This window comes from Strix uralensis, chromosome 2 (genome assembly GCF_047716275.1).
Source record: "Strix uralensis isolate ZFMK-TIS-50842 chromosome 2, bStrUra1, whole genome shotgun sequence".
In the NCBI taxonomy this organism is placed as follows: Eukaryota; Metazoa; Chordata; class Aves; order Strigiformes; family Strigidae; genus Strix; species Strix uralensis.
Window position 1 is genome coordinate 27,344,869 of NC_133973.1, and position 72,089 is coordinate 27,416,957.

A 72,089-nucleotide genomic window follows, 5' to 3' on the forward strand; every position below is an offset into this window, starting at 1 on the left:
TTCAATCCTTATTTAAATCTATTAATTCCAAATGAATTACACAAGAGAGAACTTTTGGCTTACATTCAGTTTTCATTAGAAAGCAGCATGATACATGATCAGCCTTTATGCACAATCCATAAACCTAATTCCAGAGCTTTTTGTAATAGATGACACAGAAGAACTCCCATGAGCCCAGTTTAAACAGATAACATATACCTTCATTTTGATAGGTGGTGAGATTACTGATAAGAGTTGACTGCATTGAAATGAAAGTGCATGTTAAAAATTACAGTGTAAAAACATAAAAAGGTAATGTTTGGCCTGAAATTAATAATTTAGACCATTTTTCAATAAAGCAGTTGCAGTTTTCAAACTTTTTTTTTTACTGCCCATGCTTTGTAAAGCCCTCCACTATGCATTTAGTGCACTGCTGTTCAAAGAAACTGTTTTTCCATGGTCTCAAATAAATAAAACGATTTATTAACAAAACCACAGCATATATTTTGAAATACTGCTCTCAATTGGTAAGGGAGTTCCCAATTATTAATATTTTCCTCCCCAAAATTTAAATACTTTGTGAGTTTCTGTAACTGTGAAATTGAAATGCCAGTCTGGTTTACATCATAAAACAATGGCTTACTTTCAGCCTTTAAATTCTTTTTCTATAATTAAAAAATATCAAGCTAATAGATTATTTTTTTGATCCAGTCCACAAACATGGTGACTCGAACATACACTCCTGGTCGTTTGGGAAGTGCACACTTATAGCCAAACGATGTTACACCAACCAAAAACCACTTGTTACCATCTTCAAATGTCAGGGGGCCACCTGAATCTCCCTGCAATACGAAATTCAAAAGTTAAAAGTGAACAGTGTCAACTCTGAAGCGGAGCCTGTTTATAATGTTTTGTTTGTGTTGATCCTTAATCATAGACATTGTATCCCTATCTGTGTCAAGCACCACAAGTGAGATCAATCTGAATTCTTCCATGTGGAAAAATTCTTGAAGATAATCCTTTTCCTTTTTTTTTTAAAAGATGTGATCTTAAGCTCTTATTAGTCTTTCAGTACAGGACTGGGTTTCAAGTGACTTTTTTTTGCTTATTAATTTTATGTTTAGCCCTTCATCTTTCACAAAGCCTGGGTAAATGTGTAGGATTATTTTTTAGTTGAATCTGTTAAGCCAAAATGCAGTTGTATTTTTGGTCACCCCAGAGTTTCTGCAATTTCAAATTTAGAGAAAAAAATTGAAAGATTTCCAGAAGAGGAGGTGTCCTTCGCACGCTTCTCCTTCTCAATAGTTTAGCAGATGTAGCATTGCAGTAGAGTGTGGGGTACCAAATTTGATTCATCCCAAGGCCTGAGTGGGGGATGAGTCAGCCATGAGTGCCTTGTTTTGATGAGAAAGAAAACAATGACTATTTTTTGTTGTCTGATGAGTTAGTTGAGCCAGTATTATTTTTGTCTTCTCATGGCGCTGTGAGTGGAGCTTTATGGGAGAGTTCTGCAAGGACTTGGCCATTAAAATACTTCTGCCCATAACTCCAGGGTATCTACAAACATTCAAAGGCTGTGACAGCAGCCTAAAGGCTGAAGCGCTATCAGAACTCACTTGTTCATCTTTGCTTATGGTTGAGTGGTCATTGATCACAACGCTGATCACTTGTACTTTAGATCAGCCTATGGTGCTACACTGCTTTTTTTCAGTATGAGGTTCAGAACGCAAAAAGGAAAGGAAAGCCACAGAGGCTGAAGGAATGGCAAGTGAAATTGGGATTGCATACACTCCTCCTTCTAGACTAAACTAGCCAGTCACTGCACCTGATGATTTACATTGTGAGGGCAAGGCAAGAGCAATTACGTGAGTGCTTCTCATCAGACTTGAGAAGAACCAGCCAGTCTCCATGACATAGACTTCATATTGTTGGAAGAAAAATTACGTGACAGCCAACTCTGACTACATCCTCAAAGAGCGGCAGAGTGTTATAAATAGAGCTGGAATGGATAAAAACTAGATCCCCAGGAAGCAGTATATGTCATCAGTGCAGAAAGGCAAAATACTGTGGCATCTACTTAGGAAAGGCCTCCAGAGTCTACAGATTATGGGGAAAAGCTGTCTGTTTCCCTTCAATCTATTTGGTATTTATTTCTCTGTACTGTGCTTTTCCCTAAGCATGTCCCTCTTTCCTTCATGGAGTTACTCAGCAGTAATTATTCCAAGTTTAGCACAGAGAATTTCCAGTCCTCATTTTTATCTCCCTTCATGGTTGTTTATGTCAAGATTTTTATCTTTTTAACTTGTATCCTGATAAAGCATTAAATGGGCAAAATACTGTGAGTAGAAATTACAGTCATGGACAGTGATTGTCCTGGTTTTAATGACTGAAGGGTCAGGTAGCATTTTATTTGGTAATTAGATGTGGTGTATGGTAGCAGTAGGAATGAGTGAGTCACTTTTATTTACCTTACAGGAGTCTAGTCCTCCTATGTCATATCCCGCACATATCATATTCTCAGTAATACTATATTCTGGCATCCATTGTTGGCATTTTTCATTCGAAATGAGAGGGACTTCTGCTTCTTGCAATATATCTGAAGTGGGACCTGATGAAAATACAAAGTACGTTTAGCTGCTGTAATAAGTATGTACATCCCACTCAGAACACTGATGGCTTTGTGCCTGTTCCAGCATGCTGGGCATGGTACCGAGCAGCAGGAAGCCCTGCCTCACTGCTGTGCTATTCAGGTTTATACCCCTGTAACACAGTCACTGATTAAATGATGCTTATTAACTGAATCCTGTCTTTCATTTGTGTAATGGGACTGAATTTGGTTATAATTAAATCAAGATTACTAAAATCAATGACTATGAACTCACTGTGGGGAGATCTAGGGTATAATTAAGGGCTTAGGAGCTTGGATTGTCTGATGGTTCTTCACTGTCATTGTGTAACTTTGAGTATTTCAAATTTTTATAAAAGAATTTTTATAAAAGTATTTTTTAATAATACCTACTCAAAATTTTAAATGCAATTTCATTCTGAAGATGTAAAAGCAAATGCATACAAGCAACTGTGGAAGTGAAATGGCATGTTTATTATTTCACAGAGACTCCAAATCTGGAGCATATGATATACAAACAGAACATACATTTCACACTCCAGTCAGTATGCTTGACTTCTGGGGAAAATCATTTGCACATTGTCAGAAAGACTAATCTTCCTCCTCCCCCACCTGATATCTGGAAATAAAACGTACACATTTCATGTTGGGAAAAGCAGTCGTCATAATTTCTAAGGGGATGAAATAAGGTTTTTTCATAATTTAATGATCTTAGATATGTATATTTTTTCTAATAAATATGGTATAGCTCTATTACTTTGCTTTAGAGAAGGAACAGTGGAGGAGGATAGTTCCCAAATTTTCACACGGAGGAGTACCTCTCTAAACTATTCGACCTTAGCAACCCCTGTGGAATCAAGAGCAAGTATTCCCTCCTGGCTTCATGCCTGTCATGATTTTCCAAGCAGATGACCAACCCACCTTCATTCATAATCTTGCCCCAGCCAGCAATGGAGCAGTTAATTCCTGGTAAAAACTGTTGATTTTTTTCTGGTAAGCAGATAGGTTGTATGTAAACTGTGAATGAGAAACAAGAAGTCAGTTTTAACCTCTTCCCTGTGTTCAGGTTTTTATGAAGTCACATAAGAAAACGTTCATTAATTCAAACTCACTTTTTGGGCAAGATATCCAGGAAGTACTGGACTGACTCCAGAATGATTAGGTTGTAAAAAATGTACAGCCACCCCATCACGCTCATATGCTTAGCACAGTTAAGAGTTTTGCATAATAGAGTAAATCTGTTTTATGGGAAAATAACAACTCACCTGTGTATTGCACTTTGTATTGAAGGTGCATGAGAGCAATATCACTATCTTTTGTACGCTTCATATAATGAGGATTTATAACTATTTGATCGATGTTTCGAACTACTGTTGAAGGCTGTGTCATATCTGATTGGTCATACAAGCCAAGAACTGCTTTCCATTGAGATGGTTTTAATTGCCTCCTAGAAGTTGCAAGGAATATTCACAATTACAAATGATTAATGAAAGTTTTGAAAAATATGTTAGGTAAAAAGCTAATCTTTAACCTCATGGTAATTCACAGCATTTGCATATTTTGTCAAAATAAATAGAATGTAGTGGATGTGCTTACAATTTTGTGATTGTAACACTATCTGAAACATCCACGCTGTAGAAATATGTGGTTGATTTTTTATGCTAAGCTTATAATACATTATTTATAAAGAATTAATCAGACAGTAGTGCAGAGGAGGAAAATACATTAACTAAATTACTTTGGCTTTTTAAACGCTGTAAAGAATACTGCTGACTGCCTACCAGGCAATTAATATCAGTCCCAGTTAGAAAATTATTATGGAATATCTAAAGAAAAATAGGTCTAAAATGTCATTGGAAATGCTGCAGCTCACAGACTCAGAAAATTGGTCTCTTAATTTTCTAATCTAAACCAAAAAAGGTATGCTAAGACAAATTATTACATAATCGGCACTTTTTGCTGAGCTGTGCATGCTGGTTTGAGGCTGTATTTAAGTTAGAGAACTTAATTATTTGCTATTTGCTATTTTTTAATCAACCAGTTCATAGTTTCAGAAATACGTTTTCAGAATGATTGTTGTACTGTTGGTTTCTGCTGATGTTTTGGTTTGACATCAGGAGGCTATCTTGTTCTAAACTATGAGTGTTTAAGTTAATGTTCAGAATTAAGGCGTGAAATTGCAAGCTCCCACTTAAGAAAATTCCAGCAAAGTCAAGATGACAAAAAGATTTAAGTGAAAAGGAAGTACCAAGACAGGTGTGGATTTATTGTGTGAAAACTGAGGGCTTGATCCTTCTCATTTCAGTGTCTCTCTGTGGAATATAGCTCCTGTTATGCAATGAGGCAGCATTAATGTATTGGCATAGTCTCCACTGCTGTACTACTTAGCTATTTATAATGAAAGCTCTACTGTAATTTTGAATATTAATGTTTCTTTTTTTGCCATTCCAGTTTCTAGGGGTCTTCTCCAGCACTTTTTTTTATTATAGATGTTACGGAAGCAAACCCTAGAAAATATTTAAATATGCATCACTTCTTTGAATGGTACAAATAACACCATCTAGAGGATATCCAATATTGCCTAATCAATGCACATAAATCAAAATTCATTCTAATGATGCATAGTAAGTCTTGATCAATCTGTGATAATATAGAGGAGGAACAGGCAACAGTGAGTTTACCTTTATGAGGTATGATGTCATCCTTTATACCCCTGGCAGAGATTCAACTAATTAATGGAGGCCCACATTAATTATGGGTTAAGTGCAAATACTCAGTATTAATACCATATATTTAAAATGCAATTCTTGTTTGTTCAGAAAATGCTGCTTAGTTTCCATGATTCTCTGCTTTAAAGTGTAAGGACTGAGGGTGTACCAGAAAGTAAAGGAGCCTTTAGCTGAGCCCAAAAGTGATTCAAAACACAGTAATTAAACAGTGAGCTAGTTGTCAACTTTTTATATCAGTGTCACAAATTATTCATAATCTGATGTCTCCTTACTGAATTTGCACATAAAACGAGTATTTCATCATCATTAAAATAAAAAAGACAAGACATGGCATGGATGTCATATGGCCATCTCAGCTAGTTGGAGAGATGCCCTGGAGTCAGCGGAGAGAAAGAGGCACTTCTGAATATGTATTAATTTCATTCTAAAGTAAATATCTAGAAACCCTCTAAAAAGTGCTGCTCCTCAGTGATTTCAGTATGATCCTTTGAAAGTGTGCTTTGCTCTATTCAGGACTGAGCAATGGCTCAGGTCATACTTCAACCCAGCTTTACTGACGACTCTCCACCATTTGGATACTTGTATGTTGTGGGAGTATCAGAATGTGTTAGCTTCTGAGTGCAATGAACATTACCCATATACACAGTGTGCTGCTGTCACCAGCCATTCATCACTGACAAGGGAAGCTCCACAAACAGGTCTGGAATTAAAATGAAGTGAAACTATCCAAGGCCAAGCCTCTCTTCTGGCATCACTTCCACCTACAATCCTTGTTCCATTGTTCTGAGTTATCAGGTGTTTTCCACAAGCTAAAATTAAAAAAAAAAAAAAAAAACAACAAAAAAACCCTAAAAAAATGTAGATTTTTGGGGAGATAAAGCATGTTTTATTAGACTAGCTAATATTCTTGGAAAAATAGGCTTTGTAGTGTCTGAACTGCTATTCAGAAATACTATTACTGTGGAAAAAGTTTGGCATTTTATAGCTGAAATCAAGATGCAACTTTATAACTTGGATTTAGATGTGTTCTTTCCTCAGACCTTCTGGATTTTTTATGTATGTGTTTTCAGTATAGACGCATCTCTAGTGTATACTTAAGTCTGAAAACAAGTGAAGACTGTAAATTTTCCTGTGTTTATATCATTACGAGTATAGCTTTTATAGTCCATTCCCTAACCTTTCAATTCAAACTATAAACATTAGGCTTTATGAACTGAACAACTTGATTTCTGTGGGAAATATTCCCAGGGTATATGTACTTACGTTTAATGTTACATTGCAGATGAACCACCAGGTTGTTCAAACAGTGTTCTCTAGAATGAAAGTGCAATTAAATCACAAGTATCTACACACCAGGTAACACTAAATGACTGTCAAATATACATACGTGCATACATATATATAAGCATTTAAGCAAACTTAAATATATTTCGTCCTACATGTTTTAATTACATTTTATTTATAAATATACAAAATTATATATAGTAGTAAATGTACATATTCCTCTTCAACGGACACTTAATTGTTGTATCTTACGGAAATAAAAGTAGGCTCCCCTTGTGTTTTAGGGAAATGAGTCATCTGTCTGTGACAGATTTTCAATAAAATTGTAATGGCATATGGTATTTTTTCTACCTTTTGAGATGTTTTCAGTATCTTACCACTAGAGATCAGTGTGACCAAAGAATTTCAGAGGTTAGTTTGATATCACTATCTTTTTACTAAGATTATAATGCACTGTAAATTATATAGCCGCATATACAGGGTTAGAAATTATTTAGCAGAGATATAAAGCCAGAGTCTGAAGAGTATAAGACCACAGATCAAAACTACTCAAGCATTTCTGATACCCAGAGATTTTAAGATTATCTTCATAGCTTGTAATGAATCTGAACACTGGGGACAGTGTGTGTGCTAGCAATTTAAATCTGATACACACAGAAATATATCAGAGAAAAAAAAAGTCTGTCCATGGCTAGTTTACAGTATGCATTTCTAAATAGAAAAAGGGAAGGATACTTTAAACGTGATATAGTATTATGTATCCCTCACTATGTATGCTTTAAAATCTGGTATCTGCTGTGAGTGAAATAATGCATGATTGACCCAGCATTTTCTCAATGGCATAGCGGTGCAAGAAGGGCAATTGGGAACTGTAACCGTCCCCCACCTTCCCAATTAAATCTTCACTACAGGGGGGTTAAGAATGAGATATGCCTCCAGCCCTGAATAGTCTCACATAGCCATTTTCCTCTTCAAGACCAATGCATAATTTTATAAGTGTAATTTAAAAAGTGGAAACCAAATTCTGTAATTTGTATTCAAATCTGTATTGATTTCATAAGAGTGTCCCTTGGTAGTGAGACAGACATCAAGGAGGACAACCAGAAATGCATAAATCCATAGGAAACCAATACCATCTTCTGCATGAACTTCATAGCAGCTAAATACTCTTGACCAAGCTCCCTCCATAGGCCTTAAAAGGGTGGTCAGTGGTAATGTACATTAGCTCCTTTATCCATCCTGTGCTTTCTCTTGGGTAGATGCATAAACTAACATCCAATATGTCAGATTTGTCCCTATTTTTTTACACTGAAGCAGGGAGTCTCATGTAACGAGGGTCTTTGCCCCCCCCCACCAGTACCTACTGATTGCTTTAGTAGAAATCCTTTTTGCTTTTTCTTCTTTCTGAAATTAGCATCCAGTATGAAAACCACTTCCTTGTCTGCACGTTAATTCACCAGTCCTCAGCTGCCTCTTGGTCAGCACAAGAGAGTCCAGAAGGCAAGAGGCATTGCATGTGCTGAATACAACATCCTGTGTGCCTCTTTGAGTGTCAACTATGAAGCAGCAATGCCAGGCAGAAATCTGGAGTAGTTGGGACATCTGTGAGCACGATTGTCACTTAGGACTGACAAAAGCAATTATGCCTGTGGAAGCTGCTCACATATATCTTCAAGGCAGGATTTTGCCCTGTTACAAAGCTATCCTGCCAAGAAATACATTACCTAAGGGGATCAGAGAACAGTTTTCTGTCACCACAGCTTTCAAGTCCTGTTATATGTGCCCTCCTTTGCTTCAGTGGTAGTTACACTTAAACAAGACCAGACAATGTGAGAAATACATTTTATAGTTTGAATACCAATTAATGAATTTGATTTTTTTAAATTATCAAATCTGTGTGATCTTTCTATCATTCATTATATGTACAGAAGAAGTGTGTGAATCTGTAATGGTGTCACCCTGTAAAATGATTCCTATCAGCTGTCCAGATGAAACATGGTAGAAGATAACTATTTCTGCAACAGAAGTACAACTAAGATGAATGAATTCATTCCATTTCCTCCTGCATGAATCACTTTTTAGTGTTTAATAGATATTAACAGAAGACATCTTTAAATCATTAGCGCTCTTTAATATCTCTCGTGGCAATGCTGGTTTAGACATTCACTCAAGAAAAAAAGAAAAATAGCTTGCAATGATATTCCATTAGTTTAAGATGCTTTCACCACCAGTGAGAATGATAAATGTTTGGGATTAACAGTATAATTAGAACATAAAATGTATCATTTTTTTTTAAACTGTAGATAAAATACAGCATACCAAATTAAGAATTCTCTCCTGCTTTGTTACTGTGTGGTATGTTTATAAAGGAAACCTGAAAGAACATGGACTCTTGCCATCCTCAACATGGTTTCAGCATTTTAGCAATTAGACAGTAATTTTCGGCCTCAGTGCTTTTGGGAGGATTCTAGAAAAATGTGTATAATAAGCCCTCTTATAAGCAGAAAGCCAGTAATTGAAGTAATTATGTATATTTTTTTTGATGATGACAAGCCTTTCTCCTTTTGGAGGTGTACTGTGAATCCCAGAATTTACTGAGAATATAATCCTGTGCTAATTTTACATTTTCATTTAATCTACAAGAAACTCCACCAGTTTGTAGGACCCTTCAGAATCACTTCAGCTGTTATTTGGACTGAGAAAGATTAGAATATAATAAAATGTATTCCAAGGATCATCTCATCTAATGATTCACTACTAAATTTGGAGACAAACCCAGAAGTAATTTCTGAGTGGGACTAATTTGTTTAAATATAGATATCGGTCTGTGGATTACTTACTTTAGCAATCCACACTTAGTCCTAAATCTGTATCGGTAAAGTCAATGGATTATAGAGTGTGACTCATCATAGTTCAAGAGATGCCCTGATGGATTGCAAGTTGGAGATTGTATTTTTTTTTCTATTAATTACAGAGAGAACCTAGTGTGATAACTACTATATAGCCATGGGTGAATGCCACTCCATTTTAATTCTTCTACTGTATTATAGATTCATAATTTAGAGATTTTTAGATGAGAAATGTAAAAATAGCAGTATTTATCATTTACACAGTAAAAGTATAAAGACTTCACTTAATATTGTACTGAATGCTAGCAAGCATCTGTCTCCTTTTAAATTTACAATAGATGGACAGGAATGAAAGGGGGAAGAGTGTGTTGGCCAGTGTTACACAGAATTCAGCAGTAGGCAGAGAATAAAATGTAGATATGTTTAGTCCAGACCTCATACAGAATCATGTTACCTCTCAGATAAACTTGAGCTAGAATAAATGTATAAATGATCACCACCATACTTTAAGTTATTCTTTGTATGAGGAAGAAACCTCACTTTACCAACCTTTTTGTAAATATTAGGCCGTGGTTAGCTGCTTTGGTGATGTTGACAAATGGGCCATCTCCAGTGAAAAATACAGTTGATGACATATTTGCATCCCTGGAAGAAAAGACACACATGCATATTTTTGGATATTTATCCTGTTCCACCAGTGGATTAATGTTTGGGAAATGATTATGCTGGTGGAATAAACTGCATCATTTTTTTCCTGAAATAATGACTATTTATGAGGAGATTTTTGAGGCTTGAAACTCACATGGATTAAAATGCAACTCACCTACTTTCACTCTTACATCTTATTGTAAACTTTCTAATGCTACAATAATATTGAAAGAGATTGAAATTATTTTAATAGCAGTAAATTATCAATTTTTGCTTTTCTGTGACACAGTGAAGGATTTGCAGTACCGATTGTTAAATATATGAAGCTAAAACTTAGTATGCAAAACAGAACAGCAATAACGGAACCTTGGAATATTACAGTTTTGCCTTTTTGCAGGGGGGGTGTGTGTAATTACATTGATACTATACTTCTGTGTCTAGAGAAGAAACTATGTCATGAAGAATCTAATGGAATAAATGCTACCTTCCTTAGAAGTTAAGTTTCACCTCATAGGTCTGTTGAAATCAAAATAATTGTTTGTGGAGTAGATCAAGGGTGTCATATTTGCTGTTGAACAGGATAGTTCCCCTGAAGTGGGGTCTATTCCTCGACTAACTTTTTCTCTAATGATGGCCTTTTGAACACCAAGAATTCTGTGTACTGTTGGTGAGATAAATTGTTTTGGTGTTTACAACCCATATCCAGATTTACTTTATAGCATCATATACATTCTGCATCATATACTTTGTGATACTGCATATGACCAGCTTGCAACATACACCCAATAAAAATACTTGCTTTCTCTTGAGGAAGTGTGGGGAAAAAAGATAGCTGTGGTCAGACTACATAATTTTTTGGGGGGGTAACAGCCTACTCCCATCTTACCCTTTAGCCATACGTATCTCAGGAGCTGGAAGAGAACCACTTGTGCAGGTTTAATACATAGGGAACACCTGAAGTACCATCTCTTCTCTTTGACTGCAGTAAATCTTATTCTCTTGGGAAGTATGAAGTCTAGAATCTGCCTGCAAATCTGGTGTGTATGGAGAGTAAGACTAGGCATAGGAGAAGGGAGGTGTTCAATAGCCCTGCTTTGCCACCAGGAGAGGTGTATGACCCACCCTACTGAAAATGTAATTACTGCAGCATTTCTCAACCCAGAGATGACAAAGCTTACTTAATTCTGTCTCTAGATATATACATACATAGAGAGACTTTCAGTACAGGCTAGCCTAGTGTACAGACTTTTTTCAATATAAAGCACTAGTATACTTAGATGTACTTCAGAGATTACCCCAGAACCCTGTCCTGACATTTTAGACAGTCTGGAAAAGTAGTAAAGTGCCAACCCAGGTAGGTAGAGTCAAATTCCACGATGAGAAACCAGTCTAATCACTGAACTATGTAAGTGCAAATATGTCAAAAAGGCACCAAGTTGTTTCCTGAGAAAGTTAGTGACCAGGAGCTTTTACCAATTAAAAACTGAACATGCTACCAGGAAAAGCATAGAGTGTGTAGAGTATGTACATTTATTAATATTACTGGCTTACATTTTCCATAGCATATTATGCCAGGAAACTTCAACTAAATGCATGTATATTTTACTGGATTACTGTAACAGACCCTGTAATAGGGCAAACACTACAAACCTTCCAAGTCAAAGCTTCCACCAACCTCATAATACTTGTGAAGATCCTCGTGAAGATCTGTTATCTCACCTCAGCATCCTTCTTGATCTTTTTCAGCAAAGACTGAGCAAACTATTTCCCATTCTTCTGCCTTTTTTTTTTTTTTTTAAATAAATGCTGAAATTTCTGGATTACAGTTTGGAAATTCTGTGAACTTCCTCATAACCAGAGAAGCTTTCCCAGCTTTTTGAAATAAAATCTAAGCCCTTTTGTGAGAAAACCTTTCATAATTTCGTTTGGTTTCTTAGTGTGCTGAAGCACGTACAACTAGAAATCTCTAAGCTTTATGAGTGACCACAAAAATCAATCTGCTACTCTTTTAATTAACTTACTGGTAAATGATGAGGGTTAAGCATTTCTGTAAGTATAAGAAATCATACGCTTTTCCTGGAGATACTCAGTTTAGTAACAAGAATATAGTTTGTTCTGCAGGTCCAGAAATGCAGTGTCACAGCTCTTTAATTTCTGTTAATGAAAATGATATTTTAGAAATCTTGCAGGTTGCGACAAAAATGGCCTTTAAGAGGCTAATCTAGGTGTTAAGTAACCCTCATTCCATTCAACGTGCTCACTAGGCAAAATTTACAGAAAACTTAGAGACTAGTCTTAGAAGTTTCTTAGACACATATGTACAGAGATACCTGTGCAGTAAATTCCTCAGATGTTGGTCCTCATGTACCTAAATACTCTATGGATCACTATGATTTCAGTCTCTAGCTCTGTCTCGGATGTGCTCAGTAACAATAAGCAGTAGCAAATGTTGAGAAAGATTTAGATTATGTGGTACTATGCTGAAAAAAATATTCAGAGTAAGGATAGAAGTGCAATTGTCTGATAGCTACAATTCTTTTCCCTATCTTACAAAAAACCCCAAATGATGCATTTCTTATTTGAAGAAAATATGTTCACACGTTTTGTAATTCACTGTTTAGTTCTCAGGCTGTGGGATGTTTGCAGTTTGTTTGATTTGTGTTTGAGACACAGGGCAGTGTTTCTGTTTCATCCACTGATTTTGTGACAGAAAAACAAACAATGAAGAATAACAGCAAATTACAAATAACCAACACTTTTTTTTGGCATAAAAAAGCTTTGTTCACACCTGGATTCATATTTCTAAATGCTTGTGTGCACACAATTTTTATATGAAAATTTGCAAATTATAAATAAAAGTAACCTCTCAATACTTTCTGGATTTGAAATGAAGCTTCTTAAGCAATGGGTTTAAGCCAAGCTTACTAGCAGTGTCTGATCCTAAGTGAAGCTGTGGACCTACAAATCCAAAAAAATCATTGAGACTTCTGTGGCTTTCAGGTCAAATTGCACATTATTACTTGGTGACAACAAACATGAAACTAAGTCTAATCGCCAGATAATTAGGACTGTCCGAATTCTGTTCCTCAATGCTGCAAACACAGCCTGAGCACACTGAGAAACAGGTTCTTTCTTAAATCCAGCACATGACTGATTGGCTCTACAGCAGAGTGAGATCATGCTATCTGTTTATTATCCTAATTTATCCATCAGAATAAAAATTCTTTGTGCGTAAATACTGGGGGATCATTTCCACCCCTTTCAGTCCATACTTCATATTCTGAGCACACCTGGAGAACCTGAGTCTGACAGTCAAAGACAGGATATTCTGAGGTGTCTCAAGGAGCCTACTACTGACCATTCACAAGTGGGGAGGATGAACACCTAACTGACCTGGAAATCTCAAACAAGACATTGTATTCCAATGAACTCATTTTCTTCTCAAGAATTTTGAGAGTTTGTGAAGAAAATTGACTGCAGGGTTGAGAACAAGGCCTAAACTCTCAGTCCTTGTTGGACTTTTCGGTGTGGCAAAATTGCAATTATACCCTTCCTGGGTACAATTCAGTAAAGATCCATCTGACTCTGGTTCCAGGGAAACAAGCATGTTTCACACCAGACCAGTAAAATGGTGAAAAACTCATCGTATGATTTTGTTGGTTCAAGGAAAAGCAATGCTAACAATACTCAGATTTTAACAGTGTTGTCAAATGCACACCGTTACAAGTGCAAGCTGAGCAAAGGATCTTGTTCAGGTTTCTCAAGAGCATCAATTTGTGCACCTTGCACTCCAGACTCATTAAGAATATTTGTAAATGATTTGCCTAAGCTATATTTTGTAGATGAACACATAGGCATGCCTCCAGATTTGCTTCCTGTTTGGCACATATCACAAATGCAACAGTCACGCATTTGAAAAACAGAGGCAAAAGGATTCACATGTGTGATTTATTAGAATCTGTGTGGAACATTGCACTTTCTAGCCCAGCTACATAAATAATCAGGATATGGTGCAGGACTCCTGTCATTTCAGTCCTTTTCATAAATTAAACAGCAAATGAGACTAGCAAATGTATAAGCAATTAACAGCAAGAGTAAATTGTCCTAGATGAACCTTACCCTCTTTCTCTAATAAAGTATGATTCTAGGTAATTATTCAGTATAGAAGCATGAGCTATAGCCTACTCAAGACATGTTATTACAAACATCCATTTAGTAACAAATATGGTACTATTTATTAACAAATACGCTGCTACAGGGGGATTTGTGGAAGGCAGAAACAGCATGATGCTTACAGGAGTTATATATACATATGTATATATATGAGAATTTTATTCTATTCTGTAGGATCAGTAAGAGCAGTAGCACCCAGGAATCGAGAATATGTTGCAATTTAGGTTTAAAAATACTTTTTCTTGATAATGGGAATATGTAATAACCTGAGAAATGGAATTAAAAAGAAGTAACTAGGAAACTTAGTAGGAATTTTTTTAGCAATTATATTTAGCTTATAGAGGCAAACTGAAATGTATTGCCACAGAATGTTATGGAGACAAAAGCATAAGTAATCTTTAAAAGGTAATAGAAAGTACCATGGAAGACAAAGTTCATTGAAGCCTATCAAATATAAAAATGTAAATTAAACCAATAGACCACAAAATGACTAGTGTCTAGAAGTTATAGAGGGAAAGAAGGTGGGGAAGGGGGAGAAAGAATCAAAGGAAGAAGGCTACTGGCCACTGTAAAGGACAAGGTATTTGACTAGAAGAACATTTAGTCATAGTTTGTATGCTGTTATATGCATGTGTAAATGAGATAACTACACACATAAATCACAATTAGGATTTGTGCATGCAGGTATCTGATATTTACAGAAATACAGTACCTACCCAATGGGAAAAAAGTAAAAAACCAAACCATCACACATTCACCCAATGATTAAAAGTATTTTCAAATAACACTTGGATATTTTCTAATTCCTCCTAACTGTGATTTCTACAATTAATTTATCAGAAGAGTATTTAGAGCATCCTACATTGATCAGAGACCAACATAATGGATTGCAAGCTTAGAATTTAATTTGATTATTACTTGGATGAGTGACATCGTGTAAAAACCTCAGCACTGTAGGAAAGCTATTTATTATTCAGTGGATGGCAGTGAAGTTTCATACAGTGTAAATACGGCCAGAATTTAGGCCATAAATTTTACCATAGATTGAAAAATACATTTCTGTCACCCCCTTTCCCTGGAAAACCTTCTGAACAGTGACTGAAGCCAAATCTACTTTTTCAGTCATATACTTCCCTTCTCCCTCCCCCCTCTAAGTATACCTCAAGAGAAATACAGTTTCCTCTCCCAACAGCTCAGGTCTAATGATAGGCATGAAATGTATTGGGACCCCAATAGAAGAATACCCAAGTGATTATCTTGAATTTACTTGAAATGATATTAGTATGATAGCAGAGCAGCCAAAGCTGCTGTTTGCTCCAGCTTTACTCTTGAGCCATCCTCATAAAACTGAAGGTGTAAATGATGACATAAAGTGACAAAAGACCTCCACATCAGTCTCCCAATGTTCTCCAATATGTATCCTCATGCCTATTCTGCCATATTCAGAGTCATCAATCCTGTAATGAATGCCATCAAAACAGGGTTTGCAACACTTAGAAACCTGTTGTCACACCAAGCACATCACTTGCCTCAGAAAAATACATATGCCCTTTTCCTGGATGGTAAAGACATCAATAAAATGATGAGGAAAACACCAATATACAGACTCAGCAAACCTGCAAACAAGTCACAGGGAGGAATATTTTTCACTCACCCTAGCCCCAGCAGCTGGCATACGCTGTCTGAAATCTGTTCATTCCAATCCTCTGCACATGCCAGGTGCCATGTTTTCCCAATCCTGGCCTGTACCAGCCCTTCGGTGCTTAGAGAACCATTAAGCAATCTCACTGTAGACCAAAATGGACAGAATCATTTGAGATAGGTGGTAAACCACCCTCTTCCCCATCCCAAGCAAACAGAAATGTAGTATAAACAGAATTATTATTGCCGGCGAAGAACAAAAAAAGTTAGAATACATTACAGCAGTAATAAACCCAGCATATCCAGGATGTTGTGTTCCCACAGGAAGGAAACATTATTGTTATCTCCTTCTATATTTCTGCCACGGGAGAATTTCATACCCTGTATTTTGCAAATGTCTTATGAATAGACAATAAACCGTACATTTTCCGTCAACTCTAACCAATGCTTTTTCTCAGACAGCATTATGTAATTTCCAAATACTCTGTGAAGCTTTAGCTACATGATGCTCAGTAACACTGATAGGAAATAAGGTTAAAATGAGAGCTGACAGAAAAAATTGGATTTTCCAGTTCCAATTGCTATGAGATTTTCACTGTTTTCATTGCAGCTTTAGTCAAAACACACACAAACAATAAAAGTTCCCTGAGAAATAATCTCTCTATAAAAATGTTTCCCCAAACTAAATATTCAGAACAAAAATTCAGAAACTCATTAAGTATTTGGTGAAAAATCTTGTGCTATTGGCATAGTGACTAAGGAAGTTGGACCATAAGGTTTAAGAAGGTCAGCCGAATCCCATGTGTGTCTCAGGAGCTACAGCTGCATTTCAGGCAGATGACAGTTATTGCCAGCATGAAGTAGGAAGAAACATACAATCCATTTGACATTTACTGGTTGCCAAAACAATTTTTTTTTTAAATCTTACGTTGTCCAGAAATCCCTTTTCCACAGAAAAGTAAAGTGTACCCACGACAGTAAAAAAAAAAAAAAAAAAAAATTACATTTTTGGGCATGCCTCTTTGACACCTAGAGTGCATGAATGAAAGAAGTGATATACAATGATTAATTAATGGTAAATTTCAGTCATGAGAAATTTTCAAGCAGTCTTGAAAAATCTCAGAATTGCTTGCACTGCGGGATTTCTCCAAATTACTTTTGACACTTCTCCTCTCTTCTAAATGGACTTTAATTCCTTTTCCTTTCTCCTCATCAGATCCATGTTCTTCTCCAAATACATTGTTGGTATAGAATAAGAGAGTCATTGAGCACTCACTTAACAACTGCTTAATTCAAATGTCATACATTTTAGAATTCTGCAAAGGAAGAGGTATCCTATCCCTTTTCTTTGCAGTCCCAGGGAAGTTTCAGAATTTGGAGTATTTGAAAATGAACATTTGTTTAGTTCAAATTGCCACTTCTGATAAGAAATTGAAATTGGTTTCAGGAAAATGAGCAAGACTTTGGACACTGAAAAGACTCAATGTGAGGATGCCTAATTGAATTTTCATTTTAAGACTTAGATTGATTCAGCCAACATTTGGATTAAATGGGTTCTTGGAAACAATTCTCCCAGTCCCTTAATGTGAGGTAATTTGTTGTGAAGTAACAGACAATCTATGGCAAAATAAATCTTTGGGAAAACGTACATCATGTTAATGTAGGTGATGGTTACCTTGTTCAGATATTTAGCAATGACTGGAAAAAGCCATTCAAGCCCTCTTTGCTTAAGAAGAAGCTGAAGTGAATTTTATTCTATGCATTTTAAAGGAAGAAAATGTTTGCAACAAAATAGCTAGTTGCACTAATGCAAAGAGTGTGACTTTGGACATATATAGATATACATATATTTATATATGTCATGTATACAAATATATATATGTATATATGCATGTAAAAGATGTTGAAATCAATGAGAACTGTCAGCACACATCCAAGAACATATCTGATTCCTAGCAGTTCTCTTTAGCACAAAGAAAATGATGTAGTGAGCTTAAAAATCCACTTTTAATTCTTCTATTACTGTTCCATAATAGATTGTCGGAACAGCACTTTGTCAGAAACAGCAATTTAATTTCTCTGCTAAGGCCCAACATGATTTTAACATCAGTTTAACATTTAAATTATTGTTTAGAGAATGCTGTTTCCATGTTATGTGAAATAAAGCCACATACTGTACACCTACATTTTGGAAAGAACCATTTTACCAGAGGACTAAGCAATATAGCTATTGGTCTCCTTGTTGTAGGAACATCCACATCCACTAGGAGCAATGGATACTGCTTTGGCAGCTGTGCTGTCCCTTGACTCTATGGCAATGCCTCTACAAGATGCAGTCCAGGCAGGCTGGAGGGTGCCACATGCTGCAGTTTGGCTTCACACCCACAAGACTATCTGGGAATTTGCATCAAGAAGACTCTTATTCTCTACCCTACATGGCAGAATTTATACTGTGAAACTCAAATTAATTACAGCAAAAAGTGATAGAATTTGGGAATACAAAATGGATACAGAAGGAAATGTAATGAGTTTTCATTTCATTTTGAGGCATCCACAGATTTAAGGACAGAGGAATTTCTTACCTTTTCCAGAGATCTTCACCAGCTTACATACACTGTCTCAGAAAACTTTGGTGTTTTGGCCCTAACAAACTCAATGAGATACTGCTGTGTAAACTGGCACAGCCTGCATGCAGCTGTATTGGTTTAAACTAGCTGAGGTTTTGTGGCTGTTTTCCTAGGTAATTCCTACCAATTATGCATGCATTCCTTCTCTTTGTATGAAGGAAACCTTACTGCACTTTGCTTCATCAGAGCCATCTTCACACTGAGGTAGGTTGTCGCAAAGGTTATGCAATGGTATACAGTCCCCGCTACCACACCGATGCTCATCAATGGCACAAGCTCCTGAAGGAAAACAGGAAAGGAAAATGAATCTGTAATTACAAGGAAGGTTGATGTTCACTGGAGATCATACAGTTCACCTGAAAGAAAAATGGAGTGGATAGTATGCAGAACCTTTGATTTCCTTTTCTTTCCTTTCCTATGCATCTCTTTTTTTAAAAAAAAGATTATTTTCAGATAAATAGAAGCTAATTAAGAATAAAATCTATGGTATTACACCTTGTAGTTTCTGCTATATTTAGCATTGCTCAGTTACTAGTGTTCTTCTGTTACATGTAATAAACTTCGGAGGCATGAGAAAAGTCAAACCTTGATCAAATCCTGTCAAAAGTGACTAATGACTTTAAGTTTCAGATGTTCAGCACCTTCACAAAAGTTTAGAAACCTTAAAGTATGTCAGGTCAAACGTACAAGTAAAAAAGGCACTGAAAGCCAAGAAAGGTTTTGAAACCTGTCTGGGAGGAAAGGTGGAAGAGACAAAACTAACAGAAATGAATGAGGAAAACATTCACAAAAGTAGGATTAAGCTACTTCAGTATCAGTTATGTAACAAAAGCAGAGCAGATAGAGAGTATATGTAAAGCTATATAATTCCTTCTATGGCTAAAGTGTTATTTCTAATGGTATGATTCTATATATGTACAGAAAATACACAGTCACAAATTCTATTGAAAAATTGTTTATTTTCTTTATTTTACTTTCCTGGACTTACTGACTGAAACATTTAATTATCTAGCAGTCCTATTTAAGGCAAGATAATTGCTTTTGTAATATTAATATAAAATGATTCATTCATCAGTCAGTATGGTCTGTTGTAGAATATGGAAGCAAAAGAATATGGTTTATAAAAGGCCTAAACCAGATTTTCCTACATTCAATGGCCATAACTGATGCCAGATTTTCCATAGAACTTAGTTCTCACTTAGACAGGTTTTTTATTATATTGCATACTGCCAAAAAGTATTTCTTTTCAAATTATGCTTCCTTCCCAAAAACTCAGTATTTCATGGAAAAATAAAATAAAAAGAAAAATCTGCTTGTCTTGTAAATTTAATTTATTTACTGACAATCCTTTTATCCTTGGGCCTGCATGCTAACGATACAGTCTCTGTCCTTTGGCTGCAAAGATCATGAATAAGCGTAATTCTTTTGCAAATGGAACCTTTTAAATATATTTAACCAGAATTGGCAATGGCCACTTTGAGAACTCTACCTTGCTAAGCTTAATTTTTACTTTACAACAAAATATGGGCAAAGCTGGCTCAGCAAAGGCACTGAACCAGCTAAAAAAAAGCTTAGTGTTGTTGGACTGATCAAATGTGATAGAGAAGGCAGAACAAGAAGCAGCAAAATGGTCATATGTCCATACAAACCTACCTCTCAGTCTTGCACAATGGGACTAAACAAAGTTGATTTTACAAAGGTAAATCAATTAAGATTTTTTTAAAGATTAAGAAAGTTAATATTATTACTGTTGATCTATAGAAAAGCTGCAGCTAGCTAAACATGCTGTCAGACACTTGTCCTTTATGATAATAATAAATAAAAAAAGTGTAGATTCTTGTTGTCTTTCTGTTCTTGCAAATGAATGGTACTTCACACATCTCTGAATACACACTGCTTTTTCTTTCTCTTTTCTCTGCTGTCAGACTTCCACAGAAGTAATACAAAACCTCTAATTAATTCTGTCAAGATTTGGCCTAGAGTTAGAGTAAGTATTTGTCCTGGTAAGCATATTGCTGTTCCATGTACTTTAGCATTTGGCTGCGTTTTGCATGTTTTTGGAGAGCTGATTGCTGAATTACTTACATGAGTGACAAGTCTAATTGCAGTCCCCAACAAAATCAAGAGTCTTTCAGAAAGGGACTGGCTGGGACCAGAAACACTGCTGTCCAAATATTTAAAAGACTAACTCTTCCCAGATCCTTCACATGCTAAGGCTCAAATTTTTAAAGATGCAAGAAGGACCGTATTGCAAATATTAATCAGTTACCATATACATTTTTCTCTTCTAGTGGATGTGATCAATAATAAATATTTCACAAATGCATTTAAACACACAGTAATGACACCCTCAAATGAGTCACAAAATGATGTTCTTTTCTGGGCCTTGTATAGGGGATAGTTTGTATTTGACTTCTAAATATTTGAATAGTTTTTTGGTCAAAATACTGAGTCAATTTTTCATGTAATATCACACAGATCTGCAGATGATACAGACATTGGTCCAATTACACTAAAGCAACAAAAACGTCACTTTTCATGTTAGAAAGCATAAAGTACAGATGGGTAACTGCTCTTTAACTTCATATTTCTGTTGATCAAGGGCTAAGAGTCACCTTCTACTCTCCACTTTTTCTCAACTGTATTTGACCAGTGGCATAACCTCTTAAATACAAGGGTTCATATGCTTACCTAGATGGTAGCCAGTAGTAAAGTTTGCAAGAAATCCCTTCTTTGTTGCAGACTCGTCCGTAAGGAAGATTACTGTCATTTGGTTTGTTGTAGAGAAGACATCTGGCAATGGGTCTTGTCCTGTATAGACAGCTGTTCTCCAGGAGAACATGAATGCATTTAAGCTATTTTGGTTTTATGCATTTCAAAATGTTTTGGGTTCAAAAGCAAATCATACTACCACATGAATACAGTTATTCCCCCAAACCTAACTGCTATCAGACTACAATGATAAAAGCTCAACCCGAAGTTTGACATATCAGTATAGAAAGATAAGGTTCAACTAAGGGATTACATTTCTGTTTGTCCACATACGTGAGAAGTCTTATTTATCAAGACGTTAATTTTGTTTAGATTGCAAAGAAAGTTGAGTGTGTGCAAACATTTGGGAAATGTGATGTCACATACAGTATGCTTTCTCAAGTTTTCATCCTAATTTCTGAGACACAAAAATGTGAGGAAATGTAGAATGAAATTAGAGAATTAATTTCCTTTATATTATATCTATCAGTTTGCTCCAGCCCTCTGATTACATTCATTTTAGTACCCAATGCTGTTACTTGCCCAAAAGTAAGGAATTTGGTCCTCTGCCATCTCTGACTTCAACTACATCATTAATATTTTCCAGATCAAAAACCTGAAAATGAAGTTGAATGTTTTTTCCCTTTTCAGCATTTAAGTACCACACACCTAGAAAATAATAACACACACAGAAAAATCACCTTTTCAGTTGTTACATTTACTGTGTTATTTCATGTTGAAGGATTTTTGGGAAAAAAATCTCTGCTAAACTATTAAGAAACACCCCAGACATTTAGAAGTCTAAATCTTATCTTTAAAAGCCTCTTATTTTGACAAGATCCATAATTCAATTGACTCTCATTCTCTAAAACACTTCTGAAAACTGGATTTAGGCTCCTAATACACATACACCTTCACTTTTTTACCATTCATGACAACTCTGAGTTTTCCTGAAGTAGGAAAGTTATTTTTTTTTGTAACTGTGAAAATGTGACAGTCAATCTTGTCAGTTAACTCTTATTTGATAGCAAGATAATGTCAATACTCGGTCACAGAAGCCTGTCTTTCAGGTTAGATGTCTTTTTAGAGAAGAAGTATTTGATTCTGTTTTGCCTATGCTTTATCTTATTTAATCTACATAATTTTGGATACTATGGAAATCTTGTAAAGAAAGTAAAAAAACCCAACCATTTTTTAATCTGTTCATAGAATGAAAAGTATTTTCTCACTAGTAGGAATATTACCTGGCAAATTGTGAAAGCAATAGCTGGAAATGAAAGCCATATCTCAAGTGCGACAGAAACATAAAATTACAAATCTTGTGATTAGCATCCTAACATAATTCTCTAGTTAAAAGTGAAGTAATTAATAATTAAAATGTAATTAAGAAGTAATGACAAAGTTCTCTTCCTTGCTTCATCCATCAATAACACATAGTGGACCACTTTGAAACATTTCCACTTTTGCCGGCTGTACCTTAATCTAAACCAAATAACATCAGTAGAATAATGTCTGTTCACTAGTATGTCAAGAAACATTCAATAAAGAGAGGATCCCTTGAAAAATGCACACACACATTCTTTTTCCCTAGAAAAGGTTAACTATTTAACAGAAGAGATGATGATATTAACCTGGCAAATACATTGAGGTGTAATGGTAAAATGGGGACTTTCAGCACCTTGTCTGTTGTTGCACTGACATAAAGATATTTGACATAATAGTCATGTTGGAATCGGCTTGCCTGAACCCATTCCAAGGAATTATGCTTGTCTTCATCCCTTTTTAATCAACTGGTGATTAAAATGATTCCTTAGCTTCTGCTAAGTGTCATATAGACCTCAGTTAAAAGATCGCTTAGAACTTTTTTGCTTGACAGCATCTGACTTGGGAAAGCAGATTTAGTATCTCTACTTTTATATGGCTAAACTTTTCCTGAAGACTTGGAGAAGAATGACTTACAATAAGCTTGATTAGGGTAATTGTTTGGAAAGTTTTCAGAGCTGAATGTACTGTTTGGCTCCCAGAGTTCAACTGGCCCTCCACAGTCAGCTGAAAAATAAAACATTTCAAAAACATAATTAACCTATTGTCTTATTTTTGCAATCCATTGTAACAAAGAAAATTTGGAATAAGTAGTTTTATGAAAAGTATATTCAAGCTAACTTCATCACCGTAAGGATTCAGTTATGGTACCATTGATAAAAAGCTTGAACAATGAGTTGTGAGAAGCCAATACTCCGGTAAGGACACAGAGCATTGAGGAAATAAGGTGTGTAAGAAATTCACTGTCCTTATTAGTTACAGTGTCTAAGTCAGACATGCTGACACACAGAATCGATGCCATAGTGTTATCTACAGCTACAGTTCATACATTGCTGTTTGTGAAGTGCTGGTACCCAGCTGCATGTCTGTATTCATGTTGATGCTATGAGAAGTCTTCCCCATCTAGTTTGGGGAAGGACACAGTCTGTCCTTCATTAGGCCATTATTGGTCTGCAAGCTGTGCATGACAGAAAATATGAAGAAAAGAATGTGATACAGTCAGCTGTATAATTTACTAGTACATTATTATAAAAGCTAGAAAACATCAAAGAAATAGAGGAGACCCCTCCCCCAATATAATCATTTATGCACTTATCTTGTAAGCCTTCCTTATTATGTGATTGATCTTGCAGCATTAGCAGAGATGCTCAAGTATAAAGCCCATTTTGCCATCTAGCAAATAAACTTTATAGCAAAAAACCCCTTACACTGTTATTTTGATTTCATCAGGACCCTAAAAACTTTTACAGTTAAACCTTATAAATGGTAAAAGTAGCCATTTCCTTTTTTCTTGAAACAACAGCTTGAATAAGTAAGGTCTTTATCATAAATATGTATATGCACTTATATATAAAAATGAGTAAAATTTATTTAAAAGCAAATATTGTAGATATGTATGCACACATATACATGCACCCACACACATAGACATAGCTAACTGTACTTTATATATTCAATATTCTCTTTCAATATTTTGTTTAGATGGTGGTTTACATCCAAAATATGTCAGTTTCATAATCCAAAATGTTACTTCATATTGAGAAATATTATTTATTTTCATTTCAGCTGTATCATCAGAATGAACTTTGGTGTTTTCCTACTTCAGTTGCTTGCAATTTATTAAAAAATAAACAGTGCTCTTCCACCTGCTTGAGGAAATAAAAGTTAAGGCAGAAGAAATCTACCTTTTTTATTTTGTTTTGTTGTTGTTTTATTCATCAAGTTAAAATTTATTTTTTTAACTTTCAGATTTTGGCTAAACTTTAACATTCCCCTTCACCACCCTTATGGCTCAAATTTTGTGTTTCGGTATGTCTGTCAGTACTCTGAGCCACTGGGTTGGGGACTGCACAATCTACAAGTCCTACTGCGTTTGCCCATTGAATCCCACTGGAAGGAAGCTCCACTAAATACAAGAAAGATTTGAACTTTCTCACGACAGCCATCTTATAGAACTTTCTATTTCACCAAATCACTCTTGGCAAGAAAAGCCAATCTCTCTGAAAGGAAAAGAAACTGTTGGCAATCACACACCAGCTAACAAGTATATTATGTTTCAGCTATATGGCTCACAATGTTGACTACTTTCTGTAAATACCATTAACAACAAATAAACATTACACTGGCCTTTTTTATGAGACATTACTGCACAGACACACAACTATTGTAAAGCTGGGTGAAGAATATATGATTCTTAGCTAGTATCATCTGATGATATGAGCAGAGCAAAACCGACATTCTTAATAGCCGAACAGGGACAACTTATGATGAAATCTGATCTGGTGTTGACTACATGTAAGTCACATTAGTAACAATATTTCTCTTGCATGGAAAAAAGATAGAAGTAATTGATTTTACTCATGTCTGGAAAAAATGTTTTAACTATTTCCAGTGATCTTTAAACACAAATTTATATAGAGTTATTCATATGGCTGTCACTCGTTAGAGAACAAGATAGCAATCAGCACCAATAATCTTGGTCCTTTCATTGAGCATAATCGACAATTTTCTTAACACTGTAGAAAATGATATATGACCTATTCTTACAAAAATTCCTCTGTGCTTTGGCCAAAATTTTAATTCATATTGACATACACATCTTAAGTGTGGAATCTACACTGTAATTTCCACACTGTTGTTTGTATTAAAAGACAGGTTATAAATGAATATGAAGTTGAAAGCAATCTTTGTTTTAGATGAAAGTGTAAGCTGACAATCTTGTGCAAAAGACAAAAGCAAATCCTACTTCCATATCCCACCACCAAAATTTTTTTTTGACTTTTCAGTGAGCTTTTATGGCACTGTGAATGATGCCAGTGCCTCTTACTGAAGCTCTAAGTCTAGCAAAAGAAATTGGCTCAGCTCAAATTCTTTCATCTCTTGTTTATAGACATGACATTTGTAGGGAAACCATTAGTGTTAGTAAGCTTGTACCATATCCATCAAAGTAATTTCATACTTCTTTGAAGATGATTGATAACATTCACTTTTTTCAGCAGGTTACAGATAACGTACATGTAGCATGCCTCAAGAAAGTTATGCAAATAAGTTAGTTTTTCCCCAGCAACAGCTTAGACTGTGCTTTTGTATCATATTGCAGGACAGTATGGATCTTCTCTAATCTGTTTCATAAGGAGATATATGTCACATGATCTCCTAATTTTTTGAATATTAAAACTTTATCACCATTATTTGGGTAGAAATCTATAGTCTGAATGACACTTCTTTGGTGTTTTGACATCAGTACTCGGCTACCGTTTACCACAGGGTTGTTCCACCACTAATCATTAGACTGATGCTAACTTGTGAGGTGTGTTTACCCACAGCAACTGAAAGATGGCTGGCGGTGGCAAACGTCAGCACCTCTCCACGCTTGTCACTTTAATGAAAACTGCAAACTCCAAAACCCACTTTGTTAAATTATGACTGAAATGAAAATTTATTAAATTTTATTAAAATTTAATGTTGCTGACAGAGACATCTGATTGAACTTTACCTCCCTGTGTCTCAGGATTGAGCCCTAAAACTGAATTTTGCTCTTATATTTAGAAGGTTTTGTTTTCTTACCTGTCTTGATGCAGTAGATTTAGAGGTGATAGATTTGATAGAATAACAATATTAGTACACAGTGCTTCAACATAAGCACAATGCAAACAGTCCTTTTCTATTATTTTAATCTTAGGCTATTTTTATTTACTATATGCTGTCCAGAGAGCAACTTTGTAAATGACAGTAAATCTAATAAGAGGCAGTCCTGGAACATACTCACGGTTTGTTTTAATGATTGGAAGCCATCTGTGAATAGGTCTTTTTTAGAAATCTATTTTTTTCCAAAAAGTTCATGCTTCTTTCACAGTAAATTACAAAGCTCTATCAGATCTTTTAATGATTTTTACACAAGCTCTGTTCATATTTGTACCAGTTTTTGCTTTGAATGTGTGTAGACCTGGTTAAGATCATATACAATCTTTCTTCTTTGTTTTATATCATTTGTCAGATTTATAATGATGGCTGCAGGTATTTTTTTGCATTTTTCTCAGTGAGAGCCTTCTAACTAGCTCTGTGGAACTGTAATGTTTTGAGGAAGCTTAAATCTCTGTGCTTTCCTTTGAAAGACTGCAATGTGATGGGTCTGGATCAAGCTGTCTGAAGAAGTGCATATGTGTTATAGGTAGTGACATTCCATGTTTCGGTAACTTCTACTTGACTTGGAGAAGGTGGCAAAAATGTGCAAATAAAGCCAACCCTCCTCCAGTTTCCCACTGAACCTGGGATTCAGAAGAGGTGCCAAGAAGACAGTGAGATGAAATGAGATGAGCTCCCATCAAACAGGAAAAAAGCAAGAACTTATTCATCACTTCTGCCTTACCAAAAAGAGTAGAATTAGTGCTGTGGTTTGAGTTCAGCCGGTAGCCAGTCAGCACATGCCCAGTTGTTTAATTCCCCACCCCCCTCCCCCGGTGAAATAGGGGAGGGACGAAAGAAGAAATTTGTAGATTGAATAAAAAAAATAATTTTCTAATAGTAACAAAACCAACAGTAACAATAGTAAGTCCAAAACGGGTAAAATGCAGCCGTGGCTTACTGAGCACGACGACAGGTACGCAGCCCGCCTCCCCCCAGCAGCAATCTGACCGCACCAGAAAATCCCACCATGCTGACCCGGAAAACTGAAAACAGCACCTGAGAGAGCACATGTCCGCCTATATACTGAGCGTGATGTCACATGTTATGGAATACTCCAGTGATCGATCTGGACCCAGCCCTCTAGCTGTGCTCCCTCTCAGCCCAAGGAAAGTTAACTCTATGCTGGCTGAAACCAGGACAGTCAGCAAAGGTAAAATTAAAGAAATCAGGCTTAGGTTTTGACACATTCCATAATTTATGCAAATATTGAAACCTCTTATTAGATCAGGGAGTGACAAAAGTCCTCTGATTGGTTTTTTTTGTCCACTCGGTCCCTTTGAAACCAGAACTGCTGTCTTTCTGTCTTTCCCTATTTAAAATTTTTTCAAAGTAAATATTGCTTTCTTATTCCTTTTTAATGTATTCAGATATAGTAGGGATAACAATACAGCTAAATGAATATAGAAAAGAATTCATTCATTGTGAGCCTTATTCCAGGTAATACCTCCATTTTGAGTATTAGACACTCACATAGATCATGCTGCATTCTTAAACTATTCTAGCACTATTATAGATCCACTCCCCTAAATATGGGAGTTTTCAGTGTGCATGTGTTCTCAGAGCTTGGTGAATTTTTACTATTGAGACCTTTAGTGATATTATTATATGACTTTGCTCATTCTCTTATTCCCCTGCTACACTGCTTATAATTTCAAATATAGAGGTTATAATCTTCTCTTTCTTCTTCATTCCCCTTCAGTGACTTCCTGGAAGCTTTACTAATTAAAGCTTTTAGAGACAAATTCTGAATTCTTTAATTATCCTCCACTCTTCAAGTTTTGGAAGATACTGTACTGACAGCTTAAGCTGTGAATCTCCCAGTTCTGTTGCTATCAATGGAGTCATGGGCAGGGAACCTAAGTATGTTATCCTGAAGATAATTTTGTAATGTTGAAGGGAGATTTTTATAAAAGTGCAAGTTGAAAATTCTGAATCACTTATACACAAATACAGTCATAGGAAATGGCAATCAACTGTAATTTAATGTTTACTTACTGGGAACTGAAGGAACAGTAGTAACAGTTGGAATCACAGTTGCCTCCACGTGAATACTTTCATTACACTTTCCCTTTGTCAAGCCAATGTCATCCAAGGCAATATCACTGGGACCACGCTTTTTAAAGGCATCAAAAATAACCTGAAGTTCATGAAGAAAAATTAGAATTTTATAATTTAATGAAATATTTTTCAGCTTTTTATGCTGAACCATTCTGTCTTCTTTCTTGAATACCCTTATCTCCATTGTAATACACACTGGTGCTACACTCAGAGAAAGGCATCAGGGATGAGACAGGATTCTTCGCAAAACAAAACAGCGCTATGCAAACTGAGTGGATCATTCTAAGGAATGTAGGAATTTATTCATATAAATGACGAACATGATTAAAAACTATTCAGTAACTTTACTTTTTATATATAAATACATGTAACTTTTGAAATGCAAATTCTGTATCACTCATCAGTCCAAACTTCTCGTGATCTAATAACATATCTCCATGAAAAAATGAAATTAATCTGATTTGTTTGTTATTGTGTTTTAATATCCATATATTTAAAGTAAAGGAATTTGTGCTGGTGAAATAGCACTTTTCCTGAGATCATAAACCACACATTTGCTGGAAATCTGATGCAGCCAGGTCACAGATGCATTTACTTCCTCAGATGGTAAATGCATCTTTCTGGCAGTGCTTTTGCATCAGTCAAAACTATTATAGCAGGACAAGCCATCTCAAATATCTATAAAATGAAATTGTTTTCAATAGAGAGTTACTGAAGGAATTTTCTAGCATAAGTCTCCTCCTTTTGTTTACAGATAAGTCAGGTCAGTTTTTAACCATGTGGTGCCAAATACATTTCCCTCTGGAACACACATTCAGTGAATTATTCTGTAACTAATTAGTGAAAATGCTGCTTCGGAATCTGAAATTATTTAATTTAAATTTTCTGATGGCTAAGTGCTTCATATCACTGTCAAGATTTTAAACTCTGTGTCAGATTTTGATAGACTTTGAACACCCTTGTTTTGTGGAAAGCTCTCTTTCATGATAACTTGATTGTCCCCTGACAGTGTTCAGGTTTTCTGTTTTCTACTATAATAATACTTTAAATTCCAGAGTAGGGAAGGGGGAGAGGGTGTGTGTGGGGGGGATGGGGGGGGATGACAATTCAAATGGGGACTCTAGTCTTCTGCATGCTAACATTTATTTGTTGGTATGCATTAGTAAATAGTACTAGATATTGTCTTTAGAGCTGTGGATCATTGAGTTCATTTGGCAGAAAACTGATATCAGCTTAGCTAAAATAAATTTTGAAATGAACTAGCAGTTTAACAAACCTTAAAATCAGATGTTTCATTTAAAGTTACTTGTCCATAATTCCAGTTGTTTCCATAGTTTCCTTCTTTCTGGAAAATGATTTTTTCCAAACCATGCTCATTACTTATGCTAACTCTTAAACGGTAAACATTAGTACTGTACATGAAATACCTAGAGCGGGAAGAGCAATTTTGGTATTATTAGAACAAAGTGAAATTTAATGAAAGAAATTCAAGCTTTTTGTTTTTTAAACAGTTTTATGGAATTAGGACTAGTTTGCAGTGAGCATGAAGGTAAAATGAATTGTATGCTTAGATTACACCTGGAAGATTTACTTGGTACTTTGCCATATTTTCTGCAGAGGCTTAGTTAAACTTCATGACCAAAACCATTTCAGGGATTCCTAATATCATTTCTGTATAGAAATGAATGCAGGGTGAAAAAGAAAATACATTAAAGTTAACCTATAAAGGAGTCAAAGTTTCAGGCCTGGGGTTGAGACTGATCATGGAAACCCAAACAGAAGCAAGCTTGTATTGCTGGCACACTGACTTGGATTAATATTATATATGAAAGAAAGCTATTTGGTTTTATTCTTAAACAAAGTATATGTTTAGGATTTATGTAAGAATACCAAAAGCTTAGACAAGATGAATCTGAAGAGACCAAAGGCAAACTCAGAATCCGGACTCTCTCTTCTCCGAATCCAAGTCCTATGGGTGTTGAAATATAAAATCCTGAAAGATAATGAGCACATTTTAGTCAGTACAGAACTACTGTGGGTTTTTTTTACATTAAAAATAATATCAATAATATCACCCACAGATAGAGTTGCATGTCTTGGAAGATTCCTGACACAATAAATGTGAATGATTATCAGTCAACAACATACAAAAATGAGCTTTTCAGCTTCTTGGACACTTCTCAGAACTAGACATGAAATGGGAAACTAGTCCTTTTGAAGTCAGTGGGAGATCTGCCTTTTATTTAGTGAAGGCAATGATTCACCTGAGCAATTTCTACTCAGTTTATAAAAACGTCTTCCTGTTTGACATTGCTTGTGATTTTGCAGAAGAATTTCCTAGCATTTTTATAATTTTTGTCCACATAATAATGGGAAATATGGGTTGAGGGGGGGTGAGAGAATGACTACATGAATATTTTATAACAAGATGAAGAATTATACACAAGAAAAACACATTATTTGGGGAAATTGGGTTTTTAGCTTTTTCTGAGCTAATTCCTTGCAGCTGGGAATTTGGACTTCTTGTTGCCAGATGGAAATATAATGTGGGGCCAGGCTAGAGAGGCACTGTGATTTGTCTCATAAGAAAAGCAAAATTAGGCAGAGCTAAAAGTCCTAAAATAAAATTCTTGCTTTAGTGAAATCATGGCTGTAATCTTAGTTTTTATTCTATTTATCTATCTATCAATCTATCTAATACATATATGTGCAGATATTATATTAACAGACTTGACAAATATAAATATAATTATATAATTTCAATTATATATACTACAATCTGTTATTCATACTTCTAGATCAGCTATCTTTTTGATGTGGGAGGTTAAAGTCTGAAAATTAGTCTGAAATCTGAATCAGGCATTTCATTTCCTGTGTTGACTTAGAAAGCATGCATTAAAATATACATGGTGTCTAGCTTTAACAAAATGAACATAGTATTCTTTTTCAGAAAACGTCTTCATACAGTCAACATGACAGTTCTCTGTTTTATCAATTCTCTGAGCATTCAGAATCAATTGTTGAGTATGTATTAAGTTCTTTGATTTTCAAGAGCAGCAAAACCAAACCAAAATACACTGTCTCACTGAATATAAGTAATAGCTAGTTATTAATGATGCAGCTCACATTTCTACTTTGAATGCAGGTCATAGAAATCTGAATATTCAATATAATAGCAACATTATATATAGCAACATTACATATGTCAGCTTAGATCTAGCACAGTGAAACAGAGAGCACCTAAAATAAATAAACATTTTCAAGAGAGCTAGAAATCACTGTGAAGTGTTTTATTAAAATTTTTACATTCTTTCATCTGATTTGTATTCTAAGAGTCAAGTGGGAAGATAAAACAGTGTTCTGAAGATTGTTTAGAAAGTGTGCATTTACTCAGAGAGATGGAATAATTGCTAACCAATAACATGCTGAATAATATTTTTATTTTCCTGGGAGTAAATTCTTCCAGAATAATTTTCAATTTTTTCAGTTATTTGTCACTGAATAAGTTCTATATAAGTCTTGCATAGAATACATATAACCATTGCAAAATCCAGATTATCTTAATTAGTTTTATCTGGACTGACAAATCAGCTGAGAAAGAGATTGTTTCATTTTCCTGTTGAAGCAGAAAAAAACTTTTGGAGTCTAATTCTGGGATAAGTATTCATGATACACATTCAAAATCTGATTCCTATCAGTATTGTCTCTTTAATTAAAGCCCACATTTGATATGATCACTCTTCCAATTAAGTTGTTTTGCTTTAAGAGTCGGAGTGTTTGTATTTTTCACATGTTGAAAATTAGTGTGTTTGGTGTGTGATTCTAACTGGGGACACAGGTGCCATATGTACCCTGCAGGTCAACTTATGTTAAATCGTGGTGACAACCATGAGGGTGTCACCAGTAGATAGGAATGAAATAGAAGTGATTTCCCTAAAAGGTAACTATACTTGTTTTTTTCCTTAAGGTAAACATGAAGTTATTTGACCTATAACACTGTTGCATAATAGAAATTCCTTTCTCAGATAAGGCATTTTGGCATATTAATAGCATTGAAATTTTTCAATACTTCATACTTTAATTGGTTTATATATTCCTTTATTTCTTCTTTTAGCTTTGGCATATTTCCACAAGATGGCAATCAGTAGCATAAAACGTTTTGTCTGGTAGCCCTGACTCATTTTTATGGCAGAAAAAAATTACATCCCAACAATACCACTATGAAGAATCCATTGTACAATGGTATAACATAAGCTAAATCAAGCTTCTCCTTTAATCTGCAAGCAACTTGTATTTGATCTTACCTGACATGTTGCCAAATGTATGATCAAAATCAGGACCGCTCATAGAGGGAAAGGTAGGACCCTGAACTCTCTCCCAGTCTGAATCATCATCTAAATCTTGTATCCAGTAACAAAAGCCATCTTCAAAAGTGCAATTGACTTTCTCATAATCTGTGAATAAGAAACTCTAGTAATTAAAAATGACAGAGACATTAAGTATTTTCTCAGAATTACATAAGAATGAGTGATGAACAATGTAAATGAGAGAGGGCCCCTTGCATAGCTAACACTAAGGGCCAACCTGCTCTTTTCCTCTTTTCTTTGCCGAGGCCTGGATTGCTCCAGTTGAAAGGGCACACCACCAGAGCTGAATGCTCAGAAGATAAGTGCTGTGCTCCATGCACCAAGGATGCCCCTTTCCTTGTCCTTCTCCTTTTATCCTTCTTTGCTCACATATATTTGCTACAACATCCTTATCACTTTTCCTCCTATGATATTTTGCTCAGTGGAAGTCCAGGTCAGTGCCCAGTAAGGGCTTCCACATGACAAGAGTTTGCTGGCACTCTGGATGCTTCCTGCAGCATATTCCTTCCCAGTCACATCCTGGTCAAGATTTAGCAGCTGAAGAAGCCTTTACTTGTCCAATCTGCATCTAATTTTTTTTTCCCAACTACTAGAGAACACCAATGCATGAGTCATATTGCTGAATTTTGTTGTCACTGTAGATTTACTGCATCTGGACTTTTTCCAATGCCTATTTACTGAAACAGGTATCTTTCTGAATTTTGCCATTTAGGACTACTACTTGTGACAATGAGTTAGGACATCAGAAACTCTGGAGAGGAGGTACTGTCAGGCAATCACAGAATAATGATTAGTATCAGTGATTCAGCAGTGTTCATTAGTGAACACACTGGCTGAGAAGAATCTGATGGACACCTTGACAAGCTTGAGAGCTGGGCCCGTGCAAACATCATGAAATTCAACAAGGTCAAGTGCAAGGTCCTGCACATGGGTCAGGGCAATTCCATGCACAAATATAGACTGGGTGATGAGTGGATTGAGAGCAGCCCTGTGGAGAAGGACTTGGAGGTATTAGTGGATGGAAGACTGACTATGAGCCAGCAACATGCTCTCACAGCCCAGAAAGGCAACCGTATCCTGGGCTGCATCAAGAGACGCGTGACCAGCAGCCCGAGGGAGGTGATTTTTCCCCCTCTACTCTGCTCTCATGAGACCCCACCTGGAGTACTGTGTCCAGCTCTGATGCCCCCAGTATAAGAAGGACATGGGCTTGCTCAAGTGGGTCCAAAGCAGGCCACAAAGATGATCAGGGGGCTGGAGCACCTCCCCTATGAGGACAGGCTGAGAGAGTTGGGGTTGTTCAGCCTGGAGAAGAGAAGGCTCCAGGGAGAGCCTTCCAGTACTTAAAGGGGGCCTACAGGAAAGATAAGGAGGGACTCTTCATCAGGGAGTGTAGTGTTAGGATGAGGGATAATGGTTTTAAACTGAAAGAGGGTAGATTTAGGTTAGATATAAGGAAGAAATTCTTTACTGTGAGGGTGGTGAGACACTGGCACAGGTTTCCCAGAGAAGCTGTGGTTGCCCCCTCCCTGGAAGTGTTCAAGGCCAGGCTGGATGGGACTTAGAGCAACCTGATGTAGTGGAAGGTGTCCCTGCCTGCGGTAGGGGGGTTGGAACTAGATGATCTTTAAGATCTCTTCCAACCCAAACCATTCTACGATCCTATGATGATTCTATGATATGGACAGAGTTTTACTCTTATTTAAATAGATTAACTTTGTAAGGCATCAGCCTACTGGTAGATACAGGCCTTTAAACCTGTGGACAGTCTTAGTCAAATCAGTGGCTTGATCTTTAAAACAGTATGAAATGTCTCAAAGTGAATCTAGTTAGTAGACTGAGGCCAGAAAATACTGCTTCCCTTTAAATCTGCATTTTGTCAAACTGAAAATACAGTTTCACCAAACTTTCAGGATAAAAAACACACACACATAAAGAGAACACTTACTGTTTAGTTCATTTGCGTTAAATGTAGTATACGTTGCATTAAAGCCATTGTAATTTTCAGAATAATCGGATATAAACTGTGCGGTAGCCTCATGAGAAAAAATGTAAATTGTCTCAGGATTAGTCCCTGATAGAGAAGCTGAGAACAAATAAAGAATAATATAATCAGAGAGAAAACAATCCCATGCACATTAAAATCCCCAGTGCTGTCACAAAGATACAGTGGATTAGTTTTTTGAGACTTAAAGAATGCTTTCCCTCTTGTACTGTGATCCTGCCAACAATAGCTTCAAAACCCTGAAGGCATTTAGTTGTTTGGCTGCCATATAGCCCATCTCTCATATTCATCAATATGGATATCAGCTTGTGGAGAAACATCTCTTATAGTACATATATTCAACACCATAATCTTCATATCCATGCTTATTATGCTGCAAATGTTCTCAAGATTTAGATATGGACTCTGAAACTCTAGAATCACAGTATTGATTACATATGTTTGTCATATATACTTACTCTCATAGTTTAATAATTAGCATATACACTTACAGATATTCAAAGAGTAAGGGAACTGTGAAATTACATAGTAATTTCATTTTATGATGTATTCAAGAAGGCACATAGCACAGGAACAACTGCAATGTTCCAAGAAGTGACTGGACAGAGTGTTAGATAATCTTATCTAGGCTCCCTTTTCCATGAAAGGTTGGACCAGAAAATCTTTCAAGGTCCTTTCTAACCTGGGCAGTTCTATGATTCTATGGTACAGTGAATCTAAATTTTGACTTTAAATTCTAAATTAATTTCAATTCGCTCATATATATTCCATATGCATGAAATTTAAGGATTGATACCAGTCATCCTACAGTAAAACAGTTGCTCCTCCATCTAAAGCTGATATGATGCCAGGCAACAACAGTTAGACTAGTGACTAGAAAATCCTGAATTCCTCACCGTAAACTTTGCTTTTCTGAGGAGCAGCTATTTACTTACTTGTAATACTGTATATTTGAAACAGTGCCAAATTATTAAGGAAAGACAACGGGCATCATCGTTCATATTTTTAATTTTATGTGCACTATTTTCCTTCCTCCTTCTCACATTCTTTTACTTACTTAAGTGGAGAGTCTTAATCTGGAAATGTCTTGTAGTCCTTCTTTCCTCTATATTTGGTATTTCCAACACCTGGAAATCTACCCCTCAAACTGCAAAGTTTTAGGCAATGCACTGGAGGACAGTCTTTAATGTTGTCTTTATGTCTTTGTGGCATCACTGGTCAACACCACAGCAGTCCTTAAATCCATGCAAGTTAATGGTTGTTGCAGAGAATATTATTGAAGCAATCTCTCATATCTAAATTGAAATTCCAAAATGGGGTAAAATTCAAAGCACTACTGAAAGGGTAGAATTTCTCCATTCTTTATTTTATGAGTATTTTACTATTTCTCATTCCCATTCTTGCCCTGCTTCCAAAAATAGGATAAATAATAATATTTCTTTCTGACTTATCTCTACATATTTATCTTCTAGTACATGTATTTCATATCTTAATGAATTCAGCTGGATAGATCTTGTGAAAAATGGGCAAAATCCCAGTTTTCCAGAATAGAATCTAGAGACAGAGATAAGGTATCATCAATATTTCAAGGTCTGAGGAAAGAAATGCCATGCTTGTAATGAATTTCAGGGAGTATCATAGTATTTCTCCCAACAGTTTCAGTTTATGTTACTGTGTGTGATGTTACAGGATCTTCTGACAACATACTTCCAATGAAACATGGACCCCATAGGACCATGGCTCTGGTTAAGTTATCAAGATTGTTGAATAAGATCTTTAAAAAAAAAGTAGATATTTCTTAATATATTAGGGAAGCATTTATCTGGTCACTTCATAAATATCAAGATCAATTGTCTAACAGGGTACCTTTACACAGATGCATTCTTCCACTTAAACATACGCATACATTTTTTTTCACTTAAAAATGCTTATTTTACCACTTAAAATATATTAATGGAAAAGTAATATTAGCTGAAAAATAACCTTACCTCTTAAAATCTTGTTTTGTCCTATACCTTCAAAAATATTCAAATTGTCCCCATATTGTTGTGTATCAAAAGAAGTAAAGTTCAGTTTAATTGATAATCCTTGAGGCACTCTAAGATAACAAGAGAAAAATAAACCTCAGAACTGAAATTCATGTTCTAGTAATCTTTTTTTGATCGTAGTATTCATCGCGTGTTTGAATGATGTTAAATTCAGAAATGATGTGAAATTACATTAATAAAGATTATTAGTCAAGATGACCTATTTGCCTAACTTCCAGTTTATAAAATTATCAAAGAAATAGGGCATAAAACTTTTGTAACAGTACAGGTATGCCTTTACTAAGTATATATATTTTTTTTTATCTGCACCTCATTGATTTACAATTACTTTTTAATACATGTTACTAATAGATAACATCTCACTGCTCAGGTAGAATTCCTAAAGTCAGAGGAATGGTATCACGGTATCAATATGACTATCACGGTATCAAAATCTGTCTCACAAAAGTCCAAAAGAATGCCTCTCATGACAAAACCAGGATTTGTATGAAGATTTGAGGATCTCAAACCCACTGTTTGGGAACATGTTATCAAACGTAACCATCACCCAGTAAGTTTAATACCTAAAGTCACTTTAACTAAAGTGTAAAAAATGCTGGGTTTTATTTTGCTGCAGTTATGTTCTTTCAGTAATCTATATTTAAGTAGTTCTCCCATTGCCTTTCCACTAAACATATATGGTAGTCCAAATTCTAAAACTCTACTGTCACAATCAGCTTAAATTCCTATACCTCTATTTGTTGTTTTCTGGAATTGAGAGACCCAATGAAGATAGCTTTCAACAGCAACCTGCTGGTGCTTATCAGTACCAATTAGTAGAGAAGCATGAATATTTGCATTTTCTTTGTTTTTTGTTATGTATTTCTCCATAGGAAAAAAATATCCTTGGTTTGAAAAGAGTAAAAAATATAGCTGAAAGGTAATCTTTCAGCAAGATAATCTTTCAGGGAAATACTGAGCATGCTGATCTTACTTTTAAAAGGAGAGGAAATTACATGTTCATTTGGGGAGGAGATTAATGGGGTGAAAATGTAAAAACTTTTCCTAAAGGTAATGGGGAAATCTTTCTAGACAAAGAAAGCCAGAAAAGAAATCAAATCTTGAATGTATTATGGGGTGACTTTTAACACATTTTTATAGGGATAATAAAAACAATAGGATAAAATGTCTCTCACTGGTTACTGGAAAACCCAAAAGGTTCCCTCACAGAAACACTTCTTTTTGAAAGGCAGACAAAATTTGAGTACCATATTGAATTTTTCAGGCCTTTACTCTTGACAGATTTTTTTAAAGCAGGTAACCGGAAAATGAAACCTGATGGTTGTTTTTGTCATTGATCAACCTGTAATTACACAGATCTGCAGCACCTGTACTATATTATTCAGAATTACTCATGATTCTTTCCAAAATCAAGCTTTTCTTAGCTACATACCTGGTATAGATATCCACCTAATACAATGCTTCTTGCAGCTGTAGTAGCATTTGAAGCAAAATTAACAGCCTAGAAGGAGGTAGTGTACTTGAGACATGATTATCGTGCTCAAATTCTGCAACACCATAAGCTGAGGAAAAAATTAGATTTGTATTCTAAAGGATGCTTTTCCTGTGACACACCTATATTTTAAAACTGGTGTAGCTAGTAATTATCGGTAAATAGTATTGTTGAAGATGAGAAGGAACATATGTACTAAACAGAAGCAAAACCATGACTTTTTCCTGAAGTGTCGAGGTGAAGACAAAAGTCCTGAACAAACTCAGAAGCTAGAACTTTCAAAGGAGCCTTGGGAATGAGAAGTCCAAATCTTATCCAGTTTTAAAGACATTTCCTGAATCTCCTTTGAAACTCCTCTACCAAATTAATACTTCTCAGAATCAAAGAATGGCCATTATTACAAACCCATAATAAGAATTACTGCCTTTCAAAGCAGTAACTTCTGAATTGGCAGTCATTGTAGGGATTTTTGGGAGCTTCCAAATTGCAATTATCTAACTTATTTTAGATGTGTGCTTTAGGATGAGATTTATCACATACTATGGCTTTTTTTCTCCCTGGCCTATGAAGCGGACCTAGAGTGTTAAAGTCAAATAACTGTCCCTCCCTGTAGGTGTGGACCTAGAGTGTTAAAGTCAAATAACTGTCCCTCCCTGTAGGTATGTACCCTTCGTTAAACAAATTCCACTTCTTGTGCCTAGGGCTTAAAAGGCATTTGGTGTTATTATATCAAATGATACTCATGCATTTTAAAAACATATTCCTAAATGACTTAGGAGCACAGGTACTGTTAACTCTCAGATGAAATGTGTACCCATAAATGACAAGGGAATTCTTGAAAATTCCATCTGTTAGTAACAGTTATATCATATAAAACTATTACCTAAAAACTAGTATTTACTGTAATACTTTGAAACAAATATCTTGCAGTTATGTGATTTGAGTGTACAAATATATTCCTGTGCATGCATATAATACATGAGATTCTCAAAATCATACCTAAGAATTTTTGTAAGTGTGAAAATTATTGATATGGTTATGGGTTTTAGGCATGCAGTTTTTCAAAGAAGTTACATAAATAAAAAGAAGAAAATGTTATTACATATTTTCCATGCTTGGGTATTTGGGAATATGAACAAATGGCATAAGGTTCGTGTGCAGGAAACAATATCACCTCATAATCCAACAAATGTTTTGTAGAAAATTATTGGAAAATGGCTTACAGTATAATCCATTGGCAAATGATATTTGCATTATATGGTTTTGGATAATTCATAGAGTGAAAAAACCCAGAGGAATCCGTCAACATATATTTTCCATCACAAACTGCAGCTGTAAAGATATAATGAAGAAAGTTTGTCAAAATCCCATTTGAAAAACAGAATCAGAACCAAAATGAGGGTGACCTTAGATACTGTTTTACATGGGTTACCTTGGACATGCTTTGTAAACAACAATCGGAAGACAAAGTAAAACACACTACCAATTTACTCCCACTTCTAATTCCTATGACTATTTAATCTCAAAGTACTATATGAGAAAAAAAGCAGTACAGATAATTCCCTTTTAAATTAGAGAAAATCCAACTAATCCAAACCAATCAAAATAATTCAAATCCAACAGTTGGATTCAACTAATCCAACTCTCTTTCTTTCATTTTCTTTTATACATTTGTAAGGAAACGGGATCTTGCCTTAACAGTTATTATCTACAGCTACTTTAAATCAGGAAACTGTGTTTGCACTACCAGAAACAATTTGATATCATGTGAATAAAAGTAAGAAGAGATATAGTTGACTATTGCTATCTCTACTTTTATGAGCGGCTTCCTAGTTCCTCGCCTTATATATTACGAAGTACTCAAACAGATAAGTGGATATTCTAAGTTTCCTGCCAGCTATTGAATTCAGTCATCTGAGGTAAATGTCATCCATCATCATACATTTTTTCAAAAAGCTTTTGAATTAGTTTTGTTACCTTGGTGCTGCTATTCCATTCTACTGATGTTATTCCGTTTAAAAATCAGTTATTTAAAACCAAAATATGTATTTTTAAGCCTCAGCAAGATTGAAAATGCTAATTCATGTAGAGTTATTTTATTTCAGCAGACACTGAAGCACTGTTGAAGCTTTTGCTGCGTCTCTTGAACATTATGTTAGGAATCTGTCTGACTGTTTTTTCTTCAGTTTTTCAGAAAGCATCATAGAACTTTCAGATAAGGATAAAATCAGTACCATACATGATTATCTGGAGAGATAAGGATAAGTTCATCAATTTGAGGCAGATAATCAGAAATTAGAGCTTTTCATTAACATCAGAAATTAAATCATACCTATAATGACTATCCAAATTATGAATAATCAATCATACTGAAAATTAAATGGAAATTTTATTGAGCATAGTCCTCCTCTGGGAAATGATATATAAAATGATAAATCGAGTCTCCTTCTCTGTTCTTTTTATAAGTGTAAAATTCTTTCTGACTACCACTTTAGCAAACACAACATAAAAATTAAGCTTTGTTTCATGCACTGTTAATAAAAACTGTGCAGAATAAATTTCACTAACAATGATATGTCTAATGCATGAGCTAGACTAGAAACATATTCCCTTTTGCAATCTACATGGCCTTTGAGAGGAAAACAGAACACATAAGATTTTAAATACATAGGGAAAAGTCCCTGCTATTCTATATAACCTTTTTATCAGAATAGGCTACAGCTTTAGAGCTGGGTTTTGGCATAGAAGGACTTTTTCTGTCCTTTTTTATTCATATGTTTCCTGTCCTTACCAATGGGCTAATATTTACAACCATTTCCCATTGAGAAGAATAACATCAGTGTGAGAAGAAGGGAAGTGCCCGGCTTGTTATTAATGAAGTGTGCAAAAAAAGTAGTACTGTCAACATGTGGTTAGCAAGACACATCCTGATCTAAAAAAGAATGTATAGCACTGGCAGTAATAGAGACATAGCATATTGTTCTAATAAAGTTAATGACAAATGTTTGCTCTTGTCAATAATTAATTTCTGTTCTTGTTTACTTTTATTTGTTTCTTCTTATCTCTTAAGAGACAGTAACTTGAAACAGGACAGAAAGATTCAGGCAAAAGTCCTTAAGCTGGTCATCCACAGCCTAGCAATAGTCAGTGCTTAGTATCTCAGGAATGAGCAGAAATATAGCTGAGACCGGTTCTATTTCCCTGAAGAACCTCCCAGTTCTTCCTCATTGCAGGGAGGAGGCAGCTGTGGTCAAAGGCAGGCAGGGTCACAGAAGTAATTTCACTTCTGCCTCCTCCTGGAGCCGTCAGATAAGCCTCAGCTGTTCTCCTGATGAGACAGGAGACATCTTTTGTAGGAACCACTTTCACTGTTTCCCAAACATGCATCCTGCTGTCCATTTTGATTTACTCATGTTGCATACAGGGCACATTAGGAGGGCTTAATCCTGTTATCCTTGAATTGCAGGGAGAAGCTCGCCAAACTTGTCAAATCAAGCCCACATATTTCAGTTGACAAGACCTTTCTCTGCCAAGGGCAGTACATTACTTCCTGGCTTATATACGATTAATACCTGTCAGTGCTGTGGTGATGCTGTGAGGTAGGTACTCACAAAATGTTAGCCTAGACATACACTAACTGCAAAGAGAATCTGCAGAGACAATCACCTCCTGGGATCAGCCTCCAGTCTCCCTTTCCTTACACTTATGTGTTACATGGCTGCTTTTCAGCAATGCCAGCCATTATTAATAGATGCTGTTCAGACTTTCACATTTCTCTAGAGACCCTTTCATTGAAATTGCTAACTGCACTTTTGCAATGCCTTTTGTTACTGCACTGCATTGCAGAGCCAGAAAGAAACCTTTCAAGATAATTTTAATCAATAAAACCAAAAAAATGAAGGTGTTCAGTTGCCTGAATCTCTGCTGAGAATCTGAGATTTTACTGTAGTCTACCTAATGGAGGATGAGACTATTGAAATTCACCCTCGTATCCTATATTTTAAAACTACTAACATATGCTAAAATCAGAAGTACTAGAGGGAATAATAATCAAGATGAAAAAACAAAGTTGTTTAAAGAGCAGCAGCTCCATTGTGTGCAAGAGCACTTGTAGCACAAATTATGAATTGGCTGTAAATCTCATTGTGAAACTCTGACACACTTCTGAAAATCTAGACAATTTTAGCTTTTATATGACTGTATTAAGTTACTCGAGGGATGGGACATAAGTGAAAAATCAAAGAGGTGGAAAAATTGGCAGGTATCCCAAACGTGCATATGGCTTATTGACACTCATTCCACTGGTTTTGCAGAGTCTGCTAAGAAACCTAAATATATAAATTTAGAAAAGCTCTGAGTTTTTGGATGGAAAATTTTAAGGCTGAAAAGGCAACATAAGAGTCATGGAGCAACAATTTGTTCTCCACCCAGAATTGTATTTCTGTAAGGTTATGAGCTGAAACTGCTAAACAAATTGCTTGGAAATACCAGGAATCAGTAAGATGAACAGGGGCAAATCATCTAGCTCCCTGAAGTGGACTGTAACGGTAGCTAGTTTTCTTATGATATTGTATTTAGTTTTACTTGTATGTATGTTCCTGAAATTGTCAGCTAGTTGTGCATATTCTTTAGTGCCTGTTAAAATGCTGATTAAGAAATAATATCCTCAGTTACAAATGAGCAGATCATTTACAACTTATATTTGGTAGAGATTCAGGGAGAGATGTAAACCAGATCCAAAAGCCATGTTCATAAGAGGTTATGCCTCTGCTGAAAAAAAACTACTCAAGCACAATTCATAACTTAAACCACTGTGTAGCCTCCAGGCCACAGCTGAGTCATGTATACATAATTTTGACTGCAAGTAGGTGAGCTTATTTTTGTCTGTATCTACCAGTGTATGAGTATCAATTAAATTCTGTCCTATATAAGAGGTCTGACCATAGTATCTTTAATAAAATGTGAGAAAAACTTGTAAACTCAGACCTAATCATTCATAGTAACTAGAAAACATTTATTTTGATAAGATGTATAATACTACTTTTTAGCTACAAGTCACTTTTTTATTTAGCTAGATTTAAAATAAAGTAAAATAAACCAAATAAACAAATACCTCAAACAAAATCTATGTCTTGAAAAACAGTATGATAGAAATGAATGTACCCCTTTGGGGTTGTGCTACCTGAACTCTTGCAGTGGAACAAAGGTCTAGCTGAGGATACTTTAAGACCTTCTGATTTCCTCAACCATAGAGGGGGCCTTCTCAGAACCCATCATTGTTATGATCTAGCTAGATGCAGCTGTTATGCTAACTAGACATTTAGATGCATTTCAGTGGATATTCTACTGAAGGATTTTGATGGGTATTTTCCCCAAAAAGTTCAGCTAAGTCTCCCTTCTATGTTGGCTGCACTCAAAAAAATGCAGATAATGGTCAGGTCTGCTGTTCATCTTATTTTTTCTGAAGAAAATTCCACTTCTGACAGAAGGGGTCAGCATGTCACCAGCCTTCAGAGTCAGGCTTGCATATTCTTTAAAAAAATTAGTCCTTTATTTGCTTGCTTGTTTTTAAACCAGAGCCCATCATTTTACATGTTTCTGAAAGCTCAGACCAGACTGCTGCCATTGTTATTCTCAGGAAAGCTCAGAAGGCTGTTCTCACAGCAGAAGGGAAATAAGCTTTGGAGATCTCTAGCACCAAATTCTATGTTTAAAAACCAAACAAATAAACAAAACACTCAGGAATTTAATTGCTCCAACTTCTCCCAAAACTAGCAAAAAGCTGCCCATGCACTTTGGTAAGCAGCAACATAGTCAGACTCATTGGTACAATTTCACAGTGTTCACTGGTATGTGGAGCAGTGGTTGCTCTGCACAAAAAGGCGCTCAGGAAAACTAGGCAGTCAGAGAAAGGCAAACAAACTCACTGACACTGAAGGATATAAACTTTTTCCCTTAAAAACCAATCAGGTTTCAGGTTTGTAAGATTTTCACAGAATCACAGAAGGCTTGAAGTTGGAAGGGACCTCCAGAGGTCATCTGGTCCAACCCCCAGCTCAAGCAGGGCCACCTAGAGCTGGTTGCCCAGATTTTCACATCATCACCTTGCATCTCTCGCTGTGGTGCCAGCAGCTCCAGCATTTGTGTCAGAGTCATACAGACACTCCCATTCCCTTGCACTAAGTGTAGTGAGATGCAGGTGGGAAGCCAACAGACAGAGTTAGAGTTCCTGCCAGGGCTCCATCCTACTGTGGCAGAAGTTACACTCGCCTGCCCTAGCTGCGAAATGCTGCCACTGCCGACCCCTCCCTTCCACCTCATCTAACCTTCTGGATGTACGGTATCAATGTATCTGAGTGTACATAGTAACCTGGGAAAAGCTGTTACTAGTGTTTTGTATGATCACATTCTTAATGCTGGAATCAAAAGAGAAACCTCTCTTTTGACTCCATATATGCCATTAGATGGTTTTTGATACTAGGGAAGGTGACTTTGTATCTGTATAGGGTCATAATTTTAATTTATTTGGAAAAAAACATTATTTGATATAACTGGCAGACAGCTTCAAATAAAATCTCTATATTATTTTATATTTTACATTATATTTTTTAATATTATTAATATTTCTATAGTAATAAAAATGTCAATACTATTTTATATTAATATAGTCAGATTGTAACATTTCTTCATTATTTATTAAGCATATTCTTCATTAATAAGCATTTTAAAGAAAATCCTTTCAATTTACAAGACAGAATTTATAACAATCACTCTTGTTATTAGTAGAATTGATTTGGACTCCACTGTGCAGTTTATTGCCTGTAAACCCTTTACAAACTACTGACAGGTTTAAATATGTTTAAAAACACTGATTTACAGCGGTTTACATCCTTACCACATCTTTTTTCAGACTCATCTGAACCATCTGGGCAATCGAAGACTCCATCACAAAATAAATCTTTTCTAATGCAGGTTACACCATCATCACAAAGTTCAGCAGGTGGCAAACACTCAGCTGAAATAATAAGGACAATAGCAATAACAATACAGCAATAATGTAGTTTCCCTACAAAGGAAAATTGACTTACCCCTGGTTACTTTAGCACAAATCAAATCAACCACTCTATCGTGTTTTACAAAACTGCATTTTTAGAAGGCTGGAATGAAATATCACATACTAAAAACATAAGTTTTCAGAAGTGACATATTTTTTGAAACTATGCTTTAAGTGGGGCTAGAAGAAAATGTCCATGAATTCCCATTTCCTTTCTTTACCCAAATAAACTACTTTATGCAATATAATAAATGACATTTTCCAATTTCTTATGCTTGAATAATATGAGAAAACTGTACTTTGGTTTAAATAACAGCAAAAAAAAATCTCTGTTTTTTGATGAGTACAATTTAATTTCTTCAGCACATCACAATATTGCACTTCATCATGCTAAAGAATCTCTTTTTTTTAACCAACATATCTTGAAAATGAAAGCCTTTAAGGCTGGATTTTGAAATACCGGGAATATCAGAAACCCCATTCTTTTCAGGTTTGCAAATTAAATTTATAAGTTAAAAGCAAATTTCTTCAAATAAAATACATGGGCAGATCTTTAAAATTGTGGCACTAAACAGTGTTTTACTAGAGCATATATGTTCACCCACAGCAAACATGCCCTTTTAGTCTTTAGATGGTTTTGGTCTTAGAGAGCTGTAGAATTCAAGTAGGTCTTATTAAAGCAAAGAAAACCATGCAGCTAAAATAAACGTTGGGTAACTACTAATATAAAAATCCTTGAAAATTGCATTAAATTATATGGAAACTATTCACCTAGATCTATTCATGTAGTTCTTTACTTCAGTGAATGCTTACTGGAAAAGGTCAAAATTCCTTATGCAAGAAGGAAAAATATTAATTTGTAAAACTGATCTTGCAGCCTCTAACCATTATTGCTTGATTTATTTTTTCATAAAACTGTTAGTTCTGTAATCAGATTAAGTAAATGCTTGTATGATATTGTATATAAGTGACAAAGATAGAAATTGGTTTGGATGATTGTAGCATTTCAAAGTGCTTTACAAAACACTTTCAGTGTCAGCAGTGCAGACATTGTAAAGCAAAAGAGCTGCCATTTTGCATCCAGTTGGTAAGTGAAGCAAACCAAACATACTTTAGTCAAGTGTTGGAGATGATACAGAGCCAATGAATGAAATGCCACAGATGAGCAGGGACAAAACTGTGCATTCTAGACACAGAACAAAAACTCAACCAATAATCTGTAAATGGCTTTTGCACAAGCCCAATATGCAAGAAAACATTGTTTACATATGACATGATCAATTCTAGCTTTATTCTTCAACTCAGAAAACTAAACAGCATTGCCACCTACTGGATAGAAAGAAATTATAATCTTCTAGTAAAACATTTTGACTTTTTTAAAACAATTACCCTAAATTGCAATGTAATTTCTATGCTCAACAAAAAAAGGCAGTAAATACATTAGACCCACTTGAAAATGCTTATAAATGTCATGTATATTTCACCATTTAATAAGGCTAGGGGAGGTTTTCAAAGATTTGAACAGCTTTGGCTTTCTGTCCATGGGAAGTCATGTAAGAGTTTTCTAACTTTTTTTTTTTTTTTTTTTCCCCAAAAAATGCTCCAAGAAATAATGGGAAACAAAAATGAGCACTCAGTATAAATGTCAATATATCCATCAATATACAGAACACATATAAAATATCTGTAGGATGTACAGCCTTAGAAGCCCCTTCTCTTTGAAGAGGTCTCCTTAGTCAAATCAAAGGTAAACCTGCATATCACGTATTTGTAAGAATGCGATGTGAGAAATGAGTGATGAGAGTAGAGGCTGTACGCAGTCTAATTCTAAGATCTCAGACTGTTTTATATAACCTCCCTGCTCTCCCCATATATAGTTATCTACCTACAGTTGTTGAGGACTTGCTTGTGGTGAGTTGTCCTGAACATGGGCAAACACAACCGACGGTTAGAACTCTACTTCTTGCTCTCTGGGAGCACCTCTGCAGTTGCTTGGGCAGAACTAAGCAGCAGCTAGTCTGTTCTTATATCTGCATTATTTACTGTACCCCCAAACCCCAGTTTAGGTAATGATATGGTAATGCAAGCTTGAGTGACTTGATCCTGAAGGTCAAATGTCAAGATAAACATAAGAAAAATAATGTGGAACCCAAATGTATTTTAAATCTCATTCTTTTAGCTCTAGTCACATGTTTTTCAATGACTTCAAAAGTCTTTTGTGTTTTTCCCGTTAAAATAACAGCAATGTTTTCTTGTCTTCCCCTGATATGTAAAAGTTCTGACCTGAAGTTGGTGCCAGGGAACTTGTAATTAAACTCATGGGATCTGTTGAAACAAGACAAGTTACAACAACTTTAATATTAGTACTAAAATTTATATGTACATTTTCTTATAAATTTGCTCAACAAATCAGTTATTGCAGTGTGAGGAGAAGAGCCTCAAACCTATTTAGTATTTGTATATTTACATACAGGCATACATACATACCTGTGTGTATACATATTTGCACATGAACAAATGCCTAGGTACATAAGTAAATTTATATTAGTGATAGTAAACCGCAAAACATTCTGGAAAAATGGAATGCTTATATGTCATTCTCCAACACAACTTCCACTTAGTGGTGCTTTTGATAACAATCACTGAGGATGCCCATGGTGTTTCCAGCTCTCAAATAGTCTTTTTTTTTTTTCTCTTTGAATTTGCATTAGCATCCCTGTTTACTATTTTTACTTTTTACATTAAGACTCAAATATGTGAGTAGGATGATGATGTCCTCAGCTGAAAAAGATCCCCATGTCACTACAGCTAATGGATCCTGTCCCTTAGTTTATAAGGTGAAGGACCAGAATGAATAAACTGAGATGTAGTAAGGCCTTTTCTATAGTTTGTCATCTATCAGTTTTGCTGGCAGAAGTTGCTAATTACAGACTTACTTTTGTTAGATGTTCCTGCTCTCCCAGACCTCCTAGTGCACAAAGTTGCATGAGGACATCCTACCAATTTTCTGCCAAAACATCCTTATTTAGCAAACACTATTAAGCTAAGCTAGGCCATTTTATATTAAATGAATTATGGAGCATTCTATGTCAGCAAATTTAAGGACACAGTTCCACTGGCAGAGAGAGAGAGGAAAGCCCAGTAGAAGGTGCAGGAAGGGTGCAGCTGGATGGACTGTTCTCACACAGCTACGTTCAGAGAAGGAAACGTCCTTCCTTCCTTCCTTCCTTCCTTCCTTCCTTCCTTCCTTCCTTCCTTCCTTCCTTCCTTCCTTCCTTCCTTCCTTCCTTCCTTCCTTCCTTCCTTCCTTCCTTCCTTCCTTCCTTCCTTCCTTCCTTCCTTCCTTCCTTCCTTCCTTCCTTCCTTCCTTCCTTCCTTCCTTCCTTCCTTCCTTCCTTCCTTCCTTCCTTCCTTCCTTCCTTCCTTCCTTCCTTCCTTCCCAGTAGTTTCCAAAGTGTTATATACATACATATCTACCCATATATCTGTTTACATATTTTCTAAAGGATGACTATTTTGGAAGGAATGAAATATTCAAAGACCTAAAACATGGATGTATACATGAGTGAGCAGTTCTAATAAGACAATTATCAGGAAGCTATGTCTTGAAGACTGTTGAAAAGAATTGGGATTGTTACAGCCACTCCCAAAAGTGCATGCAGAAGTTGACAGCAAAACCCATGAAAGTAAAAGCACAGGACAGTGACAGAGACATCAGTGGTATAAGCACAAATCACAAATGGTCAATTACTACGTGATCTCAGTAAAGTAACATGTGAGGTGGATAATGATGGTTTTAGGGTCAACAGAGCCAAAACCCAAACATTCAGCAGATGTAAACATACCACATATGGTAAAACTTGGGCATATATTGGGATTTGGACTGAAACAGAAAAAGCAAGGAAGCAGACAGTGTTAGCAAACATACAAAAATGACCCCAAGCAGACCCAAGACCAAGGGGAAAGGAATCCACACCAGAAAATTTATTCCCATTCCAGCCTGGGGTGCTGACAAGTCCCAGCTCCTTTCTCCCTTCCTCTGGGACCTCCTGCCCACCTCCCAGTTTATTCTTGAGGATGATTAGCAACACTGAACTTAGAACTCAGGAGAGCATTGAGATAACATATCAGAGGAAGGAATAGATAGGAAAAATTTGTATGTTAGCAGTTTTAACTGTATCATTGGGAATAAGCTGTAGTAATTTTACACTTTGGACTATACACGTTAGTAGGTCTGTAACTAGACTAATAATAACTCCTTCATTGTTATGGCTGTAATTAGATTATCAATAAATACTTGGCTCCCATATTCATAGGTGCATTTCTTTAGCTCACATAAATTGCATGAAGCTTCTGGTCTAGTATCCTGACCTGGAGAATTTGTAAGTGATAATTTATATGCAGTTTGTATGCAACAGCTCTACCTGCATCTAGTGCTACAAAGCACCTACTGTATTATTCAGCTGTCTGACTGACTTTTTGCAGGTTTGTACTCCGTGAATTTGTAAGACCAAGGAGTTGTGTCTGCTTCATACCCTATGATAGTGATAGTGAAAAGAAAGTCTATCAATCAACATTGCTTAGTATGCACAGCATGAGAGTAGGACTCCCCATCATCAACCTGCCTAAATCTGTGAAAGCTTCAGCTTGCACCTCAGCTGGTTGATGGAGACTCAACTTTTGATTTGATCCACTAATTAAGCTCTTAGAGCTTTTGTACAGACTTCAGATCACTGCTTTCTCAAATGGTCAGAAACGACGAAAGATGGCTAACTACCACTGAATCTATCACTATCAATGAACGACCATAGAAGTCAAGTCCCAGCTACAGCCAAGGCAGCTTTACTAAGTTATACCAGCTGAACAGCAAGTCTTACGTTTCTTCATATTGTATTGATAACAAAAAATAGTTTCTGTCTTATGAAATATACTGACCTGAGGATGTTAAAGGCATCATTGTAGTAAGATTTTCAGCAGCTACTGGAAGAAAGCAAATTCATTATAAATTCCTTTTATAGCACAGTATCTAGTTTTATACAACTCAGAGAAAGAAAGTTTTTAAAAAAAATCAGCTGTGGCTATTTATCTTTGAATCACTAGCAGTGTCCCGCTTCCCTCTTTCTGACTATCTCACCCTGACCCCAGTCTTTTCTCAAACTCCATGAATCTTCCTAAAGAGGAAAGGTCTATGCTAATGCCTTTCAATCCTCAGTCCCTATTCATTGTATTGCATATAAAATGTCTTCATCTGGGAAATCTGTCTTGACACTTTTTACACTATGGAGATTTTCAGAACACCTGTGTCTTATAGAACAGTTTTTAGACCAGATAAATGAGTTAAAATTAACCTAGGATAATTTGCAAGAAAGAAAGTTATTTTTAATCACTGTGAAAACTGTGATTTCAAGCAAGTCACACCTGTGTCATAGTTCCCTCCCTCTCTGAAATAGGAGTAAGACTTCACTTGCAGAACATACCGAGATATAGGATGCAAAAGTGCCATATATGATTATGATTGCTAATTAGTTACAGTTGTTATTTTATTGAAGCACTCCTGATGGAATGGACAGATTATATCTCATGTGAAAAGAGGCATTTTAATGATCCACAGCAAGAAAAGTTTGACTACTTCAAAGTTCATCAACAGATATACAACCTTTTAAAAAGCTCTTCATAAATTTCTTTGGTGGCATCTTTGAAGTATATTGAGCAATCACTTTCCACAGTGATGTGCAGTTATTTAGAACAACTTCTTATATTTGGTGCAAGTAATAAAGAGAAATAAAGATGTCAAGACTCTCAATTTAGCTTTTGAATATCCAAAGTACTTAGCAAAAAATGCACCTTTTAGAATAGAGTAAGAGACATTGCACGCCAGATGTCCCACTCTTCTTAAAGCAGTAAGTTGCTACTTAATAGTATCTCCAGCAGGTCTTCAAATGTCAGCTAATCAACTTCCACTTCAAAGGTTTCAAATTACTTTTTATCCTCATCCTCGGTGAAGGTCTGTTTTGAAGCTTATTGAGGTAAAAGCAAGGATTCCCATTGATCTTGTTGAGCTTCCACTTAGGCTTCGATAAATTTTCTAGTACTTACATAAAATCACTCTATTTGTATATTTGCAGAATTTAAAACTACCTAGTCTTTAAAGCCAAATTCCTTTTTTTTTTCTTTTACACATTACCTAAGCTTTAGAGGATATGAAGTCAGCTCCTTGGGCGTACTTCTCCAGAAGCCACACTCTGTATTGTTTTTTGTTCTTACTGACATATTTTCAATAAATGAGACTTCACTCACTATGAGTCAGAGCCCTTTTCCTTATTCTTTAGCAAAACAAAATGATAACTGCATTTACTTATGAAAGAACACAGTTGGGGCTTAATTGCTTTAATCTGAGGGATAATGAAATTACAAATGTTATGCTATATAAAAATGATGAAATTGAGTGGTTTTCTCTGGGAAATCACTATTTTGTCCTTTACCTGCTCCTTAGTGAACACACATAATCCTGGCTTGACAAGGTTGTAAATGGTTCTTTGAACTGCCACTGAAAGTTCTGTAACGGGGAAGGAGGGCACCCATGAGCATACGTAACAGTCCTTTTGCTGTTGGAGTGTCAAAGTTTTCCGTCATGTTACCTTTGTTCTCAAGGATTTATACAGAGAAAAAATGTTTACTAGCATTACCTGTGACTTGTATGCTGTTCACATCAATTTTCAAAGTCTGGGTAATATTAGTTTTATTTGTGTTGATACCCAAAACCAGATCATTTTTTACTTTTTCAACTGTCACCATCTGGGTAAAATAAAGGTTGAAGATCACAACAACACTAGCAATACAAAACAGAGAAGGTGATTAGTTATGCAAGCTAATGAAGTAAATCTGTCATATGACTTATCATCTAGACAATATCTCATTCCAACACAAGTTCCATTTGCAAATTCACAGTATCTTTAAGTGTTGGCTGGCAAAGATGACACATAAAGAAACACGTCTTAATTATCAGCTAGTTTGAACCTTGGAGAAACAGGGTTTTTTTCTTTATTTACTCTTGCTTTCACTGTGGGAAAACACAAAACAACATTCATATCAATTGCTGCAATGGAGCTGAATTTAAATAAACTAAAGGAGAAGTAGGTTTATTATTATTCAACAGTTCTAGTTTAAGCCCTAAAATATTGATGGTGACCCTTGAAGTGTTATAAAAATTATATAATATATTCATGTTACAAAAATATAATACAAAGTGATCACTTCTATAAAGCAAACATCATCTGTGGATTCTGCATCTGTGAGGATCTTCTGTGTGACTGCCTGGATTCTCATAAGGAAACAGTAATGGCTGAAAACACAGATATTTTGAAATCAGTGGTTAAATTACATTTAACTACTATAAGGCCTGAATTTTATCCAGAGTGTTTTCTGTATCCTCTCTCCCATCCCTTCTAGATACTGCTTTATATTTGTAGCTAGATTAAGGTAGTGTCAAAGTATGATGCTTGCTAAAGATAAAAGTTTTTCTCCATTTACTTAAATTCAGGTACAAACCTTTTTATTCTTAATATTCTTAAGCATTTATACTACCCAATTGCAACTGACTCAGTAGTACTTTTTGATAAGGGGTGATTAATCCTGCCATTTTGCTGAGCATAGTTTGCCATCTACAATATGTGGGAAAACTCTCCTCTTTAATTTCTTACATGTTTCTGATAACCTCTAGGCCATGCTGAGCAAACAAAAGCTTTTACTGCTATCCTTGTGACTCAGCAGTTTCAAGGGCGATTGCCCAAAGGGGTAAACACTTTTAAAATCACAAGAGTCAGCTAGAAAAGAACTTCTGAGACAAAGTAATATTACAAGTATTATTTCAAAGTGGAAATGAAGACAAATCCTTACTGATGCATTAAAAGCCGGATTCAACATTCATTGACATCATATTTTCTGTGATGTCTGTTGTATTTGTGTCAAGATACGGGGGTGGAATTGGTTTTACCAAATATAGGTGTTTACAGTGCAGATATCTAGATTCCCATTGTAGTTGATGGAAAGAAATAAGCTGTTCTTTGGCATAATTGATCTCCTCCTAAAAAAAGCATCTAAATTGACCAGATAAGAAAACTCAAAACCCCATCACTTACAAAGAGAGTCTTGAGCAACTAGCTCAGAGATGTCTCCATCTCTGTTGCCCAAATTTTGATGAGAATAATTCCATTCTATGTGCAGAAATCAAATTGTGTTGGTTGGATCTACTTTCACAAGGACAAAAACGTGGAAGTGACCTACTCCTACCACTGTGTACTCCATTCCCTGATGTTATAAAATCCTTCATAAAGTGATCATATTCCAACTTTCTAGCTAATTAGGTTTATGCCCTCACTATTCCAACCAAAAGACTGCTCTAATTCAAATCTGCTTCCTATATTAAACATACATGTATTCACAGTTGGCTAATATCCATCTGTCTTTTGCAAGCACAGTCATTCAACTGAACTATCTCCTTTGAATATTCATCCTTTTTATGTATTTACAGAAAGCATTAATGTCACAAGAACAGCTGGTATCACAGAATCACAGAATTGCATCATCTGTTGTCATGTAATGTGCACTTTTCTTTAATTTTGTGGTCTGACCTATATACCAACTAATTATAGCAATCATTTCTCAAGGTCTTCCAGTTCTTCTAGAGTCTTAATATTTTGTTCTCTGTTTTGTTCTTGCCTATCATAGTGTGTCATCAGACCTTTATTTAAAACTTAAGTTACTAATGATAATGTAAGATCTGCCCAAAGTCTAAGCAGCTTTCCACAAGCAAGCTCAGCACAGATATCCTTTCCTCTCTAGGTACTTTCCTACCTACTTCACTGTCCTTACATTTCCCATTTTTCTTTCTAAATTGACAGTCCCAGGGACTATTACAGCTTTTTTTCTTCTAATCCTAAAGGATGTTTTTGGAGGCATGTCTTGAAGTGTCATATGCTTTTTAGAGGGCCTTATCCACTCTAAAGATGGGGTTTTTTTCATCTATTTACTGTCCACAGAAAAAAATTGTCTCTTGCCCATATTTGAAGTAAAATTTGTCATATGGAATTACCCAGTCTCTGACTTCTTGAATCTTTGACGTCCATCTTCAGATTTCCTGTAGAAAAAAACCAACAATAAACCCAAACACAGCACAAAAGCATATGATTCCCCATGAGTGGAGGAATGTTGTGGATAGGATGGAAGCATATTCTGAAACTGTTTAATAACGGGACACAGTATTACATGTGTTTTGCTGAGTCAGGACCTTATTAAGAACAGTGCAGATGGAATTAACACTACAGACCTCACTGCATATACTGGACTTTTTTGCCAGCTTGCCTTCAGTAGGACAATCAACATAATAGGATATTGAAAAATCAGGTCAAACAAACTTTAAAAAATGAAGCAGGTCTTACTGCACCTATTTTATGGACTTTCTAGGACACACAGAGTGCAGATTTACCTGGTGTCAAATAACAGCCTCACTTGCTAGTGCCCTAAGGAATATGAGTTAAGTGGATCCATGTCCATAGGGACATATGAGTGTATTTCCATTCATCTCAGTTTATGCCAGCAGGTCTCTAACCTAAACTTTCTTCTAGTTGTCAAGGGATAGCAACCCTACAAACACAGAACAACTAATAAACCTTGGGGGGGGAAAAAAAAAAAAGAAAAAAAATTTAGCAATTCATTAAAATATAGAAGTTTTGTGAGTTGGTCTTTGGGCTCAGCCTTACTGGTTTGGTCAAGGCATGGACATATAGGAGTCCAAGAAAGAAGTTTGCCCAAAAAACCACATTGGTGTCAAACTTCCCACAGCAGTACTTGGAAGACATAAGACATGGAAGGAATAATATAGGATGTTCCCCAGAATCTCTTGAAAAACAAAGCATAATAAGCATTCCTGAGAGAAATATCTAAGTGAGGACTTTTGATGTTTATTTGCAAAGTTTAATTAAACTGTACTTACTTGAGCTGGGAAATTTCACATCTCTTAAATTTGTTTTTCAGGTCACTTGCTTGAAAAACTTTTTGTATCTATAGGAAAAAGAGAAATCTTGAACCAATACAGTAATAAAAATACAACCAATTAGAAACTGCATTCATAGTTTTAATACTAAATAATTTTTCCTTCCCAAATCTAGGCTACAGAAGCAAACTTTTTCCTTGATGTTTCACTGATTTTCACAAATAAGGAATATATTTAGTTCTGACCAAGCTTAGGACCTGAAATATCTAATTTTGGAGAGAGGAAAAAGCCATCAACAGCAGATCATGTTATGGAATTACTGCATCTACCAAATACTCTTGAGTTAACCAGAGACCAATAGGTTCTTACCAACTGTTCAACATCAAAGGCAAGGATTTTAAAATCAGCTGATGATTTGTTTTCCAAAGCAGGAGTGAATGATGTCCCAGAGAGTATTTTAAATGTTCCAATATAGGCATGAGTATTCCCATCTGCTTCAGCTAGATAATTAAAAATATAATTCAGTGGTTTGAATGATATAGAAATAAATGAAAAACATTAGATTTTATTCCACGCAGATTATCAATGCAATAACTTTTAGCTTTCTGTTTTGCTTTGTAATCAGAGATGTTTTGCCTAGTTCTGATTATAAAAAAGTGATGACATTTTTCAATGTTTACAATAGTTGCAACTATAAATATATTTTTATGAATACTATTTGTCCTTGGCTCTCATTACTTTCAATTCTGTTTTAAATGCTGTTTTCCAGCAGACTTGTGAATAGATAAAGGAGACAATGCTATGATCAGTTATGTTTAACACAAGGGACAAAGATACATAGGAAGAATAATAGTTGTGTGTTCTGGATTAAAAATATTAAGGATTACTACTTCACAATTTCTGTATTACATGCTGTGCACTTTTTATATATATGTACTATGTTTTTGATGGCAGCACTGAAAACACTAGTGTCAGACTAGTTAAACTATTTTTGATGTGATCTTTCTTACCAACACATGTATGAAATGCTGGAGGATTTATGAGGAAACTAGATAACTGGTCCTTATTGAAAAGTTAATCTTGATTTTTAATGTGTTACAGCATATGAGGTATGCATAAAACATTTCATTATAAAAATATTTCTTCACTGTGTAACACACTGGAAATTTTCATATAAGACCTGAATTAATGTGGTTGATAGTGATAGAAAATGTCTTTTGCTTACCAGTTACCGTACCAGTGGTATTTTTAGGTTGTTTTTGAAGGCATTAACATACAAAACAAGTTTTAAGACAAAAGCAGATAACTAATAAATGCTATAATAAACAGCTTGTGATGGAAGGCACAGCCTAGTGACACCAATTTGCTACTATTAACTAGTAACAGCAGACTACTTTGAACTTCTTTGAAGACCATTTATCCTTACAACAATTGCAAATCTGTTTAAACAAATGTTTTCAAATAGAAAAGGTATTTATATATATATATATTTCTAATATAATTTTCAAAAAATGTTTGATAATTATTATTGATATGTTATTAAATTCTTGCCTATTCATCTCCTAAAACCTAAGTCATTAATTTAAAGCAGGTCTCTAGATGCAGTAATACACCATAATTACCTTTAAGCTCATTTTATTTTACTGGAATGTCATAGTATTCTGGTAAGAGGGGAAGAAAATCAGTAGGGACAACAAGTTTTAAAATCTGGAATGAAAAACAATAGCAACTAAAGTAATAAACATGAATATTCTGAAAAAACAGGTTTTTTAAAAATACGGCTTACAGCTACTTTAGCCTTCATGTGCTTCAGTATGAAATAGTTAACTTTTGGTTAACAAAGGCACCAAAAATGTCAATGTATCAGAATTATTTTTTCAGCTACAAAAATCACTATAATGAAAAATATATTTTTTGAACATTTTGCTTAACCTGTTTCCTTCACCCCACTTCAAAATATCATTTTGCTATTAGTGTTGATGGCTCCATAGACCTAAATACATTTTCTTCCAATCAAAAATGTAGATCACAGAAGGGTTAGGTTGGAAGAGATCTCTGGAGGTCATTTGCTCCAACCCCTCTGCTCAAGCAAGGCCACCTACAGCCAGTTGACCAGGACCATGTCCACACAGATTTTGAATATCTCCAAGGATGGAGACTCCAGAATCTCACCAGTCCTTCACTCGACTCTGTCTAGTATCTCCATATCTCTCAAGTACTGGGGAGACCATAACTGGACACAGTACTCCAGGAGTGGCCTTACCAGGGCACAGTTAACATATATCCACCAAATCTTTAACCCAAAATTTCAGTTCCATTTGAAAATCATCCTGCATCAATTTTTAAATTTAGTTTGAGTATCAGTAGCTTGATTCTATCACATTCTGATAATTGGCTAAATATTAAGAATGATTTTAACTTTACATAGGACTGGGAGCTGATTCTAATGCAGAATCTCTCTCACACCAATAAATGACTTTAACATTTTTTTTTAGTAAAAATGAAAAGATTCCAAGAGATGTAGAACACCTAAAGCTCCCCACACACTTCAGTGGATTATCAGTATATGTTTCTAAATCAAGCCCCATACATGGAGAAAAAAGCAAAAATTCACAACTTGCCATATTACCTTATCTGGTTGATGAATACAATTGAATAACCAAAGCTTTATAGCTTGGATTGCCTTCTAGGGACCTCTCACAAACTCTAAACCATGAAAATGATTTTACATGGCTTCAGGACATGCTTCAAGTGCCTGTATTTTTACTTATTTTCTTCACATCAATTTCCAGGGGAGGAGAGCAGGAAAACATAACCCCCCCCTCCAACCCTCCCACCCAGCATTAAAAGCATAGCATGAAATATGAAATATAATTACAATGACAACACCACTGGCTTCAAAGTCTGAACATATATTGAAGAACTCCTGAAAAGGTTAAAGGTTAGCTACTTACCTCGTTCTAACTGCTGGATTGATAACCATGAAAGTACAATCAATCCAACACAGACACACGTAAAAACTGCAAGCAGAGAAGCAAACAAAATTTCATAGTAACTAAGAGGAACATATTTCTTATCAGGTGATTTTTTGAGCTTCATTTCTGCCTCAAAAACTTGTATGAATTAAGGACTGACAAAAGACACAACCTGAAAAGGTGGGTAATAATCCACATGAACAGATATTTATAGGAGATGCTTGTAAACTAATTATACCATAAAACTTTATTGACATAAGATTTTACAACATTACCGAACAGCCATATTCATGCACAAGATATGCAAATATGAAGAAAAGAAATCTTTTCAGAAAGGAAATGCTTAAGATTATGTCACAGATAAAGAATAAGCAAACCAACAGAAATGTAAGGTTGGTCACCGGATTTGCATTATTTCTTGTCATTTGATATATTTAAGTGAAAATTAATATAAAATACTGCTGTTGGATTTACAGTTTGTATAGGGTTTTTGCTAATTCTTCACAGGTGCAGTTATGAGGACAACAATGAAAGCCATATCTTTCATTATTATGCTTAAGAAGTTACTTTAAAAGTAATTTTATGTAGATAGGAAATGCTGTCAAATGAGTTATTTACTACTTTGCCATAGTTCAACAATGTGTTCAGCACTGAACGGTAATTCAGCAGTAGAAGCTCAAAATAAGACTCTTGTATGACATAACAGTTCTCTGCCCAGTGTTTGAGAACTGGGATATTTGAAAGCCTCTGCAACACCACTGATCAGATTTAAAGCATTCTATATCACAATGAAAATCTTGGCCTGACATTAGTATACTTGATTTAGTGTATTATCATAACACAGTGAAAGAAATTCATTAACACTTCTGATTATTAACAATAAATATTTACTTAAATGCAAAGTTTTAAAAACAAAATTCAGGGCAATTTAATCAAATTGCCCTTACAGAGCAAGAGTAAACTCAGTCTATATTCTACAACTGGATGAGATCTTTGAGTCATCATGCTAGATGAATTAGAGTAAGAATTGCTTTTGTATATATTGTATGACACACATGTATGAATATAAATGTATTTATATATATATATTCATGTGCGTATAAGAGCAGACTAAATTTGTACTGCTGAACACTTTGCTGAACTGTGACACAGTAGTATCTCTGTTGCTGTGATTATTCAGCAATAATTTTAATAACCTTCTTTACAAGGGTTTTAAGTTTCTATATTTTTCTGAACGTTCACTCTATCACAGAAGTTCAGAATACCTCTAAACATCTCATTTCGCTCAGTTTTACTTGTTAGGTTATTCCACATCTAGCAGATCTAAATAATTATATGATAGTTGTACTGGCACTCAGGTGCCCCGGGGCTGGCCCGGGTCCGCAGTTGGGCGGCTGTGAGGGGAGGCCGGGGCTGCCCCATGCCAGACACAGCTGGTTCCAGCCGGCTCCAACCGTCCCACCGCAGGGCACGGCTGAGCCCCGCAGACACGATGGCGGCACCTCGGGGAAAGCCTGGGTAAGGAAGGGCAAAACGCTGCCCCACAGCCAGGGGTGAGGGGGAAGGTGTGAGAAACAGCCCTGAGAGCCCTGAGGGGAGAGGGGAGGAGGTGATCCAGGCACCCCAGCAGGGATCCCCTACAGCCCCTGGAGAGACCATGGTGGAGCAGGTATTTCCCTGCAGCCCATGGAGAGATCACTGTGGTGCAGGTATCCACACTGCAGCCATAGAGGACCTCACACTGGAACAGGTGGATATTTCATGAAGGAACTGCAGCCTATGGAGAGCCCAGGATGGAGCAGGTTTATACTGAAAAACTGCAACCCATGGGAAGGATCCACACTGGAGCAGGGGGAGAATGTGGAGAGGAATGAGTGGCAGAGAGGAGCTGTTATAGAGTGACCACAACCCCCCAGTCCCCATCCTCCTGTGCCACTTGGGGATGGCAATAAATTAAATTACTTTTCCCCAAACCAAGGCCTGTGATGGTAATAGGTGAGTGATCTCCCTGTCTTTATCTTGACCCATGAGCTTTCCTTTCCTCACTCCCCCTATCCTATTGAGGAGGGGGAATGAGGAAGTGGCTGGGTGGTCATGTGGCAGCCAGCCAGGGTTAACTCACTGCTGTCATCGGTGCTGCATGAAACAGTACAGGTTTATTCCTAATCAGACATTTTCTGTCACAGATCTGAGGAGTTTTGTGCAGATGGAGATTCCTCTGTCATATTTTGCATAATCTAACTATTTGTATCGTTGACATTATATATCACTACTAAAAGATAAACATTAATACCCAGAGATGTCACTGCATTTTAAATTCTGGATTTATGCCCTAATGGTGAAGCAATTAACTGGAAAAGTAAAAGTTGTGGGCATTTACAGTTCAGTTCTTTTACTATCACCTTGCATGTGATAGTCAAGTTGTATATGTGCTCGTATACATTGATTACAGTCTGGCCAAGGACATAACTTAGCATGGGTAGTCTCCAGCTGGAGTTGTGACTTCTACAAATGAACTCAGTTGCTAAACAATTCTAACCGGCAACAAGGTCATGGTAGCAATAATTAATAGGTAAGCCCTAGACACTTAGCTGATAGTAATTAAGAGTGAATTCTTTCATTAATTTGTCTGTAACATGTTATAGTCTGTACTGCTGTGAGCTGCTTAAAAAAGAATGTAAGAACCTATGATTTCCCATATTCATTTATAAATCTTCAAAATGAGCGGGTCAGACTTCAACACCGTGCCAATGCAAGCAAGCTTACCATTAATCATGAATTATAGAAGCGGAGCTGTTTATGCTGGAAGGGACCTATGAAGGTCATCTGGTCCAACCTCCTGCTCAAGCCAGGGCTAACTGAAATTAGATCAGGTTGTTCAGGGCCATGTCCAGGCAAGATCTAAATACCTCCAAGGTGGAAGACCCCACAACCACTCTGGAAAAACCACCCGTGCCAGCATTAACTACCTGCATAGTGATTTTTTTTTTCCTTATGTCTTACTGAAATTTCAGTTGCTGCAATTTTGTTTATTGCCTTTTGGGTTTTCACTATGCAATTCTGAGAAGAGTCTGGCTCCATCTTCTCTGCAGTCATCCCTTAGGTAGCTGAGGGCAGCAATTAGACACCCCTACCAGCTTGTCAGCCCCCAGCCATTACTGGTACATAGGGTTATTCCATCTCAGATACAGGACTTTGCACTTGTTGAACTTGGTTGAACTTTTAAGAGGTTTCTGTCAGGCCATTTCTATGTCTCTTAATGACAAGTACATCCTGTAACTGCAAACTTCCCTCTAGCCATTGACTTCACTTACTTGTACTCTTTTATTCCTCATTTAGTTACTTGTCTTCCTGTTCATTCTCCTTCTGCAGTCTTAGCTGTATATTTTTTCTTTTGATTATAATTCTGAAGTTTATTTTTCACTTCCATTTCCTCTATAGATTGATAGGACTAAACTGATGAAACACTGTGATCCATTCAGGAAAAGAGTGAGCATTAACCAATGTTACTACCAAATTAGAGAACTTCCATCTACTACAAGTTGTGAGTATTCACAGGTCATCAACAGCCTGCAGTGCAGAAATTACTCACTGGAGAAAAGAATATAAAATTAAAAATAATAAACCAGATTATTCAATTCTATTGGCAAACAATTTGTAAATAGGAGACTAATGAAACCAGTTGCATATTATTTTCTAAGCTCTAGTTTTATGATACTGCTTGTGAACTGTATGATAAAACAATTATACCATGATTTAAAAATAGCTTAAATGGTACAAAGGCAAATACTCTATTAATGTGTTCAAAGCCAGAGAAATATGGCAACTGATTTAAGTATTGATAATTGATAATTTTTTAGAATTATCACTAAAGTCATACTAGTGAAATATAAGATTAGGTAATTTTTAAAGAAATAGGTCATTACCATGGTAGAAGCCTAACAGATTCACAATTTACATCATTTATATTGCATCCACATCTGCAGCTCCACAGGTTTTATAGCCTTATTGGGCTGCTTTTATTTTGTTGTTCAATCAATCTCTCTAGCACAGGGTGAAAAGACTGCTGACATAGAAAGGAGGGGATGTTGTGTTCAGGTAATTCCTCTAATACCCACTCTATCACCAACGTACCTAAAGCCTGACATTCCATTAGTAGCTAGCTATCTGGGGGAAAATGTTTTGGTTACCCACACAGACTTGCCCTCCCCTATCAAAGCGAAATGAAAATCAGCTTTCTTACAGAATCTGTTTTCAGATGTGTAAGTGATTCGTCCCTTTTGCTATTCAGACTTCCATAGAGGGAGGCAGAATACCAAATCAATGGATCTGAAGTGAAAGTGGAGAAACAGATTATGAGCTTATTTTTACTATTACATCATAAAGAGAAGTTTAAAAGGGAGCTCATACGAAAGCACTTCTCAGTAATGCTATATTTAAAAAATCCAAAACATGCCTATTGATTACCTTTAATTCTTCCAACTGCATGGATGGAGGATGAGGAAGATACGTGGTAGTGGTCAGCCAGCTGTCAAACCTTACATGAAGTGAAAAACATGGACTTTGTTTGCTAAATAAGTTATCAGAATTTTTAGTAGTTAAAAATACAGAATTCTTTGTGTAATCTAGTATTTAATATTGCTTGACTAAAAGTGGCATAATATATATCACTACTGTGCTATTCTCTCTTCAAACATCTTCTCATGCATATTTGACCCAGCAAGACAGCTTGGCAGAGAAGTCATGACAGCAGAGGACTACGTAGTCTTTTTATACACCCTATTTTTACCCATTTCCAGGATAATCCAATTTGGAGGACTTGCTGAATCCTCAGTTTTCTAGGATGGTATTTCTTATCCTGAGGTTCTTAGACAAGATCACAAAATTTTAAAAGTGCATACGGTATTAAAGATGAAACTAATGAGTAATTTTCTCTTCCTTAAATTGGACTCGAGATGATTAAAAAACTATGCCATAGAACACAAAAATGTTAAACAAATTTGGAAAGACCAGTATTTTAGTCAAATGAAAGGTATGAAGGAACAATGTCTCAATTTTTTCCCTGAACTCATACAGTTTTAGCTAATTGAAAAAAACAACCAAAAGCACAAAACCCTCCAAAACCAAACCAAAAAAAACCCCCTTAGTTTCAGGGTCATGTAACAAGTGTAACTGCTCAGAGGCCTAGGTAATGTAGGTCTCCATTCAGCTAAACTATGTCAAAGGTGGGAAGATAGAGAAGGGAACTGGACACTGATAGCTGCCTTCAGTTCTTAAGCATGCCCCAAGTTGGGGCTCTATGTATAGACTGAAGTAACAATTGTTGAAAACTCTGAGTTGATGTCTGGTGGATCTCATCACGTTGGAAGATTTACTGGTAGTGGGAAGACCTGCTCATGGAGTCATCTGAGAACGGTGTTTGCTCTAAGACACTATCTAAACCTAAACAGATGGGATGTGTATTGTGCAAAATAGTACAGTAGTGGGTAACTGAATGCAATTAAGTAACTGAATGCAATTTACTTTCTATGGAAGACCATACTGAAACTCTGACAAAGAGTTCTGAGGAGTTTTAGATTCCTATCACATGAGCTAATATCTATGCTGTTTTGTACATTCACAATTTGATTAAATTCTGACTTCCAATAAGCCTATAACACAAAGGAAAAAAAAAAAAGCATAAAAGCCCCATGGATTTTATACAACCCTTGAAGAGGATTCAGAAATATGGATTAAAATTAACTATTTAATGACGTGATCCAAATGGATTTCTGGGAACTAATCTGTCTCCATGTTAACCGATCCATATCAGGAAAGTAATTAAAAATGCACTGCTGTCATTAGCAGTTGTAATTATTCAGACTGGCTTGGTGAAAAAAAAAATTGCACAGAAAGCAAAAGTGGAATATATTACCTTTCCCACAATTTGGAGGAAGACCTTTTTTTTTTTTTTAAAAAAAGCAACAACAAAGCCCCACAAAAAAACACCAGCACCAACAAAATCATAACTTCCCTTGTTTAAACACATCCAGAAAGATTCCACAGGACAGCATTAATGCTCCCTTCCAGATCAATCAATACCTTGTCTGACTTTGGATAGCTGCAGCTCAACATTCACTTACTTTTCCACCAGTTCCCAACACAGAATGAGAGAATCCTATTTAAGTCAGAATCAAAAAGATGTGTTTCTTAACAGATTGTAGTAAAAAGTGGGGCAGATTATGAGTATTCAGAAAGGAAATCTATGGTGAATCCAGTTTACTTCAGCAGAAGTCATCACAGAGCTAGCAGCTAGCACTGAGAGTAAGGGAAGACTTTCACCTAACTTTAGAGTTCTAATGGTGAGGGGAAGAATTTTCTTCTGGAGGCAGTCAATCCTTCTTCATTGTCTAAAGCAACATCATAAATATTTTAACATAAATGTCTAATTTTTAGGTAGTTAAAATTAGCTGAGCTGAGCATAGCATGATGCCTTTCAGAAAATAAGTTAGTCATATTGAATTAGTCAGCTGGCTTTGCACCCCTAGATGCATGTGCTTCCTTATATTCTCCCTTACTATTAGGAGAAAAAAGGTGTGGATCATGGGATCAAAGTGAAGATAATAACATTCAATAAATAAAACACTAGCTAGTGCAGACTGACAACAGAAGAAAACAAACCAGCATGAACCATCTGAGTAATGAAAAGAGCATGCCAATGCAAAGTTCTCTTTGACAAGTAAATAGAATGAGGCAGGAACAGGTATGGCACAGAGTCTTAACTGATAACACTGAATGGCAAAATAAGCAGGTAAAAGACAAAGGTCAAGAGGAAGTAGCAACATTACTGCTGCTCTGATTGAATTAATGTAAAAGCCAGTGTGGCGCAGTAGCTGAAAACAGCAGTAAATTTACCACAATGTAATAGTTTCTATGAATAAAAGCAATTACAGCAATATTACTGTGAATATAGATTTCTGCCTTATAGGCCAATATGGAAGCGTTGAAAAGAAAATTAAAATGACAGGGGAATGGTTCTCATCTGTCTTCCTTAGCTTTTATTCAGGATGATAGAATAAATGCAAGCTACTTTTTCTACATTAGACACACAGGTTTTTGTCAGTATGTATTTGTTTCTAAAGAAACTTTGGAATAAAATCTTCATATCTGTTTGCATGTTAATGGGCCACAAAACACAGAAAGGGAAAAGGTCTGAAACAAAGACTTAAGATATGGGCTAGTCTAACATCTTTCCATCCTAGCTATAACCTCTACAAAGTATGGGGAAAAATACTGGGTTTAAATATTCAACAATTGTCATTAAAATTAATTCTCGTCTTTTTGTGTCATCCCCAGCAACCTTTCCCAAGGTTGTCCATGCTAGTTAGCAAACTGTTATCCTTGATACATATTCAAAAATTTGTGTCATTTGTGTCATTGTGCCATTTTTACCACCTTATTGGGGTTATTTCTGGTTAACCACATCAGCCAGAGCGAAAGAAAATCATATACACAGGTCAGACACAGAATACTCAATTTAAAGGAGAAGATAGGAAGAAGTAAATCTGGAATCCTTGGAATTCACTCATATAAATAGTGCACAAATTGTGGAGAGAGCTCAGGCCAAAGAGGCTGTAAAAGAGCACTGTTAAGTGTTTACCTAGTGCTCAATGTGTCAAATGTAAGCATAAGCTTGCTGTCTCTAAATACAAATATTACAAAGTGCTTTGACAGCATGACATTTTTTGATGTAAAAAATACTCTGCACATCCTTCCAAAAACATCCAGTCTCAGTCGGCTTCTTCCCTTTTGAAATTTGTGGTAAAACCTTCAGTAGAAGCTGAGCCTGACTTGTAGAAGAAGAATTACATCAGTGCAGAGTCCTTTGAAAAATCTCACTTTACACCTAACATAGCAGTAGGGCAACAATTATGTGTTTGTTCTGGAAGAAAGGGATGATAAGTAAACTATCATTCTCCATCTTTCAAGATCTCCCAAACAAGACAACACAGATCAAGTTAGATCACTAAATGATTTGATGACTCTTTATTTCTTGTCCTCTGTATTTGACCCACAAAATAACTATTGAACAAAAGATAATTTATATTCTTTTAAACACATGTGGAAAGGCATCCAGATTAGACCTCTGTGGTAATCCATTTAGCTTCTTGCACCTAATTAACTTTTCACATCAGACATTTGCCAAGATGGTGGAGAAATAAAATAAAGAATGTACAATGGGGTTCTTATTTTGAGTTTTTTCATGATAACTATTTTAACAGTTGCTGACAGATAACACAAAAGGATGAGAAAAATGCCTTTGAATTTTGAAAATGAGGTCAACTAAGCATGTAATTACTTTCTCAAAGGTTCATATAATTGGACTCATCTATTTAAACAGTTCAAATTTTGGTCATTGTGTTTATATTGTTCCTCATTACCCATTGTGAGCGCTACAAAAACAAGACTAACTCTTTTGAAACAATTTAATTGCTCCCAAGATGATGAATGGTAAAAAGTTTTATAACTCTGTTGTTAAAACTAGTGATGACTTCTTTATTTAATATCTATCCAAAATGGGACAAACTTACCCGATATCAAATACAACAGAACACATGAAATACTAACAATGATATTTGAAATTGTATAGCTTTTTTCTATTACAAGCTTTCAGCCTTGATTTGTCTTTATTTAAAAATCAGAATTGCCACTCAGAAAGCGATGAAAACTGGACATCTGAAACACTAGACTACTCTGCTTGGAAGGATTTTCATATAAATGTAAAACAACTCTGACAGATTTGATATGCTTTGGAGGAAAATAAAAAACAAAAATTGAAAAACATTTGCTGTTTTAAGTCAGTCTGAAATGTGGCAAAAAGTAAAAAATTTATTAGAAACTGACCAAATGGCAATCCTGCCAAAAATCAGGCCTTAAAAAATCCCCTATAGATGAGACCTATATTTCAGATTTCATACAATATTCTTTCCCTTATGGGAAGGGTGGGACAGGGAACAGGAAGGGGATGCTTCAGTATAATTCTACAAGAAAGAATTTTTAAAGTTTGTAAATATATCAGCATTTTAGGTTGTATTTATATATCTTACTTTTGCTATACAAGTATACAAGAGTTTCAGCATTTCCAGCTAACAGATATGTCAATTATTTCAATAGAAATGTTTGAACCCTTAATCACTATACTGCCTATAAACCTCCTGATTTTTCCCAACTTTGCATAAGCAACCCATTTCAAATCAATTTATCTTTAAAAATTTGTCTTATTAAGTACTAGTACTGCAAATGAATTTGATGTTCTTTTTCATTTACATATAGAAATGATAAAAGATTACAGAAGTGGAACCAAGCTGGCAATTCTGTTGATAAAATGAATGTAATTCCCTTTCTCATACCTCTGTCAATTCTTTAAATGGAAAAGTAAACTATTTTCGGTCACAAAATAATCATCTTTAACTTAAAATTCAGATATTAGATTGAGTTGTATATATATTCTAAGGCATTATTGTTAGGGTACAACTATATTGCAAGGTTTTCCTGTTACTACCAACTGAAAAAAAACCCCATATGTGTTTAGAGTTATTGGAGTTATTGTCTTGGGGACAAAAAGATTTTAGCATAATCTGCTATAAACTGACCTCCAAGACTCCTCTCTGGAGGAATAAGAACCCATAGATCTAACAATTTTTTAGAGATTTAGGGTGTCAGGGCAATGCAGATGTAACATTCAGGATCTGTAAATGCTGAATTAGTTGAGTCCCACATCTTTTATAACAACTATTAAGCCCAAGTTTCTATTTTTTTTTTCCAGAAGTAGCAAAGACTGATGTAAAAACCATGTTGACTCCTTCTAAAAGAACAAGCTTGAAAAATAAATCTGGTTTATTTAAATTTGTTTGATTTTTTTTTAATGTCTTTAATAAAATATTTTCCTACACTATAACAAAAATCCGTCTTTCTTCAATAAGCTTACACTTTCATTTGGGTCACATACTTGTAATAGTATATATATTTTTCTCCCCCCCCCCCCCCCCCCCCCCATTTGTTCTTACTGATTATCTTTGAGACTTTATCTTTGAGATGTAGTTTATCCAAGAGAAAAAGGAGGTCATAAATTCTAAAGTCAAATTGTGTCATCACATGCATGACCTTCAGTGTAGGTAAATGCAAGATCATACATCTAGGGGAAAAAAAAAAACCTAAAATATGACTACATGATGATAAAGCTGAGAGTAGAAGTTATAACTCAGGAAAAAGATCCTAGGAGAATTGTTAGCAGTCATCTGAAATTTTCAATTCAGTTCATGGGGGCAGCCAGGAGAACAAAGAAAATATTGAGGGCACCATTAGGAGGGTTAATGGCTACAATAAAGAGGACATCATTAAAACTTAGTTAAATCACTACTTAGAACCCTTGGGCACTCTCATCTTGAGTGTAGCTTCTGCTGAATGGGCAGTTTCCATCCTCTGTATATGAAGAACAACAGAGTAGACTTAGGGAGGGTACAGAGGAGGGCAACTAAATTTATTAGGCTTGGGAGTAACCAGGTTTCTGTATGTTTCCTAAGTGGCATCTCCCACTGAGAGACAGCGCATCCTGTTAATAGGATTGATACCTGGATAGACGAACCATCTGTCTGACAAAGTTGTTCATGCCTTGTGTTTTTTAAAAGCCTACTTTATATATATATATATATAGTGTTCCTTAATTTTTTAAATACAAGTTTAGTAATGATCCCAAGTTTACATGTTTATTGAGCCTTCAACAGAATTTGGATTATCCTGACTTGTTGAAGAATGAGAAACATGTTCACCTCTTGTATGGAAAGCTTGATACAACTGCTAAACATGTCAGAACACTACATTTGTCTGGGATGCTTGAGTCTGGTTGCAGTGATCTGGTCCCTTCTTAGTTCCAGAGTGATCTGCTTATGACAGGTGCTCAAAATTTCCTTTCCTGAATGTGACTTTCTTGAAATGAATGCCATCTCTGCAGTACAGTTGAATATGAACAGATTCATACCCAGTGAGTCATCTTGACATACAGAGGTACCATCGCTCTTTTGTTGACACCCACACTTCCAAACAGTAGCAAAGAATGACAAAGGTTCAAAGATATCTCTCCAGTAAGATTAGCTACAAGTATTTATAGTATTTTTGATTGGAAAGCATGATGTTATATGTCATGGAATATCTCTCTGGCCAATTTGTCAGCTGATCTGGTTCTGTCCCTGCCTAATTTCTTACTCAACCCCATCCTACTCATTGAGGGGTCAGAATGGGAAAAAGAGAAAACCTCGGCACTGTCCAAGCACTGTTCAGCAACGGCCAAAATATTACTGAGTTAGAAACACTGCTTTAGTTACAAATACAAAACACAGAACCATACAGGCTGCTTTGAAGAGACTTAACTCCACCCAGCTGGACCTGGTACAATAGATAAAAAGAATATTATTTAATCTAATGGTACAATGTACTCAGTAAATAAATAACAATGAAGTAGGTATGATAAACATTACATCTAATACAGTGATATGAAGCCCACACATTGGTGACAGTTGATGACATTGTGGGCACTAAATGACAAGAAAAAAAGAGGAAAAAGATGAGAAGCGATTGTTTTAAGAGTTAACACTACTTAGGTAGTAGGGAATTTTAACCTCCTAGTGAGGAAACTCTTCACTAACAGCTCAGTTCTAAAAAGTTGCAAGAAGATATGAATGCCTACATTAACAAATCTCATGGTCAGACCAATACTGTCATGCCAATCTTTCTTTTATAATTTTAAGCACTGATCTAAAACTACCTAAATCTATACAGGGAATCACATAAATTTATAGGATGTAAATTATGAGCTACTTTGCAGTTAGGCTCTTTATTCTGATCTTTTTACCTGTGGAGAGCTCCAATTCAACTCTTTCTGATATCTCTAGTATTTCCTGGACATCTTGCTTCCAGTTAGCCTAGCCTAATGCTGTGTTGGCACAAGATACCTGTTGTATACTTAATGTTGTGGCACTTATATGTGCTAATCTACTATTAATCTACTTCCTTACTCTATTTTACAGTATTTTGCATAAGATAACAAACAGTGTGGAATAACAATGATAATGTTTGAAGAATATAGTTATACACTGTATAAAAATGATTGCATGACAGAATTTTCTCCATTCTCCTACACTAAAGTCTACTAGGCCTACAGGGAAAAGTGGTGGCCCAGACCCATATCATTTGATATAAGTCCAGACATTTTGTTATTTTCAGAGTGTTAGATGTGATTTGGTCTGAAAAATGAAATAAGGATTCTTCTGAAGTTAACTTTCCCGTATGTCTTATTCTGAATAAGTTCTAAATCAGTTCTATGATACGCAACAAAATAGAGAAAATAATCAAACATTACCAAATATCAGTAACTTCTGAAAAGCAGATGGTTGAAGTGCTTCAGATACTCTTTATTTGTAAAATATATTACTTTTAATGAGTATGTCTGCTTCTTAATTTGTAAACCCTGTCAGACTTTAGAGATATTTTGTGAAAATATATGACTGTGCTACTTAAAATTATTCCACCTTCAAAAAGCTCTGAAATTTTAAAGTGTATTTTTTAAGACCCTCTACTGAAAAAACTTGTTTCTGAAGTATATTCCCTATGTCACTTTTCCTTTTTATTTGCTTCCATGTTTTCTTCTTCTGTCCTTTTTTTCCTTTTTGTATTCTGCCATAGTGGACAATGGGCTGGATGTGGGAAACACAAAATCAAATAACCAAAATTATCCTTTCCTAAACCTAAACTTATAAATTTCTTTTCACTTTTTACAAAGAATAGCAGCATATTCTTGTATTCTAACTCTGTTTAATTGCTTTGGTTAGTATTTGAAACATTCCTTTTGTTCATTAATTTTAAATATTGATTTGCCAAAGAAATAAGAGTAAACACTGTTAGTAAAGACAGTAGTAAGTTGCATGATTTTAAAATTTAAAAATGCCCAAGACTACAGAAGTTAAATATTTGGATAAAGAACAAAAGGAAGGAAGAAAGAAAAGAAGAAAGGAAGAAAGAAAGGAAAAATGAAAGGAAAAAAGAAGGAAAGGAAGAAAGAAAAAGTACGAAGAAAGGCAGAAAGGCAGAAAGAAAAGAAAGAAAGAAAGAAAGAAAGAAAGAAAGAAAGAAAGAAAGAAAGAAAGAAAGAAAGAAAGAAAGAAAGAAAGAAAGAAAGAAAGAAAGAAAGAAAGAAAGAGAAAGAGAAAAAGAGGAAGAAAGGAAGGAGGAAAGGAAGGAAGGAAGGAAGGAAGGAAGGAAGGAAGGAAGGAAGGAAGGAAGGAAGGAAGGAAGGAAGGAAGGAAGGAAGGAAGGAAGGAAGGAAGGAAGGAAGGAAGGAAGGAAGGAAGGAAGGAAGGAAGGAAGGATGACAGGCATACAACTCCCTGGATCAAATTTCTTCCACAGGAGATCTCTCACTTCTGTAGTCTCAGCTTTGTATCTCCTGAATGAAACAGGATTGTATAGTTCCTTCAAATAGTTAGACAAATTATTTTTGACTTAGGCATTAGGGCTCAAATTAAAACAATA

General features: G+C 35.7%; 1 protein-coding gene across 1 annotated transcript; it reads right to left on the reverse strand.

Moving 5' to 3' along the window:
- Window positions 1–665: 665 nt before the first annotated feature.
- TMPRSS15 (transmembrane serine protease 15) lies at window positions 666–58,650 on the reverse strand. Its single transcript, XM_074860763.1, has 26 exons — window positions 58,506–58,650; window positions 55,921–56,051; window positions 55,552–55,619; window positions 54,652–54,696; window positions 52,247–52,389; window positions 47,446–47,562; window positions 45,402–45,521; window positions 39,730–39,838; window positions 36,955–37,064; window positions 34,910–35,047; window positions 32,899–33,048; window positions 30,485–30,587; window positions 29,871–30,021; window positions 28,532–28,673; window positions 23,267–23,356; window positions 21,851–21,976; window positions 21,248–21,379; window positions 18,725–18,835; window positions 15,943–16,075; window positions 10,017–10,112; window positions 6,598–6,647; window positions 5,969–6,143; window positions 3,871–4,052; window positions 3,527–3,622; window positions 2,448–2,587; window positions 666–821 (listed from the first exon to the last, which is right to left on the reverse strand). Exons 1-26 carry the CDS (start codon window positions 58,648–58,650, stop codon window positions 666–668), a joined length of 3,159 nt encoding a protein of 1,052 aa, XP_074716864.1.
- Window positions 58,651–72,089: the final 13,439 nt, after the last annotated feature.

What these genes read in the sequence shown, in the direction of transcription:
- TMPRSS15 (XM_074860763.1), bottom strand. Translation starts at nt 58,650, where the DNA reads ATGAAGCTCAAAAAATCACCTGATAAGAAATATGTTCCTCTTAGTTAC. An exon ending in TGAGTCTGAAAAAAGATGTG is followed by an intron (nt 39,839 to 45,401) that starts GTAAGGATGTAA and finishes ATATCTTTACAG; the next exon opens with CTGCAGTTTGTGATGGAAAA. An exon ending in TCATCTTGTCTAAGCTTTTG is followed by an intron (nt 30,022 to 30,484) that starts GTATTCTTACAT and finishes TTCCCGCTCTAG; the next exon opens with GTATTTCATGTACAGTACTA.